Source organism: Phlebotomus papatasi, chromosome 4, assembly GCF_024763615.1.
Source record: "Phlebotomus papatasi isolate M1 chromosome 4, Ppap_2.1, whole genome shotgun sequence".
Classification (NCBI taxonomy): domain Eukaryota; kingdom Metazoa; phylum Arthropoda; class Insecta; order Diptera; family Psychodidae; genus Phlebotomus; species Phlebotomus papatasi.
In genome coordinates this window covers 3,935,426-4,007,514 of record NC_077225.1, presented here as the reverse complement: position 1 = coordinate 4,007,514, position 72,089 = coordinate 3,935,426, and the positions used below count along the sequence as shown (strand labels likewise).

Sequence of the window (72,089 nt, the reverse complement as noted above, 5' to 3'; positions counted from 1 at the left end):
TAAAACGGTGAAAGCGCTCAAAATCACGCACAACTCAATCATAAAACGGTTAATGCGATCAAAATCACGCACAGTTCAATCATAAAACGGTGAAAGCACATAAGATCACGCACAGCTCAATCACAAAACATTGAAAGCGCTTAAAATCACGATCAGATCAATCATAAAATGGTTAATGTGCATAAAATCACGCACCGATCAATCATAAAACGGTGTAAGCGATCAAAATCACGCACAGATCAATCATAAAACGATGTAAACGCACAGCTAAATCATAAGACTGTAAATGCGCTTAAAATCAAGCACAACTCAATCATAAAACGATGAAAGAGCTTAAAAACACGCACAGCTCAATCGTAAAACGGTTAATGCGCTCAAAATCACGCACAGCTCAATCATAAAACGGTGAAAGCGCTTAAGATCACGCACAAATCTATCACAAAACGGTGGATGCGCCTAAAATCACGCACAGCTCAATCGTAAAACGGTGAAAGCGCTTAAAATCACGCACAACTTAATCATAAAACGATGAAAGTGCTTAAAATCACGCACAACTTAATCATAAAACGATGAAAGCGCTTAAAATCACGCACAGCTCAATCGTAAAACGATGAAAGAGCTTAAAATCACGCACAGCTCAATCGTAAATCGGTTAATGCGCTCAAAATCACGCGCAGCACAATCATAAAACGGTGGATGCGCTTAAAATCACGCACAACTCAATCACAAAACGATGAAAGAGCTTAAAATCACGCACAGATGAATCGTAAAACGGTTAATGCGCTCAAAATCACGCACAGCTCAATCATAAAACGGTGAAAGCGCTTAAGATCACGCACAGATCTATCACAAAACGGTGGATGCGCCTAAAATCACGCACAGCTCAATCGCAAAACGGTTAATGCGCTCAAAATCACGCACAGCTCAATCATAAGACGGTAGATGCGCTTAAAATCACGCACAACTCAATCATAAAACGATGAAAGAGCTCAAAATCACGCACAACTCAATCATAAAACGGTGGATGCGCTCATAATCACGCACAACTCAATCATAAAACGGTGGATGCGCTTAAAATCACGAACAGCTCAATCATAAAACGATGAAAGAGCTTAAAATCACGCACAGATCAATCGTAAAACGGTTAATGCGCTCGAAATCACGCACAGCACAATCATATGACGGTGGATGCGCTTAAAATCACACACATCTCAATCATAAAACGATGAAAGCGCTTAAAATCACGCACAGATCAATCGTAAAACGGTGGATGCGCTCAAAATCACGCACAACACAATCATAAGACGGTGGATGCGCTTAAAATCATGCACAACTCAATCATAAAACGATGAAAGAGCTTAAAATCACGCACAGATCAATCGCAAAACGGTGAAATTGCTCAAAATCACGCACAGCTCAATCACAAAACGGTGGATGCGCTTAAAATCACGCACAACTCAATCGTAAAACGGTTAATGCGCTCAAAATCACGCACAGCACAATCATAAGACGGTGGATGCGCTTAAAATCACGCACAACTCAATCATAAAACGATGAAAGAGCTTAAAATCACGCACTGATCAATCGTAAAACGGTGAAATTGCTCAAAATCACGCACAGCTCAATCACAAAACGGTGGATGCGCTTAAAATCACGCACAACTCAATCGTAAAACGGTTAATGCGCTCAAAATCACGCACAGCACAATCATAAGACGGTGGATGCGCTTAAAATCACGCACAACTCAATCATAAAACGATGAAAGAGCTTAAAATCACGCACTGATCAATCGTAAAACGATTAATGCGCTCAAAATCACGCACAGCACAATCATAAGACGGTGGATGCGCTTAAAATCACGCACAACTCAATCATAAAACGATGAAAGAGCTTAAAATCACGCACAGATCAATCGTAAAATGGTCAATGTGCTCAAAATCCCGCACAGCTCAATCATAAAACGATTAAGATTCCACTGTTTTGTGCGCAAACCTATGCGTTTTATGATTGATCTATGTGTGATTTCAAGCGCATTAATTGTTTTATGATTGAGCTGTGCGTGATTTTAAGTGATTTTACTGTTTTTTGATTAGGCTGTGCGTGATCTGCCGTTTTGTGATTGATCTGTGCGTTATATTAAGCGCAAACTTAAGCGATTTATGTTTTACGATTGATCTGTGCGTGATTTTAAGCTCTTTCATCGTTTTATGATTGAGCTGTGCGTGATCTTAAGCGCATCCACCGTTTTATGATTGAGTTGTGCGTGATTTTAAGCTCTTCCATCGTTTTATGATTGAGTTGTGCGTGATTTTAAGCGCATTTACCGTCTTGTGATTGAGCTGTGCGTGATTTTGAGCTCATTAACCATTTTACGATTGATCTGTGCGTGATTTTAAGCTCTTTCATCGTTTTATGATTGAGTTGTGCGTGATTTCAAGCGCATCCACCGTTTTGTGATTGAGCTGTGTGTGATTTTAAGCGCATCCACCGTTTTGTGATTGAGCTGTGCGTGATTTTAAGCTCTTTCATCGTTTTATGATTGAGTTGTGTGTGATTTTAAGCGCATCCACCGTTTTGTGATTGATCTGTGCGTGATTTTGAGCAATTTCACCGTTTTACGATTGATCTGTGCGTGATTTTAAGCTCTTTCATCGTTTTATGATTGAGTTGTGCGTGATTTCAAGCGCATCCACCGTTTTGTGATTGAGCTGTGTGTGATTTTAAGCGCATCCACCGTTTTGTGATTGAGCTGTGCGTGATTTTAAGCTCTTTCATCGTTTTATGATTGAGTTGTGTGTGATTTTAAGCGCATCCACCGTTTTGTGATTGAGCTGTGCGTGATTTTGAGCAATTTCACCGTTTTACGATTGATCTGTGCGTGATTTTAAGCTCTTTCATCGTTTTATGATTGAGTTGTGCGTGATTTCAAGCGCATCCACCGTTTTGTGATTGAGCTGTGTGTGATTTTAAGCGCATCCACCGTTTTGTGATTGAGCTGTGCGTGATTTTAAGCTCTTTCATCGTTTTATGATTGAGTTGTGTGTGATTTTAAGCGCATCCACCGTTTTGTGATTGAGCTGTGCGTGATTTTGAGCAATTTCACCGTTTTACGATTGATCTGTGCGTGATTTTAAGCTCTTTCATCGTTGTTGATTGAGTTGTGCGTGATTTTAAGCGCATCCACCGTTTTATGATTGAGCTCTGCGTGATTTTGAGCGCATCCACCGTTTTATGATTGAGTTGTGCGTGATTTTGAGCTCATTAACCGTTTTACGATTGATCTGTGCGTGATTTTAAGCGCTTTCACCGTTTTACGATTGAGCTGTGCGTGATTTCAAGCGCATCCACCGTTTTGTGATTGAGCTGTGCGTGATTTTAAGCGCATCCACCGTTTTGTGATTGAGCTGTGTGTGAGTTTAAGCTCTTTCATCGTTTTATGATTGAGTTGTGTGTGATTTTAAGCGCATCCACCGTTTTGTGATTGAGCTGTGCGTGATTTTGAGCAATTTCACCGTTTTACGATTGATCTGTGCGTGATTTTAAGCTCTTTCATCGTTTTATGATTGAGTTGTGCGTGATTTCAAGCGCATCCACCGTTTTGTGATTGAGCTGTGTGTGATTTTAAGCGCATCCACCGTTTTGTGATTGAGCTGTGCGTGATTTTAAGCTCTTTCATCGTTTTATGATTGAGTTGTGTGTGATTTTAAGCGCATCCACCGTTTTGTGATTGAGCTGTGCGTGATTTTGAGCAATTTCACCGTTTTACGATTGATCTGTGCGTGATTTTAAGCTCTTTCATCGTTGTTGATTGAGTTGTGCGTGATTTTAAGCGCATCCACCGTTTTATGATTGAGCTCTGCGTGATTTTGAGCGCATCCACCGTTTTATGATTGAGTTGTGCGTGATTTTGAGCTCATTAACCGTTTTACGATTGATCTGTGCGTGATTTTAAGCGCTTTCACCGTTTTACGATTGAGCTGTGCGTGATTTCAAGCGCATCCACCGTTTTGTGATTGAGCTGTGCGTGATTTTAAGCGCATCCACCGTTTTGTGATTGAGCTGTGTGTGAGTTTAAGCTCTTTCATCGTTTTATGATTGAGTTGTGTGTGATTTTAAGCGCATCCACCGTTTTGTGATTGAGCTGTGCGTCATTTTGAGCAATTTCACCGTTTTACGATTGATCTGTGCGTGATTTTAAGCTCTTTCATCGTTGTTGATTGAGTTGTGCGTGATTTTAAGCGCATCCACCGTTTTATGATTGAGCTCTGCGTGATTTTGAGCGCATCCACCGTTTTATGATTGAGTTGTGCGTGATTTTGAGCTCATTAACCGTTTTACGATTGATCTGTGCGTGATTTTAAGCGCTTTCACCGTTTTACGATTGAGCTGTGCGTGATTTCAAGCGCATCCACCGTTTTGTGATTGAGCTGTGCGTGATTTTAAGCGCATCCACCGTTTTGTGATTGAGCTGTGTGTGAGTTTAAGCTCTTTCATCGTTTTATGATTGAGTTGTGTGTGATTTTAAGCGCATCCACCGTTTTGTGATTGAGCTGTGCGTCATTTTGAGCAATTTCACCGTTTTACGATTGATCTGTGCGTGATTTTAAGCTCTTTCATCGTTTTTGATTGAGTTGTGCGTGATTCTAAGCGCATCCACCGTTTTATGATTGAGCTCTGCGTGATTTTGAGCGCATCCACCGTTTTATGATTGAGCTGTGCGTGATTTTGAGCTCATTAACCGTTTTACGATTGATCTGTGCGTGATTTTAAGCGCTTTCACCGTTTTACGATTGAGCTGTGCGTGATTTCAAGCGCATCCACCGTTTTGTGATTGAGCTGTGCGTGATCTTAAGCGCTTTCACCGTTTTATGATTGAGCTGTGCGTGATTTTGAGCGCATTAACCGTTTTACGATTGATCTGTGCGTGATTTTAAACTCTTTCATCGTTTTATGATTGAGTTGTGCGTGATTTTAAGCGCATCCACCGTTTTATAATTGAGTTGTGCGTGATTTTGAGTAATTTCACCGTTTTACGATTGATCTGTGCGTGATTTTAAGCGCTTTCATCGTTTTATGATTGAGTTGTGCGTGATTTTAAGCGCATACACCGTTTTATGATTGAGTTGTGCGTGATTTTGAGCGCATCCACCGCTTCACGATTGATCAGTGCGTGATTTTAAGCTCTTTCATCGTTTTATGATTGAGTTGTGCGTGATTTTGAGTAATTTCACCGTTTTACGATTGATCTGTGCGTGATTTTAAGCGCTTTCATCGTTTTATGATTGAGTTGTGCGTGATTTTAAGCGCATCCACCGTTTTATGATTGAGTTGTGCGTGATTTTGAGCGCATCCACCGCTTCACGATTGATCTGTGCGTGATTTTAAGCTCTTTCATCGTTTTATGATTAAGTTGTGCGTGATTTTAAGCGCATCCACCGTTTTACGATTGAGCTGTGCGTGATTTTAAGCGCATCCACCGTTTTGTGATTGAGCTGTGCGTGATCTTATGCGCTTTCACCGTTTTATGATTGAGCTGTGCGTGATTTTGAGCGCATTAACCGTTTTACGATTGATCTGTGCGTGATTTTAAGCTCTTTCATCGTTTTATGATTGAGCTGTGCGTGATCTTAAGCGCATCCACCGTTATATGATTGAGTTGTGCGTGATTTTGAGTAATTTCACCGTTTTACGATTGATCTGTGCGTGATTTTAAGCGCTTTCATCGTTTTATGATTGAGTTGTGCGTGATTTCAAGCGCTTTCATCGTTTTATGATTGAGTTGTGCGTGATTTTAAGCGCATCCACCGTTTTATGATTGAGTTGTGCGTGATTTTGGGCGCATCCACCGCTTCACGATTGATCTGTGCGTGATTTTAAGCTCTTTCATCGTTTTATGATTAAGTTGTGCGTGATTTTAAGCGCTTTCACCGTTTTATGATTGAGTTGTGCGTGATTTTGAGCTCATTAACCGTTTTACGATTGATCTGTGCGTGATTTTAAGCTCTTTCATCGTTTTATGATTAAGTTGTGCGTGATTTTAAGCGCTTTCACCGTTTTATTATTGAGTTGTGCGTGATTTTGAGCTCATTAACCGTTTTATAATTGATCTGTGCGTGATTTTAAGCTCTTTCATCGTTTTATGATTAAGTTGTGCGTGATTTTATGCGCATCCACCGTTTTATGATTGAGCTGTGCGTGATTTTAAGCGCATCCACCGTTTTGTGATTGAGCTGTGCGTGATCTTAAGCGCTTTCACCGTTTTATGATTGAGCTGTGCGTGATTTTGAGCGCATCCACCGTTTTATGATTGAGTTGTGCGTGATTTTGAGTAATTTCACCGTTTTACGATTGATCTGTGCGTGATTTTAAGCGCTTTCATCGTTTTATGATTGAGTTGTGCGTGATTTTAAGCGCATACACCGTTTTATGATTGAGTTGTGCGTGATTTTGAGCGCATCCACCGCTTCACGATTGATCTGTGCGTGATTTTAAGCTCTTTCATCGTTTTATGATTAAGTCGTGCGTGATTTTAAGCGCTTTCACCGTTTTATGATTGAGTTGTGCGTGATTTTGAGCTCATTAACCGTTTTACGATTGATCTGTGCGTAATTTTAAGCTCTTTCATCGTTTTATGATTAAGTTGTGCGTGATTTTATGCGCTTTCACCGTTTTACGATTGAGCTGTGCGTGATTTTAAGCGCATCCACCGTTTTGTGATTGAGCTGTGCGTGATCTTAAGCGCTTTCTCCGTTTTATGATTGAGCTGTGCGTGATTTTGAGCGCATTAACCGTTTTACGATTGATCTGTGCGTGATTTTAAGCTCTTTCATCGTTTTATGATTGAGTTGTGCGTGATTTTGAGCGCATCCACCGTTTCACGATTGATCTGTGCGTGATTTTAAGCTCTTTCATCGTTTTGTGATTAAGTTGTGCGTGATTTTCAGCGCTTTCACCGTTTTATGATTGAGCTGTGTGTGATTTTGAGCGCATTAACCGTTTTACGATTGATCAGTGCGTGATTTTAAGCTCTTTCATCGTTTTATGATTGAGTTGTGCGTGATTTTAAGCGCATCCACCGTCTTATGATTGTGCTGTGCGTGATTTTGAGCGCATTAACCGTTTTACGATTGAGTTGTGCGTGATTTTAAGCGCATCCACCGTTTTGTGATTGAGCTGTGCGTGATTTTGAGCAATTTCACCGTTTTACGATTGAGCTGTGCGTGATTTTAAGCTCTTTCATCGTTTTATGATTGAGTTGTGCGTGATTGTAAGCGCATTCACCGTTTTATGATTCATCTGTGCGTGATCTTGAGCGTTTACATCGTTTTATGATTGATCTGTGCGTGATTTTGAGCGCTTACACCGTTTTATGATTGAGTTGTGCGTGATTTTAGGCACATTAACCATTTTATGATTGATCTGATCGTGATGTTAAGTGCATTAACCTTTTTATGATTGAGCTGTGCGTGATCTTGAGCGCGTTAACCGTTTTATGATTGAGCTGCGCGTGATTTAAAGCGCATTAGTCGTTTTACAATTGAGCTGTGCGTGATTTTAAACGCTTTCACCGTTTTATGATTGATCTGTGCGTGATTTTGAGCTCATTAACCGTTTTGTGAATGAACTGTGCGTGATTTTAAGCGCTTCTACCGTTTTATGATTCACCTGTGCGTGATTTTAAACGCTTTCACTATTTTATCATTGATCTGTGCGTGATTTTGAGCGCATTTACTGTTTTATGATTAGGCTGTGCGTGATTTTAGGCACATTGACCATTTTGTGATTGAGCTGTGCGTGATTTTAAGCGCATTTACCGTTTGTGTTTCAATCTGTGCGTATTTTAAGCGTTTTTTTTACCATTTTATACTTCGGCTAAATGTTTGTAGCACATTGTTTATCGTTTTATACTTGAATTGCAATTTTTTAAAGTATACTTTTTACCGTTTTGTGATTGATTTGTATATTTGTTCTAAAGATATCTAGTATGACTTTAAAAAATATAATTTTTCAAATTAAGTCTTCCAGAAAGTAGCATTTTTTGTTCATGGTTGCATATAGATCTTTATATACTTGAAATTCAATATATTATTGTCGTAATGGAAGTTGGTTTTCTCCTAATATGTCCCATTTCATTTCATTTACAAACGATAATCCTTGTTATAAATTTAAAATTATTAATCAGTACTCGGTAAAATATTATCCAGTAAATTCTCATAAATTTCATAAAATTTCATAAAATTTCATAAATTTCTTGAAAATTTCATTGCCATAATGTCTTACTTTAGGAAATCAGTCAACACCCAATATTAGAAGTTGGTAAACACAACGTGTTTTTAAAATCACATTTGGTTTTGTAGTATATATAAATGTCAAAAACGTGTCAATGACATTAAAGTGGCTTACATTGGTTTATAATTATTAAATAAACGATTGGTGTCATTGAAAAATAATACTTTGATAAAATTTGTCGAAAAAAGTAATTTTTTAAGCTTCAAATACATTTGACCTTGAAAAATGTCATGAAGGAATGTTTCAAGGTCATTGGTATGTATGGGCGAAATATCCGTCTGGATAGCATCTACAACATATTTGACAATGAAAACTATCGGACGAGTAGTTTTTGAGATATCCCAAAAAAACATGTTTTTTAAGAGAAGGGGAGGGGTGGGGGGAAAATGAAGGTCATATTTAGATTCCTAAGGTCAACTTATAGGGGGGTCACCCGAAGACCCCAAGTCGATATTTCCAACCATCTGGCTTCTAGAGTCAAAATAAAGATTTTCCACCCCCGCAATACCCCCCTGTAACGGGTGACCCCATGAATTCCGAAATTAGTGACTATCACCATTGAATTTGTCGTGCCCCAATTAGCTTAAAATGCAATGTCTTATAAGGGCCGGCTTCCGCACGGTTCGAGACCTTCCCTTGTAAGAAAATGCCTTCCACTCACCATTAAATCTGACATACAAAAAAAGTTTTTTCTTCTAATTGCTAAAATTCCTCTAAAATAATTTAGGATCTTTTGATCGTACTAACGAAATTTTCCGAGAAAATTATGCAGACGTGTGCAAAATATTTGTTTCATATCCGTAGAAACATGTTCGGACATGTCATGTTCACATCCTAGAAAAAAGTGTAGAAGTAGGATGTGAGGGGTAAGTAGTACATTTTTTCTAAATTACAACAACTGAAGTAACTTTATATTTACGAAAAGTCGGTTTCGATTTTATTTTATTCCACTTCCTTTTCCCCATTTAGTCAAATTCTTAGGTAAATGCTGTACATTTTTTAAAATTTTTTTTGTATACTTGTTAAATTATCATAAAAAGAAAACATCAATCACTTTGAATCATTTTGTTCAAAAAAATTTGAGGCTATTTAGGAAAAATTCTTTAATGCCAATTATTGTAATACAAAGTTGTCAGAAATCTAACACTTTTTTCCATTCTTTCCGCACTTGCGTTCAAAAGAGTTCATACACAAAACATGAAATTTTGCACTCAATAATAATTTTTCATTTATCTTTTAATTCTTTTACTATATGCATGATAGAGGACATCGTATTTCGAATAATCCCACAATTGTATAGAAATGCATAGTAACATCTGCGATTGTCAGTTTATTTGAAAATTGGCATTCTAAATTCGCTGCATGAAAAATATTTTTTAGATAAATTACATAAAGATCATTTGATCGTATTATCAAGAGATGTCTATGTATGATGTCAGAGAAATTCAAACAAATGTAAAACCATGTTATTTTTAGTAATTTATGTTACAATTTTAGAAAAAAATTAAATATTGCAAACATTATTGAAAGACACAAGCTCAAAAGTTGCATGCCAAAGAAAAACGGATTAAATTCAAATCTAAACTCAGTGACGTTATTCGTTCAATATCCAATGAAAATGGCTTAAATCGCATGACGACATCAAGCGGGAATGATAGAAAGAGTCTCTCCCATATGGTCTCGAGCTCGAGTGCGCGAAAAGGTCTCATATTGCACTTGCATTTTTCCACACTTGGACAATGCAGAAGAAAAAGATTATGAAGAATCTCAACTAAAATTTCATTCATTAATAGCAAAAAAAAAAAACAAAATTTGCAATTCTTCTAAGGAGTTGATAGATCTTAAATTTTCAAAATATTGTGAAATTCCACTGATCAATTAAATTACTGCATTGCATGCATATCAATAATGAAGAAAAGAAGCAATATCACTCCCTTCTTTCTGAATATGACGTCAGTGATCATATGGAACATTCTGAACCCATGAAGGGATTGAGCTGTAATCACAAACACGTACATATGATCAATTGTAGCTCTGCTCGATATGACATTGTGGGAGTAAGCAACGAACATATACTAGTAAATTCATAAACTATGTCAATTCTACCTCTGTTCGATATGACAATGTATGAGTAATTGTTGAATCTATACTAAATAAATAGATAGAATGCACTGATGTAGTTCTGCTCGATATGGCAATGTTCGTCTGTGAGTATGTGTGTGTGTGTGTGTGTGCAATTCACGCATACTATGACACTTGCATTTGCATTTTTGCACACATGGTCAGTGCATATGACAAAGTATACAGAAAATTGCGCTTACTGCCTAGGAAAGACCTCTGCATAGATTCTATCATGCCACGATTGGTGTAATGGATAAGGTACTGGACTCGCAACCGAGAGGTCCCGTGATCAATTCCCATGGACGGCAGATCTTTTCACATACAATTGTGTTTCGGCTCCAAACAGCTGAAAAGCCGAAGCTAGAGGAAGAGAATAATCCGAATCTCGTCAGATTATTCCCTTGCTCTGGTGAGAACTTCCTGGGGGATTCTTCCACTATTTGAACTGACTCTCGGCTGTTTTCACGGCCTCTAGTAACGGCTCTTTCGAGCCACCGGGCTTAAGGCAGTAATGCCCCCTTGTGTAGGCTACCCCCGGGGGTGCCTCGAGAGAGTTTAACCAAGGTTAGAAATAAATTTCCAACCTTGCAGTTCGGCAAATGAATGCCTCTAGGGAAAAATTCCTCCAGAAATATTCTCAAAGCCTGCCCTAGGTCTTAAGGCTTCTTGAAGAGAAGCCGCTGTTTCCTGGCAGTAGGGAGCCAATTGGCCGCTGGTCATCCTTAGGCAATAGGATGCCGCTGGTTTTGGGCCAAAAGGGAGATGCGATTTCTCTGGAACAAGCACTCTCGTGCTGCTAGAAGTGAAACTCAGGAATCTCTATCGCAATCTGATTTATTTAACAAAAATTAACCCTATTTATACAAAATCATTTTTACCCCACTTAATTACTAAGGTGAACTTCGTGAACCCATAATGCGTCATTGCAAAATTGCACATTCTTTATTTTGCTGACGAAAAAATGCTGATCAAGAAGTGAATGAACGGGTGTCATTAGCACTAAGCATAATGACCTACTTTCAATAAGAATTTGACAATTTTCAATCTCTAATATCATAGAAACTACTTGTTAGAATGGTAGCAAATTGATACCAGATAGAGTTAAGGATATAGAAAATAGGATGGTAAAAATTTAGGATCGTTTAGCATCCTAGTTTCTTCAATATTTGCCGTTAAAGTGAGGCTTGTTTTGTATACTTCGTGAAATGACTCGATTTAACCAAAACTAAAATCCGTATATTAGTTAAACTATTCGTCTCTAATTGAAATGACAAGACATTCCTAGTAGTAAGAGTATCTAAAAATAGTGTAGTAGTCCTTAAATCCTTTAAGGATAAGTCATTGACTTAAAAAGTAGGGGTAACGAAAACCCTTGTAAAGTCTTGGTAAAGCCAAAACTTTCCAACTTTTGTGTTGAATAATTCGTATCCTTTTTAGGATGTGAGGACTTATGATGAATATCCTGGCGATTTAACTATTCAAAAGTAGTTCGATATGAATTAAAACCCATTATTATCCCTCAAAGATTAAAAAATCCTAATTTGAAAATAATTTGTATGAACGTGCATGTTCATCTTGAACAAATTGTATAGGGAGAAAAAATTACATGAGAAAGAGTCCACCAAAGTAATTTCCGTTAATTCAAATATTCAAAACGACCATCAAAAAGCGCGCGCAATATCAAAAAGTTCAAAGTTCCAAAAATTTCAAGATGGCCGTCTAAAGTTCAAAGCTTGAAAGTCCAATAGGTGACTGAAACGATTCACATTCAAACAACAGTATCGTGTTCCATAGCCAATGAAAATGCATCCCTCAACAGTATCGTGCTTCATAACCAATCAAAATGCTTCCTGCAACAGTATTGTACTGCATATCCACAGACAAGCCACGCCCCCAAAACAGTATCGTGCTTCATAACCAATCAAAATGCTTCGTGCAACAGTATTGTGCTCCATATCCACGGACAAGCCAAGCCCATAAATCAGTATCGTGCTCTATATTCAGTTAAAATAATTAACCTAAACACAAAAGAGGACCAGGGAGGGGGGAACGGGGGCGGGGAAACCGACCTGCAGGTAGCCCACTTACAAGAGTTATCGATGTGGCGTCACAAAACAGTCTCGTGCTCCATGGAAAGCCACGCCCACAAAACAGTACTCTGCTTCACCTTTACTACTGACAGGGTATAGGAATTGACGCAAATAAAGCGTATAGAATTGGCGCGAAGAATCAATGATTCTAGGGTCCACTAGATGGCACTATTGGCAAAATAAAGAATCACCAGATATCCCGTTCCCCAGCGAAGAAAGAATTAAAACTGGGAGCAATAAGACACCCAATATGCGTCCAAGATGATAAGAATACTTAGCACATCCAGACACCTTCAGCACTATAAGACACTGCAGTGGGCTAAGGGCTTATCCACAGTACTTTATGCTGATAAATCAGTGTCAGAACGGTTAAGACAGGAACACACTTCAAGGCAGCCAGGAGGAGTCCCACCAGGCGAAATACACTGTGTAAGCTCGGACTGCGCACCTCTGACTCACCAAAGCACTGCAGTGGGCTAAATGGCTTATCCACAGTGCTAGTGACAGATCAACTAAGTGCAAATAGAGCAGGATACTTTGAGGACAGGAGATGAGACACTACTCGAGACGTCCGGAAATGAGATTTCTCAGGACAAAGTTGATTATCAGCAACAATGGTAGGGAAGCAGAAATGCACAAAAACGAAGCAACAGAGGCCGATGGATTGTTTCCGAGCAAGGGTGTAGAAGTTTCGCCACTCACAGAACGCAGTTAGGCTCAGCACAGGTGCGACAGCGCACAGCGCTGACGTGCAAAACAAATGAGTCTGAATTGGAGAGTATAGCCACGAAAATAGAGAACCTCCACTTTAAGAGATGTTCCGTGGCCGTCCCCAAGATAAATCAAATTCCAGATTTTCTAAAAACAGAATGGATAAAGGAAAATGTGGGAAAAATTCACAGCCAGAAAAAGAAAACAACAGTGCTACTTATCTGTCAACTCAAAATTCACATTGAAGAACATAATACTCCAGAAATGTTGCTATGGTCGACTATCCAAGCGAAAAAAATGGAGATTTCATTGAGAGGACAAACGACAAGAGAGAAAAATACTACTATCTTTTAAATGCTATATCTTTTATTTTTCTTATATTTACAAATTTACACCATATTAAATTATAATTACAAATGTCATAAAATTCTTAATAACAGGAATTATTATTGTAATAAAAATAAAAGCACAATGAAAATTAAATAGTAGAGTATACAATAATAACCTAATAATCAACTAAATATAAACTTAGATGCACCTGCTTTTGTTAAAAAAAAAGTCTCTTTAAATTGGATATTTAGAATATTGAAAAGAAAAAAAACATTAAAAACCCAATGGTAATGAATCAAAATTATCGACACATCGTCGTTTATTAAAAGTAAATTGTGCCTTTTTCTGGTATGTCCCTGATGATAATTGAAAATGTTTTTCCCGAAAAAATTTAATCCTGATATTCTACGTTAATTTCATAATTTTCTTCAAACACAATTGACTTCAAACCTTCAAATCTCGATGTGGCGATTCATGGTGATTACTTTGAAAACGACTTTATATGAATACGTATTTGTTGTCGAGCAATAGGTTTTCAAACCGTAAGCCTTCGGACCACAATTTCGGATGGCAATTTCATCCGTGAGTTCCCCCAAAAATTTCCCACACTCGAGAGGATTTTCTTCATCAGCGGGTACCAAATAAATAACCGAATCCGTGTCGCAATAGAAGAGATTACGTCCTAATTTGGAAAGAACAGAATATAACTCTATGTGAGCGTTGGTAGTTGTGCAAATACCGACACCGAGATTGACATACTTTGATGGTGGAGGATCAGCATCGGAAGAATATTTCCAGAAAATAAAAATCTGGCGTGGTCCAGCAACATAAAAATCTGTAATCTCGATGTCTTCTGAAGAAAGTAAATTATTTAATTCTTCATTGGTATTGCAAACTGTCGTCTTTGAATGCCGCTAGCCGCTAGCCTCCTGTTTGAGTTTGAGGAAATTATCGACATAGCCAGCAAATAAACCCTTCTCGCCAGTTTCGCGATTATATTCAACGGTTTCATACGATCAAAGCACAAAGGATTTAATAATTTTGTACCCGTGTTGCACGGCTAGTCGAATTTCTTCGAGGGACCACGTACCGGTGAGAGTTCTTTCACTGTCAGAATGAGTACAACGATCCGTGTTTGTCATTTCGATACAAATTCTGCAGAGATGAAATATTAATCGGCTGTTGCACTTGTAAGGCAAACACGGAATATACAATTCTCGCGGTGGCAAAATTTCAACTTTTGCGTTGCCATCATACATTAAAATTTCCTCTGGAATCACGAAATATTTTAAAATTGTGGGGTCGCCTACAAAATATTTAGAATACTTGTTCGCCCAGGGATACAATGACGTAAAGTCATAATAATAAATGCGATCACCTGGGCGACATTTGTAATGAAGTCTAAATACTTCTGTCCGACCACCGTACACGGCACTCCGAGGATCAAACCCTCCATCTAAGACATCTTGGTGATTCTCAATTGCTTGTGCAAGCACGGGGCCGTTCTTTAAAGTCTTTCGAAATTCACATTCCCATACGGTAACTAAATTGTATTCAAGACTTTCAATTCTACGTCATCGATTCAATGTTTTTCGTAACGATTATGAATGGTGTCTTGAGGGTCTCTGGAACAGATGTAATCCCTATTAAAAATGCATGTGTGACCGTGGTACTAACTACCCTCAAAACTGTAAACAGTATTTGAGGTCTCATCATAACCATCTGCAATAATTCGTGAGTTTTTAAGTCTAACTTCATATTTAATGTCACAGTTTGTCGTCATCTTTAAAAAGACAAGCCATTTTAATCCAATTTTGCTTTGCAGATTCATAAATGTTGAGCTGTAATTGTTTTTAGGTGTAATACCAATTGTATTTGGAAGCAAATAATTCTTCCTATACACCTTCATTACAGCATCAGCAATAGTAACTGCTTGCAAAAAAGGATTTATTTCTGTAATTTCAAGGAATGAGGACATGAAGTTAATGCACCCCAGAGTTAAGATTTTAACATCCTGGGTGCAATACCGAATTAACTCCTCACGATTATTAAACGTGTCATTCTTATGGGAATCGTGTTGTCGGCTGTTCTTCTATAAGAGTTTTAACGGTTACTATTCAAAATTTCTATATCATTTCCCCTCCGTGAGGGGAAGAAATGTCAGACAGTAGGAGTGGAATTAAAGTCAGTCGGGGAAGAATCATGGAAGGGTGAGCGTGGAGCTCCGTGCTCTGGGCCTCGGGAACAGATAATTAATTGTCTGGGGGCACAGGACAACAATATCAGAAGTAGGATCACCACGACATACGGGGGTGATCAGAGATAGCAAGGAGGACATGGCTGGTAGAGCAAACTAAGGAAAGATACAATCCATGAAGGAGAATTTCATATTTAACATGTCCGTAAGTAGGGGAAACTGGGGCACCACCAAACAGGGGTACCACCAAACACTGCGATTTTTTAAATAGGTATAAGATTTCAGAGAATGAGACTCACATGAAATCATAGATACTATAGGGACGCTTGTCCAGAGAAAGAATGATCTACATAGTTCAAGTAGTTTAGAAATAAGAATCTTTTTTCGCAAAATTGTGAGATTTTGATAATTTTAATCATTTTTATATCTACCTGGAAAATAAAACTGAAATAAGTTACATCAAATTTCACTACACCAGTACTTTCCTACATGTTTTGGGATAATATTTATGTATCTACTAAAGAAATTAATGTTCACATTTTTTTAAAAGAATATAAAATCCATCACAAAACAGAGTTTGGGGCACCAACAAACAGGCAAATTTCTCACAATTGCAGATGTCGCGAGCGTAGCTTGAGTGGCAAAATTTTTCCTCTTATCTTTCTTACTTTTCATCTCCCTCTTTGTTCGATTTCTGAAAGTTACATCCATTCATGGAATTTACATTCAAAACTCAGGAGAAATATAGTTTCAAGAATCCAATTTTGCATTAAATGATTCTTCATGATTTTTAAATGATTTTAATCAAGGATTGACGAATGATTTCTCGATTTTATTACAAATAATCAGAAGAGCGCGCAAAATTTGAACTTTAGGTATAGTGTTTGCCACGATTTTAGTGGCGCTGCTTTCCATTCAGAAGTCGAATGTTGTCAAAATGATGAAAAATCCATTGAAAAATATGTTCTGGCTATATGGACCTGATTGAGTCTGACAGCCAAAACATAAAAAAAAAAAAAAAAAAATATGTTCGGGGTGCAGTGCTTTAGTTTTTTGCTATTTTAGTCACTCATTCTAAATTTTGCAGTGCTTTTTTGAGAATTATTTACATTTTCAATACCTTCTTTATAATTAAGAGTTGTCGTGAATGCTCAAAATAACTTCAATTAGTGAGAAAATGAGGTGTTTTTTGGTGCCCCAGAAAGTGTTTACTGGTACCCCGGGTGGTTGAAAAAAAGCGAAAAATGCATGGTCACACAATTTTCCTTTTTTCGGAAAATTGAAGTGCTTCACATCATCCTTGTATACATTAATATGCAGCCTAAACCTAAGACTATAACATGGGGTAAGCAACATTTTTCTAAAATTCACAGTTTTCTTAGGAAATTCAGTCAAAATCGCATCTTTCAAAAGTGTTTGGTGGTACCCCAGTTTCCCCTATGTTCCTTGTTGATTAAGAGAAGACTGGCATATCCAAGTTCTCCTTGGGGCCGTATTATTGGGGATACGGGGATACATTCTATGTGAGGTTGGGGATCTTAGGGTGCTTCACATAAGGGGCACATGTATTGGGTATCAGTGAATTGCATACGAGTTGAAGTATGAGAAAAAAAATCCACTAGATAGCGTGGCAATCAATCGATTAAGTAATCGATGAATATGTTCCAACATTTTGCCGATACGCGGCGCGCTAAGCAATTGTCATTTGTCAGTACTAGTTGCGGTGAAAAAGTTTTCTTTGACATGGTAAAAAGAAAACAAAATCCAAGAATAGTCTATTGAGTGAAAAAAAGAGTGAATAATGCCAAGAGGATCCAAGATACGAGGCGGGAAAGCACGATTGGAAGAGGAACTACTCGAAACGCAGCGTCAAAATGAGGAATTGCGGGAGGAATTGGCGAGACTTCGTCGAGAAGTGGCGGAAAGGCTACCGAGAGATTTGTCTGACGATTCATCGAACTTGGGGGCGACATGGAGGATGTCTGGCAGAGAAGCCCAGTACGCAATTCCCAAATTCTATCCTCCGAATGATCCATGCAACCCCGCAAAATGGATTGAGGACATAGAAATTCTCATGACAGCTAATTGTTGGTAATCACAACAGACTCGATTCTATGCCAGCACGAGACTTCGAGGTGCTGCTGAGAAATGGTATTTGGCTCGTCACAAGGAGGTACAGGAATGGGAGACATTCAAAAACGGGTTTTTGAGAGCTTTCCCAGAAATAAACGATTTTGGACAAATACATGAGCAATTGATGAAGAGGAAGAGAAAGGCCAACGAGAGCTTGGAAGAATACGTTTATGATGTGCAAAGGATGGCCTTGAGTGCCAACATGAATGATAATCAAATCCGCAAATATGTTTTGTCGGGTTTAAATGATTCTGAATTAAGGAGTATGGTCTCCATTTCGAATGATGCGAGTATTCCAGATCTTTTGAAGGATTTGAGGGAGGGAGAAATAATTCTAAATGATTCACGTCGGAGGGAGTCAGGTTACAACCCTGAAAAGGAAACTATGTAAAAAAAGAGACGATTCTCCTCAACATCAACACAGAACAAGGGCGAGGACAAAGGCAAATAATTTTTTTCTTTTGTTTTTAATAAAAGACCGGAAAGAAATATAATTATTTCCAATATCTCACAGGAAAGGCAATTCTGGAATTGACTGAAGAGAAATCATATAGGAGTCAATCAGTTTCTTCTGGTGGTCAGTCTAAGGACGAGATGATTTCTTCAGAGGAAAACGGAAAAGTAGGTAGAGACAAGTTGAAGAACCGTATAAACTGTTACAAATGTGGCAAAAGAGGACACATATCTAAAAATTGCACAAAAAACCAGATAAAACAGGTCAAGACTCAAAATGAATTCCAAAAACCTATGAAGATTAAAGAGAGGGAAGCGGCCGTTTTTTAAGATCTGAGATCAAACTACTCTGCAACCAGAGGAAGTTGCACTCGAGATCTTGAGCTATAAATGAAGATATGTTATGTGAATTTCAAGGGATTCTGAAATGGATTAGCGAAGGCAAAAAAAAGGAAGTATTCGCGAGAGTTAAATGGAATGATATCAAAAGAAAGAAAAAAAACTACTTTATGTTATTTTTAATTGAGTGATATGTTTCATTTATTCTGTAGCATAAGCATAAGCGTACGCATTTTGTAAAAACACCGATCAGTCAATGAAACAACATCAAAGAGAACAGATGGCTTTTAATGTGGAACCTGCACACGACATGGCGATCGTGACTGCTGATATTTAATAGTGAAAAGTTGTTAGTGAAAAAAAAAACTAATAAAGTAATGAAAGGACAATTATGAAATATGGCAGAAGGATATCCAACACCACCACCAGACTTATTCGAATTGATGCTGACTGGCTTAGGAATCCTGTTAGCTGCGACTCTAGCACTTTGCGTGATAACCACAATAATCTTCAAGTGCATCAAACATTTCTCAAAGAATTAGAGATCTCTGAGAACTACAAAACGGGTGGTAGTGAGTCGAAAGAAGAAGTAATCATAACCCAGGCTACGAGCGGGGATGCTACCAGTTCACATAGTTCAACCCAGGATGAAATCATCTCCCGAAAAGACATCATGGTGATTATGATTGCAGTGACCCTAACGTTCTTGATACAATACATATACAGGAGATGCATAACCCGTCTGGAAGGAAAAGTTAAGAAGCAAATCATCATCCAATCACTAAGGAAAAGTGTTGAGGACGTGGCCGACAGCCCAGTTTGAGTTCATCGCTGGTCACCACGCAAAGTCCAGAAGTCCAGAGTCCGAAAATTGTCAACAAGGAAAATTGCAACAAATCAACTTGAGTTCATCAGAGTTCAGCGCAGCGAGTTAAGAATGCTGAGCAACGATATTACATTTGTCATCGCAGAGATGTTGACGACCCGTCTACCTGAAACCTGAAACGCTAAATCAACCATGTGAGCTGAGCACCAATTTATTTACTGGAAAATGCTGAGCCTACAAACTAATTGTTTATGTTGAGTGAATAAGAAATATAGGTTAATGAAGTAGGTCAAGAATAATTAGGTCATAGAAAGAATAATAATAATGTAAATTTTAATATATTGAGTTATTAATGGCAGACAACATACAATTATTTAATGATTCAATTAAAGAAATACAAGCTCTACTCCGTGGTTTGAAAAAGCATAACTCAGATAGAAGGTATGCTCCAGATTATGTTGATAGAAAGAAATCTAAACTTTCAGCATTGCATAATACTTTTAAAGAACTTTTCAATCAGCTTCTTCTTACGATAAAATCTGATCGTATTAGCGCATTTAAAGGAAAAGGAGACGATGTTGAAGCTACAGTTTCAGAAATATTATCTATTTTAAATGCAATACAAAAGAAAATAGACGCTACACGTGACACAATAGCAAGTCAATCAGAAGGATCAACTACACTCAGAAAAAGGTAGTTCTAACTTTGTATGGGATTTGCAAAAATACAGCTCTTGTCTGTAAGAATATTTTAAGAGCCGAATCAACCTAAACATGTCGTGCTTTGAATTAAGAGCTGCGTTCTAAAACAAATCAACTAAGAGCTGGCTTGACTAGATCGAAGTATCGTTTCACTAGAAAATTTCCAGTGGCTTTCAGTGCTGTCAAATGGCAGACAAAATATTTCTCAGTGCAATTAATTCGCAAAGTGGTGATTGTTTTCGCGAGTTTTCTCAATGAAATTATAGTGAAAATTGTGGGGAGAAGTCTCTACAATTAGTGAAGTGTCTTGTGGTTCAAAAGAGTGCAGTGCCGACAAGGATTATATGAAAATTAGGTGAATTAATGCTCGAAAAATACAAAAATATTTTTTTCTGAAAAATAAAACATAATGTCTCACAAGCTCGCTCGTGTCTCTGGAGTGTTGTGTGATAGTTATTTTTTATTTAGAAAACTTATATAGTGAAATATTCAAAAGATTTTTGCGAGATGGTTCCCGTCAAAAAAAATTGCAAACATGTCGGGCACCTTGCTCATTAATAGTCAGACGGAAAAAAATCTTCCCAAGTGTGAGTCTTTATTTAGACAAAAATTGATTAATTTCACTTTTAGATTTTAAAAGAAAATTTATGAATTTAAAATTATAGAATAAAAGCTGTATATGGTGATAACTAAATAAAAAAAAACGTGAAATTCAGTTGCATTTTTTCATTATGAGTGTTAGTCAAATTTGTTGCATTACATCAGAGAAAATCTGATACTGGAATCAAAACTCGATATGCTTTGCTCCAAGATCTTCTCAGTACTTAAAATTCTTCTAGAGACTATTTTTTCCATCTATGAAAATTCAAAGACTGTACGTACTTGAACCAAAGCATATTCTAAAATAAATGCTTTACTTCAAGTAAAATAGTCTTTAACCCAACACACAAATGCCCGTTCTTGTTTCAAGAGCTAAATTAAGAGCTGTTTCCACAGAGCTCTTTTCTGAGTGTAATCAGTCAGAAACAGAAGAGAATCAAGATCAATTTTTGTTAGCAGTAGAAGATCAAGAATTTAAAGAAGAGGAAACTCAAAGAGAACTTAAAATGTCTAGCTTTGATATAAAAACTGCGTCCAACATAATCCCAGATTTCAGTGGTGAATCTGATAAAGTCTTAGATTTTCTCAGTGCAATTAAGTTCTATTCTGATACTTTAAATGATGCAGGGAAAACCGTTCTCATAAATTTCGTGCTTAACATTAAAATAAAAGGAAAAGCCAAAAATGGTATTTCTTTTACGAATATTCAAAACTATACAGAACTTCATAAGACAATTTCCGAAAGATTTGAAATCAGAAAGACTGTCGCAACTTTAACACAAGAGTTAGCTCTCACAAAACAGGGGAATAACTCTGTGTCAGAGTATGCTGAGAAGATTGATAAAATAATTTTTGAGCTTTCTAGAGTTCAGATATTAAATCAAAACGGCGAAAATGCCAATTTAATTCGTTCTTTGAATGATACCACCGCGGCCAATGCTTTTAAGAATGGACTAAAAACTGAACTGAAATCTATTGTTCTAGCATCTCGAGCTACAACTTTCGCTGAGGTTGTTTCTATTGCCCATGAATCAGAAGCTGCATTTCCGAAAAATACAAGTCAAGTTAATTATGTTGAATCAAATGGACAAAGAGGGCATAATCATCGTGGAAATAAGAAGCAATCTGGCAAATATAATCAAGGTCGTGGAAGTGATCAGTCTCGAGGTCGTGGTAGAGGCTCAAACAACAATCAAAATGGTCACAATAATAATAACAGGCATTATAGAGGGAGTTCCACCTCCAACAGAGGGTATTCTCATCGTGGCGGAAGAAATCGCGGAAACTTTCGTGGGCACGGAAATTCAAATGGGAACACTTACTATAATAACCATCGTACACTCAGAAAAGAGCTCTGTGGAAACAGCTCTTAATTTAGCTCTTGATATAAGAACGGGCATTCGTGTGTTGAGCTTAAAGACTATTTTACTTGAAGGAAAGCATTTATTTTAAAATTTGCTTTGGTTCAAGAACGTACAGTCTTTGAATTTTCAGAGATGGCAAAAATAGTCTCTGGAAGAATTTTAAGTACTAACAAGTTCTTGGAGCAAAGCATAACGAGTTTTGATTCTAGTATCAGATTTTTTCTGCTGTATCGCAACAATTTTGACGTACACTCACAATTAAAAACACAATAGAATTTCACGTTTTTTTATTGCCCTATGCCACCGTATACACTTCTTAATTTATAATATTTCACATTCCCTATTGTTTTCCTAAAATCCAAGCGAAATTGATCAATTTTTGACTAAAAAAAACTGACATTTGGGAAGATATTTCTCCATCCGATTATCGCTGAGCGAGATGCCCGACATGTTTACATTTTTTTTCACGCGAACCATCTCACAAAAATCTTTTAATTTTTCCTCTATATAAGTTTTTCTAAATAAAAAACCACCTTTTCACAACACTCCAGACACTTGAGCGAGCTCGTGGGGCACAATATTCTAATTTTCAAGAAAAAATATTTTCTTATTTTTCGAGCTTCACTTCACCAAATTTCCACGTAATTCTTATCGGCACTGTATTTTTTTGCACCACAAGACACTTCACTACTGTAGAGGCTTCTCCCCACAATTTTCACTATAATTTTATTGCAAAAACTCGCGAAAACAATCACAACTTTGCGAATTAATTGCACTGTGAATTATTTTGTCTGTCATTTGACAGCACTGGAAGTCACTGAAAATTTTCTCTGGAGAGACGGTACTCTCTCTCTCTCGCTCAAGACGCGGCAGCTCTTAGTTGATCTGTTTTAGAAAACAGCTCTTGATTCTAAGCACGACATGTTTAGGTTGATTCGGCTCTTAAAATATTCTTACAGACAAGAGCTGCATTTTTGCAAATCCCATACAAAGTTAGAACTGCCTTTTTCTGAGTGTATCTGCGCACTTAATGAGACACAAGCAGGCTCTCAAGCAACACAGATTCAATGTAGCCATGGCTGTTGGCATCAAACGGGAAACGCTGTGGCCCCTGGCCCAGCTCGTCAACAGCCGGGGGCAGTTTGTCCAAATTATCTATTTACTCAGTAAATGTATCTCTATCAAATTTCGTTAAAATTTTTATTCGAGAGGCTGATTCAACTTGTACTTTACTAGTTGACTCAGGTGCCGACATCTCATTATTTAAAATCGAAAAACTTAAAAGTTGTTTAAATCAAATTAGTAATGATTTCGTAGAATTTACGGGAGTCGGAGCCGAAAATTTTAAATCTTTAGGAGCATGTCAACTGGAATTAAATCTTCCTTCAGGACACAAAATATATCAAAAATTTCAGCTTATCGACAATTCAATATCTATTCCTTTTGATGGAATCCTTGGTAGAGACTTTTTAAAAAAATTTCACTGTAGTATTGAATATTATAGCTATCACTTGCACTTATCGTTGCAGGATCGAACTGTGTCGATACCTTTACATGACAGAATCAATGATAATAATATCATCTTACCACCTCGCAGTCAAGTTGTGAGAAGAGTTGACGCTATATTAAGCTCGACTGAAGATTCTGTTATCTTAGGGGATGAAATCGCTACAGGTGTATTTACAACAAGCTCACTTGTAAGAGATATTCCACTGGTTACTTTCTTAAATACTACTGGAAAAGAAGTAGTTTTGCAAAAATACTCTCCTAAGGTCATACCTTTGAGTTTGTACCATATTACTTCAAATTTAAATCTATCAGAAACAAAAATTGATAAATTAAGAATTAGTAAATTATTTAATGAAATTGATTTTAAAAATGTACCAGAGTATGCGTTACAATCTATTCAAAATATTTGTGTTGACTTTAATGATATTTTTCACCTCGATGGAGATATACTGTCTTGCAATAATTTTTATGAACAATCTATCAAGTGTACACAATCGGAGCCGGTATACGTTAAGAACTATCGTACTCCGCAAGCTCAGTCTGAAGAAATTAAAAATCAAATTTCTAAAATGCTCGATGATGGAATCATTGAAAGATCTACGTCACCATATAACAGTCCAATCTTGCTTGTTCCGAAAAAGTCCTACACGGATAAAAAGAAATGGAGATTTGTCGTAGATTATCGGAAAGTTAATAAAGCTATCATTGCAGATAAGTTTCCTCTTCCTCGAATTGATGAAATCCTAGATAATAATAATAATAATAATAATAATTTATTGATTGATGCCCAAGTTACATAATATAACAAACAGGACTATACAATATATAATTTGACATGTAATTAAGTTTAAAAATAATAATAAAAAAGAAAAGCGAGCAGCACAAGAGTTGTTTAGACACAGGAAAGCTTATTTCATTATTTCAATTAAAAGTTTTTTAAAAGCATTTAATTTTTTAATATCTTTTAGTTTAGGATTTTTTATTATAGACTTATTATAAGCATTAATTGCAGAAAACTTTATTGATTTCAATCCAAATCTAGTTGTATTTGGTCTAATGTTTTGTAAACTATTCTTGTTCCGAGTATTTCTATTATGTTGAAGTGTTTGAATTAATTGACCCGAGTGTAAGAAATTATTGAGAACTTTAAAGACGAAGATGACTTGTTGAAATTTGATTATCCGATCTACATTAGTTAAGTTAAATTGACTATAGAGATGTGACGAATAGTGCGGGAATCCAGTTGAAACAATGTTTTTATGCATTTATTTTGTGACCTCTGAAGTTTAGCAAGGTTGTCGCTGGCGGCACAAGGTCCCCAAATGACTGCTCCATATGATAAGATAGACTGGCACATAGCGAAGTAGAGAGCCCTTCTGGTTGTGAGACTCACACCTCTGGTGATGCCTCTCCGAAGAGCACCGGAAATGGCAGAAAGTCTTCGCCTCAAGTCCTGTATGTGTGGTTCGAAATTCAGTTTGTTATCAATGACGATTCCCAGGTACTTAAAAGTTTCGACTTCTTCTAATTTGTTTCGGTCCAGGAAAATCTCCACCAAGCCGTCATGTCTTCCAAAGATAGTGTATTTTGTCTTCTCCGAATTAATCGTGATTTTATTGCCATTTGACCATGCTAGAATTTTCGATAAGTCAGAGTTTGCATTCATAGCTAATTCGGAAGTATTCTCTCCGGAGTACAACAGGCAAATATCGTCTGCATACATGAATACCTTCGCAACCAGATCCTTTCTTTCCAGACTGTTTATAAACAGGGTGAAGAGAATCGGACCAAGCCGACTCCCCTGTGGGACGCCAGCCCCGCAGAGTGCCTCCTGTGATTGAAGACCCTCATACGAAATGATCTGGGTTCGGTTATCAAGATAATCCGTGAACCATTCCCTCGCTGTACCCAGAATTCCACACTCCGCCAGCCTTCCAACACGCGTCCAAGCACGCGTGATCAACTGCATCGAAAGCCTTTCTTACGTCGATGTACACAGCAATTGCACAATGTCCAACATCTCTCGCTGCTCGGATATTTGACACCAAGTCAAATACGGCAGACTGTGTTGAAGATTGTGGGCGGAATCCATATTGACAAGGAGTTAGTATAGAATTGTCCTGCATAAAGCGAGTTAGCTGCTGTGCAGCTACTCCTTCAAGAATTTTTGCCATTACTGGCAGAACACTTATTGGGCGATAATTGGACAAATTACCTCTATCACCACCCTTGTATATTGGAGTCACTCGACTTGCTTTTAACATAGATGGTTGTTACAGGGAGGTCGAGGTTTACCTGTACAAATTAGTAAAATCTCTTAGTGTTCAAATAATGTGATCTCTTCAGGCCCTCCTTCTCAATTCTCACCTGTACAAATTATTAAAATCTCTTAATGCTCAAGAATATGATCTCTTCAGGTCCTCCTTCTCAATTCTCACCTGAAATTATATGAATAAGTTCTTCAATCTGGGCTTGAAGGAACAAAGCCCTGACTCCCGGATCCCTCAACCGACAAAATTGTCACAGAAAGAACCAGCTTCCAATTTCCACTAACTCTCGCAGGTTAAAGTTGGATTTCCTTGTCGCTGCCTCACTTTTCCACTGGGACAACTTTTGCCTCACTTTAGGATCACTTGAGATCACTCTAAGAATTTTAATTTTAAAGTAAAAGACAAATTTGACTTCTCACGCGGGAATAATCTTTATTGTTTTTTCACTCTTTTTTTTCTAGCTGAACAAATTACGTAACGACCTGTTTTGATACGATGCATATGATTGATTAGACAATTAAAATATTTCATTAAACAAATGCATCATGCATGTATCTTATTAATGTTTTGTGAAATATGAAATGTGAAACATAGGTGAAATATTAATTTAAAATTCAAATAGTAACGACTGAAACTTTAACTTTTCATTAAATTTAATTTTACATTAACTTTATGTTTTTTATAATTTAATTTGATTTTACTTTACGCTGATAGCGTAAACAATGGTACTACCCCTTGCTGTAGGCTGTCGTTGACGATTCTGCATAGATGACCAGAAAGGGACGAAGCACATTTTTTATACAGAGCAGTTGAGTGTCCGTCCACGCCGCAAGACCCCGAGTTTTTTAGTTTTTTTATTAACATTAAAATATCATTCTCATTTATCATTTGAAATGTGAACACTTTTTTAGGCAAGATAAAATTAGGTGGAATATCATTAGGAAATTTTTTTATTAGATCACTACCGATATTTGCAAAATATTGATTCATAGTATTTAATTGTGCGGACAGTTCATTCTGGTTGACAGATTTAAATTTATTAACAGTCTTTTTCTTTTTTACTCCGTAAAGGATCTCGTTGATAGTTTCCCAATTTTTCTTTGGATTATTTTTATTCAGATCAAGTTCTTTTATAAAATATTTTTCTTTGCACTCTTGTTTATACTTTTTTACACGAGACTCCCAGTATTTGTATTCTTTTAATATTTCCACATTACTTTTATCTTTTGAGAGTTTTTTAAACCAAATATTTTTCCTTTTAACAAGGTCACTGAACTCCCTGCTGATCAATGACTTCTGCACACTATTCACTTTGACAACTCTGGATGTTGTATTCTTTTTAATGGCCTTATTTAAGTCTACATAGAATGCATTCACTGATTGATTTACATCACTCTCAGATTTATAATTACTCATAGATTTTATATCTTTATTTAGCTGTTTAAAATTTGTTTTCTTTACGTTTCTTTCTATATAAAACTGTTTGCTTTGCATAACAAAATTTCCCAGGGCACCAATCATAACAACATGATCAGAGATGTCGAGATTTAAATAAGACACTTTTAGTTTAATTTCCATGTTATTTGTGTACAGATGGTCCAGCAGCGACATGCTCGACGGTCTCGTCACTGTATTGCCGTTACACAAGACGAAGCCCTCTGAGCAAAGATCAGTCTCCAGATCCACGGCAGTCTTTTATCACATTCATATCGGAATTGAGATCTATATTAAAATCCCCCAATATCACAGCGTTTTTTGTTTTAATCTTTTGCACTTCACTTATTAGTTGTTCACGGAAAGTTTGAAGGTCGTCACTGCCATAGCCTGGTGGTCTATATATCACCATTACACTAATTTTACACTGTTTTATATCTAACTCAACAGTGAGAAAACTGTGGAATTCATTTGATTTCACTGATTTTACTTCATAGCTTACATTGTTGTTGATGAAAATTCCACAGCCTCCTCCTGATCTTCCCAGTCTACCGGAATTAACAAAGTCAAAAACACTCATATTGATAAACTTTTCCTCTTCAGCTTTTACCCAAGTTTCAGTTACAGCTATCATTGATAAATTTCCATTCAACAGATTCCCCAGCGCCTGTATCTCATCAATTTTGTTTTTAACACTTCGAGCATTGAGGTACATGAAGTTCATCACACCATCCATAAGCAACCGATTGGACAGATCTGCATTGGTGTCGATCACAGGTTTATGTTGGAGGGAGGGATTGATAAAATCATTTGAGTTTGTCCAAATCATCAGAATGTTTAATTTGGAAGATTTTCGTCCCCTAATCCTTTCGCATAAATAGAACTCCCTCTTTAACCCACACAAATTTCACGACACCATTTTTCCTCATGTCCCGCGCTTTTTTGTACAGGAGTTGAAAGTAGCCCGTTAGATTTTCATTAATATAAATTGGCTTTGCATCTCCGTCCTCAACAAGATCAGCTGCAATGATATAATTTTTGGTGTTTTTCATTCCTTTGTATTTTGTAAGTAGTTCATCACGCAGTTGTTTATTGAGATTCAACAAGAAGATTTTTTTTCTGGGGCAGACTTATTCTCCACCGGTACAGTTTTGCACTTGATGATCACTAACACTTCGAATCTTCCCCGGATCAATGTTCAACCTCACACACAATTTCTCGATCACTTTTTTGGGGTTCAGGTCTCTATCAGCTGGAAGGCCACAGAGAACAATATCACCCCTCATTTTTTGTTGCTTATCCAACTCAAACGAGATTTTTATGGATTTTAATTCCTCTTTCACTTTTGCATTGTCACTTTGTAACTCGATTTGGTTGTCCGTTAGAAGCAAGATTTTTTCATTTTGCTCCCGGACCAGATTTTTGATCTTTTCAAGTTCAGCCACGAGGCACTCCATTTTTGCCAAGATTTCTCCACTTCCAGGTAGTTTATCACCCATCTGGAGAGCTGCACTTTTCACTGCACTTAACTGCAATGAGATACCGTCCAATTGACCCATTAGAGCCCCTGCAACAGCTTCTCCATCGTCCGAAGAGGATTTTGAATGTCCTGGCGTGCCCATTTTTTTCAGTACCTGGCTTGATCTTTTGCAACCAGAGCAAATCCAGGTAGAACTACTCTTTGCAAGATCACCAGAACCTTTCTGTGGGAGTTCTGCACACTTCACATGAAAAGAACTTTTACATTTTTCACACTTAATTGGTTTACTTAGCTTCCCTGCTTTATCACGCAACTCTCGCGAGTAGGCCTTACACACATCCAAACTTTGCGATATCTCGTTTGCTACTAAAAATTAAATTATTATTTGCAGAAAAAGCTGCTCCATTAAACAGATTGCTCAAAAAGGACAAGACTAAGAACAGCAAGAATAATAAAACATTCGACTGGAACTACGATTGTCAAAAAGCCTTTGATATTTTAAAGAAAGATTTAATCAGTCCCAGAATTTTACAATATCCCGATTTTTCCAAACAGTTTATCCTCACCACTGATGCATCTGACATTGCAGCGTCTGCAATCTTGTCACAGGGCGTTGTTGGTGAAGATTTACCAGTTTCTTATGCTAGCAAATCATTTACAAAAGGAGAGAAAAATAAGGTGACAATCGAAAAAGAGTTCACAGCCATTCATTGGGGGATAAAGCATTATAGACCTTATTTGTAGGGAAGAAAATTTTTAATCGTCACAGATCATAAACCCCTTGTACACTTGTTCAGTTTAAAAAACCCTTCTTCTAAATTAATGCGTATGAGATTAGATCTGGAAGAGTATGATTTTGAAATTGTGTACAAACCAGGCAAAGAAAATGTAAACGCCGACGCACTAAGTAGAATTCGTATTGATTCCGATTATTTAAAATCAATTTTCGTATTGCCAGTGCAAACTCGAAGTATGGTCCGAAGAAAGAATCAAATGACAACTGATCAAAATCCTAAAAGAATGCGTTCTTCATCTGACGCTGAGCCTGATCAACTCAGAGCTTATGAGGTAACAAGTCTTTCAGATATATCTGATATCCCTGAATTAATTTTTACTGCAGATGAAAACACGTCATCGTCAATTGGAGATAGCGCGCGCTACAAAATCAATAAATCGAAATATCATATTCGAATTGCAGCTCAGTACACAGATCTAGCTTTACAGCATGATCTTTTTCTGGCTGACAATAAATGTAAATCATTGCAGATAAATGAGCTTTCATTATCAATGAAAAATATGATTTTTCAACATATCACGGTTGAAAATTTTAAAATATCTGCTAATAAAGTGTTGCAACACCTTAAAATTTTATTATACCGTCCTCCAATTGTAATAACAGATAAAAATAAAGTAAAAGAAATTCTAAAACAGCACCATGTGAGTCCAATAGGAAGCCACATATGTCAGAATAGGCTTCTGAAGAAGCTCAAAGAATTCTATCGATGGCATAATATGGGAAGAGATATTGAAGAATTTGTTAGAAATTGTGATCATTGTCAAAGGAATAAAAGTACTGTTTTAACAAAAAAGCCCATTGAAATCACAGGAACTCCTCAAGGAAGTTTTGATTTGGTATCAATCGACACAGTAGGTCCATTCGTTAGGTCATTAAATGGTAACAGATACGCATTGTCTTTATAGTGTGATTTTACAAAATTTATTTGTTTAATACCTATTATAGACAAAGAAGCCAATACTATAGCTAAGGCTATCACAGAAAAATTTATATTAAAATGTGGCTTAATGAAATCTATTAAAACTGATATGGGAACTGAATTTCTAAACGAAATTTTTCGAAAAGTTTGTGAAGTACTCGAAATAAATCACATTCATTCTACACCATATCATCATCAAAGTCTTGGAGGAGTAGAAAGAAGTCACAAGACTATGAATGAATTTTTAAGATCATACATTAACGAACATGGGGATAATTGGGATGATTGGATGCCTTATTTCGAATTTTGCTATAATACGACTCCAACTATCCACAATTACACCCCTTTTCAGTTATTGTATGGAAAACGCGACAATTTTTCAAATACTTTAGCCAATAATGATCTGATTCAACCTATTTACAATTATGATACTTATTATAACGAATTAAAGTTTAAGCTCAATAAAACTATAGAATTTGTACGAAATAAATTAGATAAGGAAAAACATACTTCTAAACAGGGGCATGACATTTCCTATGTTTCCCATATGTTTCTAGCGAGCCGAAAAAACTTTTGAGTTTATTAGCTGTTTTCTGTCATTGTAGAATGTGTTAACGCCAATATGCATTGATACGCGTAATGTATTAATGAACTGCTAGAATCAGAGCTCGGCCAGTCGGGTAGTTGAATGTTTTGGGACAGCTCAACGATCCAGCCCGAAAACTACAAAGAACAGTCTTCACCCAATTTCCATGGGAAAAAACGTTATAAAAGAAGCAACGGACTGGACCTCGCCCTCTTTCTCCTGCATCACCTTCTTTATAACCATCCGCATTATAAAGCTCTGAAGAGCGTCAAATTTAATCTACTCTTTGTTGAAAATTAAAGTAGAAGTGAAGTGTTAAAGTTAAATCAAGTGTTTTTATTGCTAACATCTGCTGGTGATATGCAGGAAGGGTATATTTCTGCCCTCAATAAAGTTTTCATAAATTTCCCGCCAAGACGCCATCATCCCTAACCTCAATCTCATCATTGGAAGCTCTTTGTTCGCAAATTTCGCGATCACTTCAAGCCGGATATATGGCTTAGAAGACCCTATTAATCCTAAATATACTCCTACAGGTACGAGAACTCATATAGAAGTCTCTTAGTGCTTCTCTGACTATTCCATAGGATCTCGTGCTGATCAATATCTATCCTCCAGGTACGGAAATCTTATAAGAAGTCTGCCGGAGTTTCTCCTGACCCATTTATTAGGATCTCATGCTGACTCATTTATACTTCTCAGGTAAATAACCTCATCCTTGGTGCCAATATCAAGTGGCGCCAACAGAATGAATTAACGAAAAATACTAATGCAAAATAAAAGCCAATTTAATATCGAAGAGGCAACAGAAAACCCTAAATTGGCAACGTACGTAAGTTTGGAGATATCTCGTGAAATGTGTACGAAAACAGGGAAAAATTTACACTAAAATCGGTCGTATTTTTCACCCCCCTGCTTCTAAACGTTATTACGACAGAAATACTAATCATAAAAAATTTTAAATATGTGATTTAGTTTTGCTTAAAACTTTTAATAATAAGAAATTGGACGCTGTATTTAAAGGTCCGTATAAAATTATTGAGAGATTGGGAGTTAATAGTAAGGTTTTTGATTATGAGAAAGGTAGCAGTAAGATTGTACATAATAACGTACTTAAATTTTATTATTCAAATTAAATGTAGGGGAATTGCCGGCATAATACCTTTACATATACCAAAATACAATATACCATAAGTTCATTCATGTAAAATGTTACAATTAAAATTATTATATACTTATAAAAAAAAATAATAAAAAAAAATAAATATATAAATTAAAAAATAAAGTAAAATGGGAAAATCCAATGTTAATTCATTTAGACGTAAAAAAAATAATAAAACAAAAGAGTCATTTCAGAAGCAATATATACTATTTTAAGCCTATAATGGCAAAAAGAAAATGTAAAAAAAAGAAAAAAAAAGATGTCATATTTTTTTTCTCCTTCGAAAGGGGGAGGTGTAGCATAAGCATAAGCGTATGCACTTTGCAAAAACACCGATCAGTCAATAAAAGAACATCGAAGAGAACAGATGGCTTTTAATGTGGAACCTGCACACGACACTAGATAGGAAGAGTGGCATCTTCCATTTGTCTGTTGTGACCTTAATTTGGTAGAGTTGCTCTCCAGATCTGTTCCATTCGTCTTGCCATTCCAGAATAATTTTGATATGGATCGTAGTCTTCAGTTCGGTTATTGAAATGATATCAGGATCGCTTGATGGTCTTAGTTGGGTTCGTCTTTGAACCCAAGGAATTGGGAGTGGAGGAATGGGAGCAACTCTTATTTTTGTTAGATTGTATTTAGTGAGCAAGAGTTTAGTGTTAGTGAAGAATGAGTTCCTTCCCATATGAGTAAAAGATTGTTCTTCAATAGAATTAGAATAAAGGTTAAGTGGATGAGTAGTATTAGATCTTAATTTGAAATAGTAGTTAAGTGAGAGTTTTTCCCTAATCATATTAAGTGGCATGTGTCCTGCATCTACAATTGTGCTGTTTATTCTGCTTGTTACAAAGGCTCCTGTACATATCTTGAGTCCTTTATTATGAATAGGAATTAATTTATGTTTTGATGTTTTGGCCGCAAAAGTAAATACAGGAGCTGCATAATTTATTTTACCTAATACGACTGCATTGTGAACTGTGAGGAGGGAGTCACGATGAGCTCCCCAATTTACTCCTGCTAGAGACTTCAAAATATTTAAACTCTTATTTCCTGTAGATCTTGCCTTTTTAATATGCTCATGCCATTATAATTTTCGATCAAACTCTACTCCAAGAAAGCAAAAGGATTCCTTAAAAGTTATATTTCTACCTTCAATTCGAATTATTGGGTCAGAATGGGGTTTTCTTTTCCTGCAAAAATGAACTGCGGTTGTTTTTTCAGGGGAAATTTTAAACTCATGTCGAGTCATCCAATCATTAACTTGATTTATACTACTTTGAAGTTGATTATTTATATCGTCCATATCCGAACTTCTCATAAATAAGCAGATATCATCTGCATAAAGACTAATATTTATTGGGGACTCAATTTCATTCACTATATCATTTATAGCTAATAAAAACAATCTAACTGATAGAACGGATCCTTGCGGCACACCGTTTTCCAAAGGTCTCTTACTTGAGAGAAAATCTGCAATTTGGACTTGAAAAGTTCTATTGTTTTAAAAATCTCTAATAAAATTGAACATTTGTCCTCTGACGCCAATTTCTTTCACTTTATTTAGAATATGAAACCTCCAAGTGCGATCATATGCTTTCTCAAGATTTATAAAAAGTGCTGCCAAATGTTGTTTATTTTTAAAGGCTAATTGAATTTCATTTTGTTGTGGCTTGGTACCTTCGGGAAAGAAGAGGAATATAATATTTAATTATCCCGCGTTGTCGCCGAAGGGTTATGAGAGGTGGCCGGTCCAAACCAAACACTTGATTTAATTTTAATAAATTTTATTAGAGTGGAACTTCAACTTTTATTATAAGAAATGACTATAATGTACAGAGCGTCTTTACTGGATGAAGAACAAGGGAAGAATAATGAAAGAATGGCGGCCACTGGCATGATACTTCATTTAAGGGTGCCAGTGGTGTCAGCGGTGGTGCCCTCTAACACCTCCCCCTCCCTAAGGAGAGTATCGGACCGGAGGGCGGATACTCGCTCGGTCTCGAAGTCTAGAACGACGGCGCCTACGGTCCGTAGGCGAGCGCTGGTCGCAGGTTGGCTCATCAGAACTTGATTCCGGTTGATCTGGTGATGAGTTCTGATAAAGAGTCCACAATGGCAATTCATCGTCGGTCTCAGAACTGTCTGGAGGAGTGCTCTGAGAACTCTGGTCAGGATGAGACTGGTCGTGAGAACTGTTTTGGGAATTCTCATGACGAGGTCTCATTTGATTGATGTGAGCACGGATGATGCTTCCATTTGGCAAACGGACAGTGTAGATTACATGTCCTTTGGGCTCGATGATCTCTCCTGTGATCCATTTGAATTTCCCTCCAGGAAAATATTTTTTAACGTACACTCCCTCCTTCCTCCCAAAAACACGTCTCTTTGCACCGTGTTTAAGGTTAAACTGCTCCTCCATTTTGACATTTCGACTAGTAGAAACAGGTTCAGGTGCTGCGAGAAGGTCGAAAATTGTCCTAGGTCGTCTACCAAACATAATTTCGGCAGGAGATTTTCCATGGGGAACGTTGTCATTTGGATTGTTTCGGTATGTCGAGAGAAACTTTTGGAGAGCAACATCCACGGAGTCTTCATTGTCCATTTTCCGCAGCGCACGCTTGAGAGTGTCAACGAATCTCTCAGCTTGGCCGTTGCTACTGGGTGAGTACACACACGTCCTGATATGGTTGATGCCACCAGATTTGCAAAATTCGCTGAACTGTGTGCTTGTGAACTGTGTTCCGTTGTCGGAGACAAGTACTTCGGGCAAACCAAATCTTGAGAAAATTTCTTGAAGAATTTTGATTGTGTCTTGAGACGTTGTGGACTTCGTGCGGAATATCTCTGGCCATTTTGTCAGTGCGTCAATAACCAGAAGATAGTAACTTCCATTGACAGGTCCTGCATAGTCTACATGGACACGTTGCCATGGGCGTGTCGCAAGAGGCCATGAGAACAGCTGAGACTTCACGGGAGACTTGGCAGCAGCCGCACAATCATGACAATGACTCACAAGATGCTGGATGTCAGCATCCAATCCAGGCCAATATACGTAGCTTCTGGCAAGCGATTTCATTTTGTTGATTCCTGGATGAGCAGAGTGAAGCTGATTGAGGACTTTCTTGCGGTACTGGTCAGGAATGACAATTCTCTCGCGATAAAGTACACAGTTGTCAACCACGGACAATGAATCTCGAATCTGATAGTAGCGTGACACTTCAGTGGAGGAGATAGCTTTGGAAGAGTTGGGCCATCCTCCAACAATGTACTTGATAACTTGCTGTAGATTTGGGCATTTCTCGGTAGCTGAACGAATCATCTTGTGGCTCACTGGCAGGTGAGAAACGACTGAATTGATGATTGTGGAGTCCAACTGTTCATCGAGGTTGATTTCAGCAATGATGTACTCATCGTCTGGCTTCTGGTGATCAGCAATCAAGCGTGATAAGACATCAGCATGCCCAAAGTTCTGCGTCGAGGTATACTTTATGTCAAAGTGGTACCCGAGAAGAACTAATGCCCAACGTTGAAGTCTGTTGGCTGTATGCACGAGAATGCCTTTTTGAGATCCGAAAATACTCAGCAAGGGCTTGTGATCCGTGTACAGTGTGAATTTTCTCCCATAGATAAATCTATGAAACTTTTTCACAGCATAAATGAGAGCAAGTCCTTCTTTCTCTATTTGAGAATATCGCTTCTCAGTGTCCGTGAGTTTTCTCGAGGTGTGGTAAAAAGCTTTCAGCGATCCATCTGGGTATTGGTGATAAGCCACACCACCAATTGCATTTTGAGATGCGTCAGCAGCCACGAGAATTGGTAACTTCGGATCGTAGTGAGTGAGAAGCAGTGGTGATGAGAGAATCTCCTTGAATTTGTCAAAAGATTTTTGGCATTCAGCAGTCCACTGAAAACTTACTCCTTTCTTTTGCAGTGCATCCGTTGGGGCACGAAGATCGCTCATCGACTTGATAAACTTTCCCCAAAATTGAATAGCTCCCAAAAAGCTTCGAAGTTCTGGAAGATTCTTTGGTGCAGGCATGTCACGAATAGTGGAGATCTTCTCTGGATCGGGGCGTAATCCAGTCTCATCAACGATGACTCCCAAGAATTTGATGGTTGGAGAGAAAAATTTGCATTTTTCCATCCTCACGTGAAATCCGAATTCTTGCAGTCTCTGGAGAACCTTTTTGACTGTTGAAAGGTTTTCTTTTTCGGAATTGGTCGCCATACAAATGTCATCGAAGTAAACAATAACATTATCAATTCCGGCCAACATCTTTTCTACCAACTCTTGGAAAATACCAGGAGCACATCGAATACCTGGGGGAAGTCTGTGAAATTTGAACAAACCGCGAGTGGTGTGGATTGTCAGAATTTGGCTTGACTCCTCATCTACTGGTATTTGTAAATACGCGTCTGACAGATCGATGTGTGAGAAAACACGGGTGTTGGCAAATTTGGCAAATAGTTCATCTGGGCCGGGAATAGGGTAATTATGCGGTTCAACTACCTCATTGAAACCTGTGGAGTAGTCTCCGCAAATGCGTACTCGACCATTGGGCTTGCGAGCGGCTAAAACAGGGGCAGCCCAGGGGGAAAATTCCACTGGAGAAATGACACCGGTAGCCTGGGGGGAATTCTGTAACTCTTATGGCATTATTGTCACGCGTGAGTTCGAAAAATAAGAATGCCATAGGAGCTTTTTTTGTCATATCATATGAGTTCGAAAATGCGATTCAGTATACTGAATATACCGCGATAATTATATGTACCTAGTGATAGCATTTGTTTGTGAAAAAAAAAGACAAGTGAACATTAAAAATTACGGAATGGGTGCACTTTGCTTGTTGGTTGCTCTTATAAAAAGAATGAAAGGAAAAATGCAAAAGGAGATGAGGATGAGACAGAGGAAAAAGAAGCAAAAATTGCGGAAGGAGGACCCTTTCGAGTTGCCCGACATGGAATTCCGGAATCTATACCGATTCCCAAAACCTCTTTGCCGGGAAATTGTGAATGAAGTGGTCCCCTTCTTGAAGCCCCCAAAGAGGAGGACGGCGATCTCACAAGACCGGAAGGTGCTGGCTGCTCTTCGCTTCTTTGCCGTAGGTAATGCAAAGGAATTTCAAAAATTTTATTCAATTTATTTTAATCACTTTTTCTATTGTATATACACACATAATTATTTTTATTTTTAGGCTGCTATCAGAGGGCTATAGGCCAAGATATTAACGTCGCCATGTCCCAAGCAACGATGTCTATGGTAATTAATGAAGTAGCCCAAGTGATAGTACGACATCTTGCTCATAAATACATAAAATTTCCTGTAACGAGACAGGAAATTATAGAGAGCCAAAGGAAGTTTCAAGAAGCCCATGAACTCCCTGGAGTTATTGGTTGTGTTGATGGCACTCACGTGCATATAATATCTCCTGAGAAATTTAGAGAGCACGTTTATTATTCCGTAAGGAAGAGCTCACATACAAAAAATGTCCAAATCGTAAGATATACTATTATATACGTTATATTATATTTGATTTTTTCTATTAATATTAAAAGTTACTTCTAAATAATAAAGTCTAAAATTCTAAGAGCATATTTCTAACTGAAATACTTAGTGAGATAGTTTCTGTAAAATTAGAACTATCGATATTTAGTTAGAAATAATGTCTAAAAAAGTAAATCGTTTTTATGGTCTTTATGATTTCATTTTTTGGTATGTGACTCCGACCTGAAAATCCTGAATATCAATGCACGATACGGAGGAACAGCACACGATTCATATGTATGGAAAAATTCAGCACCACACCGATTTCTCAAAAATCGAGATCGTATGAGTGAAACTCCAAATGCCTGGCTCTTGGGTGACAGTGGATATAGCCAGCAGCTCCCATGGTTAATGACACCATTTATGTCCCCAGAAAATCCAGTGCAAGTACGATACAATATCAAACACAAAATCGCGAGATCAGTCGTAGAACGTTGTATTGGCGTTCTGAAAAGCAGGTTTCGATGTTTGTCTCATCAAAGAATATTGATGTACTCTCCAGAGGTTTCCGGGACAATCATTAACGCATGTGCCGTGCTCCATAATTTTTTAATTGATAAACATTTACCTCTTCCAACTCAGGAGGAAATCCGTATTGCTCGTGACGATGATGAAGAGGACAATGAGGAAGGAAGCAAAGATGAGGAAGGGAATAATATAGAAGATCATCAGGCAGACATTCGATCTCTTTTGTACAGAGCATTTTTGTATTTCTTTTGTACAGAGCAAGACTTCTCAGGGAAGAAATTGCAAATTCTTTGAATTAGAATATTTTTATTTCACTTCACTTACATTTTATAAGGTACTTCGATCACTGTGAATTCATAATACTTATTTGGATAAACAAGGAATTCATTGTTTTTCTTTTTTTTATGTCATCATTCGTAAGGTGGAATTATTAAATTAATTTCTCAATTGTTGCTGCAGAATGGCCAGTTTGGCCTTATACATTTCCATTTTCATGGAATGTTCCTCCGATGCTCTCTGTTCAGCCTTTTCCTCTCGCTTGCATCTCTGCATGTCCAAATCGAAGCGCTGTTCATCTATTTTTACCAGCTTATGGAGAAGTTCCATCTCTTCATCTATTTGCCTCTTCCTTCCAGTAACAGATTCTCCTTGCTGAATGCTTGAAATTCCCGAGCTGCTAGAGCTTCCATTTGATCCAGAAGTCGCAGATGAATCATTCGATCCATCATCCAAAGATGCACTTGTAGATGCTGCACTCGTAGTTGCTTCACTGGTAGATACTGCACTTGTAGATGGTTCAGAACAACTGGGAGTACTATTTGGAAACCCTAGTTCCTCAGTAGTTCCATCACCATCAATGCTATCTATTGTCACAATTGCAACAAGTTTTTGCTCGGGATCACTTAGGTATTCAATAAAGACACCATTCTGACCCGATGCCATCATTCGTTGCTTAATTGCAGTGTATTTTTTCTTAATTCGGATGCTGTAATTCAAATAAAACAAAATTAAAAACATAATTAATTTATTAATCATTATGAAAAAGAGAATTTTACCGCCAGTCTTCAAAAAACTTCTTCCATTGAGCTCCAGTTTTCCTTGCCGGACCATCTTTATTCAAGATCTCGGCGGCTTCATTCCACTTCATCATGAGTTTCTTATACCCTTCTGCCCCATCAAACCTAGGAAAAAAGAAAAAAATGATACAAATTTAAAGATTTTTTCACAACATACAAAATGTTAGGTTATACTCACTGATTCTTTCCAACCGGCAAGTTTTCCTCCAAATATGCCAATAAAAGTTTTTTTTGATCATCACCAGCTCTTTTTCCCGGAACAGGCGAAGCCTTAACACATCCTTTCCCGTTGATTTCAGACATTTTAATATCGTTTTCACGATTTTCTCAAAAACAAAACAATAGACACCGGTAAAAACATACACAAAATTTGAAAGATAGAGAAATTCACCACTGTCACTTCATTCACCACAGAGTAAAGCTTGCAAGGAAAGCTTTTTCGAACATCAGTGATTTTATAAAAATAATACCAGAAAAATAAATTATTTTATATAAAATTCTAATTAATATTTAGGAGACATTAAATAGCAAATGACTCAAAGATTATCAGCAGATTAGTGCTGAGTGATTTTCTTCGTATATTCTGCTATTTTAATGCACAGATATTTTCAGTGAAAAATGCATAGTTTTTTTTTGAAGCTCATAAATTATTGGAAAATTAAAATAAATCGTTGATTTTTTTTAATGAAAATCTCTTTACTTAAGTGATAGTTTACAAATATAGTCCGTCTTGGTCAAAAATTTGCCTTTTTGGTTTATAAAAATCATAGTCATTTGGACTGCCGGAAATCTCAAATAAGTGACTTTTGACATTGCCACGTGAGTTCAAAATGGCAATGCCACGGCTACAGAATAGAGCCCTGCGTATGGCTGCGCGCATGTAATGCGCGCAGCGCGCAAGCTGATTTTTCACGCCGCAGCAGCACAATTTTTTTTGTGCGCGCAGAATGCGCGCAGCAGCAAAAGTTTTCATGCGCGCAGCATTTAACTTTTATCATTATTTATATTTTTTACATTCTTTTTTCTTGAGGAAAAAGTCTGTCATTTGGAATAACTTTTGTTATTTTCATGTTATATTCAGAGTTTTAATACGTGAAATTACAAATATATTACTATAATTCAAATTTGAGTAATGCTATGACTAAAATTGGACGAAAATAGTGGAAAGTGACCATACTATGGAATGAAGTCTAAGATTTGCAATCCTTTCATGATTTACACACAAATCAAAGCTATTTTCTACTACAGCAAAAAATGTCTTGCTTATTAGGTTCATAAACCTACCACAAGCAATTCTTGGAAAACCTTAGATTTTCCTCAGGAGGATAATAAAAATTCCGTGACGATTTTTATAACATAATGGTTGGGTGAGGTCACAACCTTATTCATACCACAATTTAAGTGAATTGAAACGGTACTCAAGAAAAAACTGGTTTGCGAAATCTTCGTTTTTTTTTCCTTTTTGTTTTTTACGCTTTTGTATTTCCCAGTTTCTCTTTTAAATCTTTATCTTGGGTAATTTTTGTTTTTTGGAAATCTTGTCTTTCATATATTTTAAACAAGCATATTTTATTAAATTAAATAATGAAATCACATTGTTTTTTTTTTTAAGATTTTAGTTTTGTACTTCAGGGCAACGGGAAATTTACTGTTTTGGGAAATTATCAGTATCATCTATCGGGGTAAAAGGAAATTTTCTGTGTTTTGGGAAATTTTTAGTTACGTCCTTTGGGGCAAAGGGAAATTTTCTGTGTTCTGGGATTTTTTTAGTTTCGTCCTTTGGGGTAAAGGGAAATTCTTTGTGTTTTGCGAAGTTTTTAATTTCGTCCTTTGGGGCAAAGGGAAATTTTCTGAGAAAATGGAAATTTTTGGAAAGTTATAAAATATAATTGAGCAAAATGTATGACACACAAAATTTCCGATAATTATGGAAAATATATGAAAAACAAGATTTCCAAAGACAAAGTTTCCAAAAAAACAAAGATTACCAAAGACAAAGATTCCAAAGACAAACTGCGAAAAACAAAAATGTAAAAAACAAAATAGAAAAAACAAAGATTCCGCAAACCGACTCCTTCTTTGCAAATTTTATTGTGGAAAACACGGACGATATTTTATACATGAATAACGCAAAATCTCGTTTAATAATTTTTAAACTGTACGTTAGTTATTATCGTTATTAATGAGGAAAATTGGATGAGAAATGCATTAAAGTGTCTGAAAATCTTTAAAGTCGATTTTCTCGGAAACTATGAGAGATAGAGGCCTCATACTTTACACCCTATTAGAGCCTCTTTTAGACTCAAGGTGTGCTAAATTTCACATTATGTCAAAAATGCATTAAAGCGACTAAAAATTTTTAAGGTCGATTATCTCGGAAACTATGAGAGATAGAGGCCTCAAACTTTGCATTCGTTTAGAACTTTGTTTAGGCTTGAGATATTCCAAATTTCAATTGAAAATGGGGTAATTGAATAAGAAACTATCAAAAATGTCTGAAAAGCTTTGAAGTTGATTATCGCGGAAACGAGATCAGGAATCTTTGCTTTTTCTATTTTGTTTTTTACACATCAGAGTTTGTCTTTGAAATCTTTGCATTCGGTATATTTTGTTTTTTTTGGAAACTTTGTCTTTGGAAATCTTGTCTTTCATACATTTTATTTTGTGCAAGTATCGGAAATTTTGTCTGTCATACATTTTGCATAAGTATATTTTATAACTTCCCTTTTTAAAATTTCTTTTTTCTCAGAATACTTACCTTTGCCCCAACGACGATACTGATAACTTCCCAAAACGCATTTCCCTTTGCCGCAAAGGACAAAACTAAAAACTTCCCAAAACAGAAAATTTCACTTTGCCTCAAAGGACGAAAAAAAACTTCAAAAACCGTTGTAATTTAATTATTTTATTCAATAAAATATACTAGTGTAAAATGTATGAAAGACAATATTTCCAAAGACAAAGTTTCCAAAAAACAAAGATTACCGAAAACAGATTCCAAAGACAAATTCTAAAAACAAAAAAAAACAAAATGGAATAAAAAAACAAAGATTCCGCAAACTCTTGGAAACTATCAGAGATAGAGGCGTCATGCTTTACACCCTATTAAAGTCTTCTTTAGGCTCAAGATCTGCGAAATTTCACTTGAAAATTAAGAAAATTACTGCTCATTTTTAATTTTTTACTGACAACTTTTTATTTTTTATTGTCCATTTTTTAATTTTCTGACCATATTTTATTTTTTACTGCTCATTTTTAATTTTTGCTAAACAATATTTTTACTATTTTCAATTTTTTGTTGACCACTTCTTGTTTTTTATTGAACTTTTCACTGACCATTTTATTTTCTCAGAGAATTCAGTAGGTTTTTCGTTCAACAAATTCACGTATTTCCTAAATTTTACTTCATATATACAAAATTAATAAAAATAAAATCCTTAATATAGACGAATTTTATGTATGAAAATAGCAACAATTTTTTAAATGAATTTTATACATAGTTTAGAATATAATTGAAAATCAAAACATTATCGTTGTGATAATTATTATAGCCTTTTTCTTAACAATTCCTCTTGTATTACAAAATAATAGCAGTACGACCATTAATGTGTAAGGTTCCCGTCTTAAATATTTATTGTTTTTCCTCAGTATTTGTGAGATATTTTAATTTTATAGATTGATGATTTTGGTATATTTTTGTGGATGTTTTTGGTTTTTAAAGATTTTCAACACAGGATACTGGTCAAAATAGGCCTAAAGGCCTAAGACCTTGGAAAGGGGGGACAGGTAAGGGGGGAAACAAAAAAAAAACAAAAACAAAATAATAGGTGAGATTGTTAAGAATCTCACCTAATATAATCATTGTAATATATTTTGGAAAAAGTTGACTAATATAGTCATTACCACAATATAAAGAAAATTTTCTTAGATTCGTTTATATTTATTAAACAACTTATTAAAAAATCACACTTTAATAAAATTTATTGAGAGAATGACATTTTTGAGAAGTACTTTAGACCTTGAAAAATACAATCAAGGAATGTGTCAAGATATTGGCATGTTATACACGAAATAACGTAGTAATAATTTTAATAGGCCTATTTTGCATTGTACCACATTGCTACAAGATTTAAGACTTGAATAATTTGCAGTAGTTTTCGAAAAAATAAAAAATAAAAAAGATTTTAGTTTACACCGTTTCTTCATAGTGATTCTTTTCCAAACGTACGACATTTTTGGGACAGGAATATTTCTCAAACTTACGATTTTTTTTTTGGAACAGGGGGAGTATGATATTAACATCGCTGTATTATTATAAAAGAAAGGGATACCATGAAATGAATAGTAATAAATCCAGGCTAATGTCAGATAGAAATCCGGCTTATGCCGAGAGACAACTTAGTGGGAAACTGGTGGGAATGTAGTCTAATCAATATTTTGATTATAATTACGTTAAGTTGTCTCTCTGCTTAAGCCGTAGGAATGTCCAGCACATAAGACAGAACGATGAATATTTTATTAAATTTTGGTAAGTAAGTATAAAATTTTAACCGTAAAAAACAAATAAAAAATAACGCCAATTTTAATCTTTAGAAGAAATTAAATCATTATGAGAATTTTAGTATAAAGAATATAACTGAATTTTATTGTTTCAACAATTACCTTATATTGTAATTGATTAAAATGAGACTAATTTTTAAAACATTCAAGTTTAGTACGACTTCAAGAGAGTCAACAAATTTGTGTTGTATATACCTGCTTAAGTTATTAATTGTTGTAATTACTACTTCACTAGTAAAAAATTGTCTCTAATTCTTACCAAACAAAAGTACTTTAAAAGTTTTATATTAAACCTGGAATTTTATATATTTTTTCATGGTGTTTAAAACTTTGATCAAACTTTTTTCTTATTGAATGAAATGTAAAGACCTGGGCTAATATTTTTGACTTAAGTGTGAAACAAAAATCAAAATTCAAAAGTTTTTTATATTATTTATTATATTGTTAATATGTCACATCTATTGTGTGAAGAATGTCTAACAGGGAAAGAAATTACATACGTTTTTCAGTGAACCGGGAACTAGATTTTCATTGCCTTTTATTATCTTTTTCAATCTCTAGAAAAACAATATTTTCATTAAAAAACAGCTTGCGCGTAAAAAAAATCTTTGCGCGCAAAAAAAATCTTGCGCGCAAAAACTGAATTTTGCGCGCAAAAGTTGAAAAATTTTTTTGCGCGCTTACGCGCGCAAATTGCCCACCCCCTCTGCGCGCACGCAGCAAGACCTTTCCGTGCGCAGGGCTCTACTACAGAATCGCATTTTCGAAAAGCTCTCCTGAGATTCCCACGCCATTTGTCATATGGCATTGCCAGAGCGTAACAGAATTCCCCTCCTGGAGTCTCTGAAGCTCCTCATCAACAAGCTCACGTGCATGAAAGGCAACTTCTCGTTTCGGGCGAAGAATTGGGGTAGCACCTACCTTCAGATGAATATTTGCGGTAAACTTGGTGCACATGCCAAGCTCTTCGTTGAAGACAGTGGGAAAAGAGCTTTGAAGTTCCTTCACAGCTGCTTCCGGATCGAATTTCTGCTTCACTGAATTGCAAAATGCTGATGGAGCTACATTCCACAACTCAAATGTGTTGATCCATTCGATTCCAAATAAATCTGAGTGGGCGGTTTCAGAAACAAATCCACGACATTGCTTCTATTCGCCTCGGAAAAACACCTTGCAGGAAATCTCGCCTGAGATTCTCATCGGGTTAGTTTGTGCATCTTTCAAACCAATGTCGGGTGTTTTTAAATGTGGCTTGCCCAGTTTCTTTCAGGTATCAATGGTGATGATCGTGACGTCAGCAGCAGTGTCGTACTGAAGCTCAATTGGGATTCCATTGACACGAGGGGTGACAAATTTCCTGCTCATGATCTGGTCAGAAACAGAATTGACAGAGAAGATGGCGTTTGCGTTTCCAGTCTTCTTTTTCTGGGTCTTATAGCTCGTGTTGTTCTTCTTTGACGTCTCTGTGGGCCTTTTTGGTGGACAATAAGAGGTCTTATGTCCGACTTCATTACACTCAGAACAAACTGTGTTTTTGTGGGGGCAATCACGTGAGTAGTGCATTTCTCCACATAGAAAACACGGGCGAGGCGGCTTTCCTTTTTGACCAGAGTTAGCAGACGTCTTTCCTTTGGATTTGGGGGGCTCCTTCTTGACGAATTTCACCTCCTGTGTAACTCCTTGGCGTGAGTCTACCTTCACATTGGCCAGGCGTCGCGCCTCATCAGTGAGAAATTCGAGATTGATCTTCTCAGAGGGTTCTGTCTCGAGTTTGCTCAGAAGCTGCTCACGAATGTAAACATCTTTCTCGCTCTGTAGGCTGAGCACGAAGATTAAGGCTTTGAAATGATCTGGAGAGCAGGAGCTCAACAGAAAATTCTCACAGTGTCGGTTGACAATTCCAGCATGTGTAGTGTAATCGTCCAGGTCATTTTTCACAATTTGAAGACATTTCCTTCGCTGGCAAAAGAGTGACTCACCACGGCCGAAGAATTTTGTCAAATACTTCACAGTATCGTCAAAAGAAATTTCAGCTGGGTTTTTGGGCAAGACATTGCTGGCATATTTCTCATATGCTGAAGCGTCGAGACGCCTGAGCAACAAACGGACTCTAGCTGACTCGCTCAATCCCTTTCCATCTTCCAGAAATGTGTCCCGATAGCGATTGTACCATGACTCGAAAGTCAATTCGCTGTCCGGATTGTGGGTAAATGGGGTAATTGACCTTGCCAAGATATCGATGGTGATTTCGTTGGAGCCCTGATGCCCTTGTCTCTCTACTTTGAGTGCCTTGAGTTCAGTAGTCATCGTCAAAATTGCCTGAAGAAGCTCTTTATTGATGGTAGCATCTGCCATTGCGAAGTGAGGTTAGATAGCGAGCTTTCCGGAAAAAAAAATTTTCGAGATGTGCGCAATTTGCTTCGAAAACCAAGATGGCGGAACGCGTGAAATTGCAATTTCTGCTTTCGCTGAGATTCTGTAGATCTAGCGCGTGAGAATCACCTCAGGAATTCGCTCCACGTCCTCAGGCTAGAATTCCACGTCCTTAGCTAGAATTCCTTGTCCTCGGGGCCAAAATGTTGTGGCTTGGTACCTTTGGGAAAGAAGAGGAATATAATATTTAATTATCCCACGTTGTCGCCAGAATGTTGTGGCTTGGTACCTTCGGGAAAGAAGAGGAATATAATATTTAATTATCCCACGTTGTCGCCGAAGGGTTATGAGAGGTGGCCGGTCCAAACCAAACATTTGATTTAATTTTAATAAATTTTATTAGAGTGGAACTTCAACTTTTATTATAAGAAATAACTGTAATGTACAGAGCGTCTTTACTGGATGAAGAACAAGGGAAGAATAATGAAAGAATGGCGGCCACTGGCATGATACTTCATTTAGGGGTGCCAGTGGTGTCAGCGGTGGTGCCCTCTAACAATTTTATAGGAATATAATTCCATCAAGTGTGGAATTGTTTTTCCTAAATCCAAATTGGCGATTATCAAGGGAGAGATTTTCTTCAAGATACCATTCCAAACGTTTACAAACCATTTTTTCCATGAGTTTGCAAAGACAACTTGTCAAAGATATTGGGCAGTAACTTGATAGAGAAGTTTTAGGTTTGTCTTTTTTAGGGATTGGAACAACAATCGCATTATGCCATTCAGTTGGAAGCACTCCTTTAGTCCACGAATTATTGTAAAATTCAAGAAGATAAATTTTATCTTCATTTGAGATATTTTTAAGCATATCTTAATGGACTTTGTCGCTACCTGGGGAGGAGCCCTTACATGTCTTAAGGGCTTCTTCAAATTCAAAAAGTATAAAAGTTTGATTATAAGGATCATCAGTCAAATCCTGTTTATCATGAGGAGAAAGTTCAATTTTGTTCTTAAAATTAAAGAATTCCTGATTATATTGACTATTACTAGAAAATTCTTGAAAATGATCGGCTAAACACTCAGCTACCTCATTTATATTAGTTATTTCTTCTTTATTATGTATCAGATAATTAATGGAAGGGAGGGTAGTGCATCCTTTAATTTTTTTTAATTTTGCTCCAAATAACCTTAGCTGGGGTTTTGGGATTAATTGTTTTAATATAGTTTTCCCATGTAGTTTTCTTTGATTGTTTGATCAACCATCGCACCTTCGCATCAGCTTTTTTATATTCAATATGTTTTTGGACTGTATATGATGCTTTTAGATTTTTCCTTAACGTTTTTCGTTTTTGGATCATATCATGAATTTCACTGTTCCACCATGGAACAGGTGGTCTTTTATATATTCCAGAAGTTTTTGGAATATATCTCTTAGCTTGGGAAATTAGGGTATCAACAATATAGGTATTGTGATCCTCAACATTTTCAAAGTTACCAATAAACGATACATTTCTGAACTTTTCCCAGTCCGCCTTATTGATTTTCCACTTCATTTTACATTTGTTAATTTCTAGAAAACGTGTATATTCAATCAATAGGGGGTGATGATCGCTTCCACAAAGATCATCATGTACAGTCCAGCTAAATAGATTAGCGATGTTGGAAGATGCTAAAGTTAAGTCAGTGACAGATTCGCTACCATATGCAAAACTAAAGTGGGTTGGAGCACCACTATTAAGTAAAATTAAATTATTATTATCTAGGAAATCTTCAACAACTTTTCCTTTACTATTAGGATGCTTGCAATTATAATCCCATAGTGAGCTATGAGCATTAAAATCCCCTACGATCAAAAAAGGAGAAGGAAGCTGCTGTAAAATTTGATTAAGTTGGGATAATTCAATATATTCATTGGGTGGGAGGTAAATATTGCAAATGGTTAGTTTGAGAGGATGAAGTATTTTGACAGCAACAGCCTGGAGATTGGTGTTCAGATCAACTGCTTCAGAATATATGGATTTGTCCACCAAAGTAATTACTCCTCCTTTGGCTCTTTCATCCACAATAGACACTTCATCTTTCCTGTAACTAGAAAAACTTTTTAATTCAAAGTTTTGGTTAAATTTTAGATGAGTTTCTTGTATACATAGAATTTTAGGATTAAAACTATTTATTAAATTTTGAATTTCATGTAAATTATTTTTAATTCCATTTGCATTAAACTGTATGAGATTAAAAATGTTATTTAATGTTTGAGTGTTAATGATGTGCGATTAATTAAATCGCTATAGTTCAAATTTGGTTCAAAAGTTTGTGTTGTATTATTTGTGAAATATGATCCTTGTGGATTGTGTACATTTTCAGTCCCCTCACCACACCTCTCCGGCGAGAGGGGTGGGAGGGGAGAATTTTCATTTGTGTTTATATTAATTAGTCAATCAGAAATAGATTCATTATCCATTTCGCCACTCAATGGGAAAATGGCAGAGGTATATGACATATCGTCATCTTCCTCATTGAGCAATGCTAATGCATTGCGAATGACTTCTGATGTGTTATCATTAGAAAGTATATCATTTGTTGTTGCGATTAAATGTTTTTGTTCATACTGGTTAAGCATCATCTTATTTTGATCAAAAGATGGATATGCTTGCTGAATTTGATTTGTCTGAGAAGCATTTGCAGCAATAGTGTAGGCTGTATGCAAAATATTTTGTGATTGTGTGGTGTGTGTGTCAGTTGGTGTATCAGCAGCATGAGTGTAGGCTGCATTGGGATTTTGATTGTGTGCTTGTTTGGGAGTGATGTTGGATGCGTATGCAGAATGAGAGTAGTCTGCGTTCTGCAATCCGTGTGATGTCATGTTTTTAGCACTGTCATGCTTATGTGATGCACTTGCAGCAGGCAAGTAGCTTGCTCCTGGCATGGGGGAAGCATTTGCTTGATTGGATGTCTGTGTTTGTGTAAATGATTGGTTTTGTTCTGTGACGATAGGAAGATTAGTATTGCAATGAATTGAGTTATTATTGTTAATTCCCCTATCTGTATTTTCATTCTTTTGAACTGAATTACCTGAGATACCTTTCTTTGCTTTACTCACGGTTTTCTGGATTGCTCCTTGCAAGCTAGTCCTTTGCTGTTTGACTTTCTTTACCTCTTGGTTGCCTTGTCCCTGAATTGATTGTGGAGCTGATCGCTTGGTTGATGTCTCGGCTTGTGTTGGGTTTCTGATTGAAATTGGAAGATGTGCTTCTGGATTCACCGGTTTCACATGGACTTCAATTTCTTGTCTTGTTGTGTTCTTGTTCTTCCTTCTTCCGAGTTCTGGAAAATCTTCATCATAATTGTCTGCAAGGATGGAGTACCTATTGCTGGCAGCAATGTTTAGGAACTGGTTCTGATTTTTTCGAGGTCTTGGATAAGCATAGTTTGCTTCGTTTCGGCTTAGATTGTGGAATGTCATCGCCTAACGTATATTCTTCTGTCGTGCTCTCTCACTACAGTTAACATAATCAGATGGATGATCTGATCCGCATGGGACACATTTTTGTGATTCTTCACATCGAATTCCCGAATGGTTATTGGAGCAATTTTTGCAAATTCTCTCCTCACTCCTGCAGAGTGAATTCCAATGTCCAAATCTCCAGCAAATTCCACATTGAAGAAGTTTTGGCATATGTGGCTCACATTCAAGTCGAACCATGTTGATGAATACGTATTTCGGGATTTGTGTTCCCTCAAAGAAGACTTTGATCCGGTTTGTATCCACCTCTTTCATTTCTCCGTCGATTTTTTCTCTGCGTGTAACTCTTTGCACACGGTTAATCTCCACTTGTCGTGCATCCATGTGTTTGTGGATGTATTCGGCGGTATACTCCTTATCAATATCAAAAATGATACCACAGCTGGTTACAAAGTAGTGGGGGATGTACGCCACCAAACCAGTCTCTTTAATCTCCTCATTTCCGGTGATGTGATTTGCAACTACATGGCTGCGGCAATGAATAATTGCAGTTTTTCTTCCAACTTTCACGATTTCAATAATTTCATTGCTATTATACAATGAGCTGATGATGTCTCCAATCTTCATATTATTAATGTTTGTTTTATCTATCACCATGACGCTAGAACCATTGTATTTCACATTAGGTTTGTACTTGCACGTGGCGTACAACCTTACAGTCACTCCTGCCCCACCTGGGGGAGGACTATTTTCACTCATTTTAGTTCAAGAAATCAACTAATTAGTTCTTTTAAATAAGCTTTGGAAAATGTACACTAAATCAAAAGGAAAGCACTACACCTCTACCTCACAAAAGCCTAATTTGACCTCTTAACAATAAACGATGTTGATAGTTCGAGAGTTCAAATGCGACTGGACTAATTATTTTATTTTTAACTTTTTGTGACAATCGGGTTCTGAAAACAAATTTTACTAACTTTGTCTTTTCTGTAGCATTTCGGCAATCATCGGTAATTAGTTCAACTAATTCAATAAAATTCGATAGTTTATCGATTGAGACATCATATTCAGGAATGACTTTTATTGCCGAAATTACATTAAATTCTGTCATTTTTGTTTGTTCAAGATGTCCTGGTAATAGGGAAATTTTATCTTCTTCTTCATCTTCTTCAGATATTAAATCATTTTCTTCATCAGCATCAGTTCCAGCAGGTTTAATTTTAATATTTTTTACTAATAAAGCAGCAATTTTAAAATCTTTTTCAAACTCTAATGCTTCAAAATTTAATTTTAATTTTTCGGTTTCACTTGCACTTGCTAATTTATTATTATACTCTGTTATATATTTACTTTTCAAATCCTCTAACTTATTTTTCTTTAATTGCACATAATCCGTACTAAACTCTCTGTTTGGCCCATTTTTCTTTAAATTTGCAATAATTCTCTTTAATTCTTGATGAAACATTTAAATTTTACTTAAATTTCTGACCTATATTTATCAAATTTCTTTGTTGTTTATTATTGTTATGTGCAAAGTAAAGAAATCATGAAGACAAAAAAAAAATTCTACATGAGTAAAATGCATGAAAGCGTCTCAGCTTACGGTTGAACTCCCCGCAGCCAAAGTCCACCGGTCGCTGCGTGCCTTGACGTCAATCGATCGAGTTGAGGTGCTGATTATACAAAAACTGCATTTTCAAAAACTGCGTCGAAGTTTACTGCTGAGGACTGCATTTTCCGTCCGTCTGGTGTTTTCCCACTTAACGAATTTTAGTTTTTGTGCTTTTACAATATTCAATTTTTCCGGTTAATTTACGAATTTATTTTGGTGTTTTTTTAACGGTTTTTTTTGGTCTCTGTCATTTTTTTTCTGAATTTTCCACATAGAATTCCATTTACACCACACTTGGAACTTGAGGGCTAATTTCTCTCTACAAATGTCGATTTATCTTTCCGTTAATGATTTCCATAATTAAAACTGCAAAACCACTGTGTAGTGTATTTAGTACAGAGTACTATATCACAAAGGGACAGATAATCCTAACCGGCTTATGTAGGTGAGATTCTTAACGTGAGCTAACTCGGAGTGCATGCAAATTCGATTTGATGCTGAAGTAGGGAGACGCCATTCAGTTATCTTGAATCAAATTCGTGAAATTATACAAGTTTTGTATTTGAACCAAAATGTCAAGGATTTGGATGAACTGACAGAAAAGTGATATATGGGTGAAATGTAGACCAGAATGTTCTCTATAATTTTGCCGTAGAACTTGAACTCATCGATTACTCAGAAGCCAAGATAAGCGAGGTTTTTTGTCTCTTAACTCGTTTTTTCATCCAGAGTGCCCCAAAAAGTCATTTGTTGAACTTCAACTATATCAAAGAATTGTTGTATTTTGTGGGACTTTCCATTTAAACCCCTATTTTAAGTGTCTCGGTGGAGTAGAGGCAGTCAAATTGGCATCTGAGTGATTTCAAAGCGTTATTATTGGAAAAATCATTTTTTTCACACTTAAACGGCAAAATCGGAGTGATAGCGTAGTCTGAGCGGAAAATGATGTATGGACGAAATGTAGAGACAAATGTCCTCTACAATTATGTCGAAGTAATCATCAAAATGGGTTTAGCGACAGTCGAGATAATTGAGGTTATGTGATATTGAAATTGGTTTTTCGACTGTGGCGCCACTGATGTTGGTCCCACGAAGTTCAAATATTCTAGAAAGTTGTAGCATTTGGTGAGATCTTTCGTTTAAGCCCTCATTCATCAAAATCGGTCACATGGAACCGGAGATATGATTTTTTGAATTTTGTGAACTTTGACCCCTCATATCTCCGGTTCTATTGAAACCACAGCGCGCATACGCACCATTTTGGAAACGTCCTAGACTGGACTACAACATACTAAAATTTCATTAACTTGCACAATGCCGTTTTTGAGAAAAGTGACTTTGAATTTCGATGAATTTTGACGCTATCACAGCGCCACCTGTGGTGACTTTTTGAACTTCCATCTGAAAGTTCTCATCGAGACGAAACCAAAAAGGTAAAATTTACGTTGCTATGTTAGTTAGAACCGGAGATAGAGGCCGGTCAATGTTCGAACTTTGACCCCTTATAGCTCGGGTCAGGGGTTATGAATCGACTTAAGGTTTTTTTTGTTTGATAGGTATAATCAACGGCTACAACATACTGAATTTTCAGCCCGATGCACAATGGAATTTTTGAGTTATTTAACTTTTAAGATTTAAAAATTTTCTTTTTAAAAAAAGCGCCCCTAGCGGTGGTTTTATGAACTTGCGATGTTAGAAGGGGAAGTAGCATTTCACGAGAGCTTTCCAAAATGCCCTCACTTTTTAAATTCTGACAATTAGAACCGGAGTTATGGTCATTTTAAGAAATTTTTTTTGGACCCTTATAGCTCGGGTCAGGGGGGTCGGGAGACCTTAAGTTTGGTATTGATGGAAAGCTCTAAGGCCCAGCTATAACATACTAAAATTTGAGTCCGCTGAATGCCATAGGGGCGGAGCTATTGAGAAAACAAAAAAAGGGGGGTCTTCAAAATGGCGGAAGGAGGGGTGGGGGGTGGGGGGTCTATGCACCAAGTTGCAATTTCACCCGATATATAACCTTTGCCGAAAACCGCAAGTCGATATCTTTTTTAGTTTAGGAGCTATTAAGCTCCAAAGAGCGGCCGGCCGGCCGGCCGGGAACGTAACTTAGCCACATATATATTCGGAATCAGGAAGTGGCGAAACACATTTTGGCTAAATTTGAGGTCGATCGGACGACATGAAATTTTGTTAGGATTATAGTAGGTGAGATTGTTAAGAATCTCACCTAATAAGAGAGAGACAACTAGATAGTACTTCCGCGTAATCTTGTGTATATAAGTCTGAAAATAAAGAGGAAGTGCCTGTTAGACACCAATCGTCAATCAAAGAGAAGTCAAGTCAATAAAGTCTAAAGTCACTAAAGTCTGTCTTTTAATATTGGCACTTTAGTGGCGACGAGTGATTAAAAGTAAAGTTAGTCAGTGCATAGTCAGTGCAGAAAAACACAAGTAGTGAAGCAAAAATGCCTTTGGGTGAGCCAAAACTCTCGTTTTCGGGGTCCTCACCACACGTGCAAAGTGCTTCGAACACGAGGTCTGGTGGATTCATTGGAAGCATGTCCGAGTACACACCTGGGACAAATTTCAAGTATTACAAGGATCGGGTAATACAATTCTTCCTTGCCAATGACATCGAGGAGTCAAAGAAGGTGCCTACGTTCTTAGCATGCGTGGGAGATGAAATCTACGACACGTGCACGTCTTTGTGCGCACCACATCTGCCCAGCACTAAGAAATTTGATGAGCTTATGGCACTTTTGGAAAATCACTACGCCAAGAAAGTCAACAAAAGAGCGCAGCGGTTCCAATTTTTCAAGGAAAAACAACAAGAAGGCCAGTCAATTAGTGAGTACCTTCTTACCTTGAAAACTCTAGCAGCCACGTGTGAATTCGGGGATTACATTCCTGACACAAATCAAGCCAAAGGAAAGTTACAGAAGCTCGCATTAGAAGATGTGCTGGCTGATCAGCTGATTTGTGGTCTCCGGAATGAAGCCATTCAAAAAAAATTGCTAGCGGATGATACAAAATCATTGCAAAAGTGCTGTGAGATGGCATTAAGCATGGAGATGAGTGCTAGAGAGCAACAACTATTGAAACCTGGTTCAACCAACACCAGTGTGAATAAAATTTCGGATAATCACCAGAAGAGAGGAGAGAGTCGTGGAAGATCTAAGCATCGCAGTCAGTCACATGGTCGAAAGTGGTCAAAATCACGGAATCAATCGAAGGAGAATGTGTGCAAACGGTGTGGTCGTGAAAATCCTAACCATCATCCCTCCAAGTGTCCAGCAATGCAGTGGGAGTGTTTTGTGTGTGGAAAAAAAGGTCACACATCCCAAGTCTGCCGTTTTCGCAACAAAAAATCATCAGATCAACGGGAAGATCGTGGGAGAGTTGGGAGGATCAATGCAATTAGTTGCATGCAATCGTCGAAGCAACCATCACAACCACTCTACTGGGACGTCAAGATGGGGCCACATGTAGTCAAGTTCGAGGTGGATGGAGTCTTCAGGAGTTCCAGCGGATCTTCAGTAGTGTTAAGTATAAATTTTCTAAAATGACTTCGTTGTCTCTTTCTACATTTACAGACCAGCGCATTAGAATGATAGGATCATTTAACGCAGACGTGGAGATTGGAGGTTTGGAGTTTGGACCACTTGAAATAATCGTGGTTAATACAGGAAAGCCCTTTACAGCATTATTGGGGCGTTCGTGGTTAGATGTTGTATCTCCGAGCTGGAGGGAGTCCCTATTTCCGCGTAAGAATCTTTCTATTGTCGCCAAAGTTGGTACTAAACAGGTCTGTGCCCAAAATGATGACTCAATCCTTTGCGAAATTCGCGAAAAATTCCCTTTTGTGATCTCTAACGATTTCAATCAAACCATTCAAGATTTTAAAGCAACCATTTTGCTTGAAGATTGTCAGCCCATTTTCCACAAAGCCTATACAGTCCCGTACAGGTCTCGCGAAAAAGTTGAACGGGAATTAGACAGATTAGTGGAAACCAAAATTTTAACTCCGGTTAAGACAAGTAAATGGGCATCACCTATCGTCATTGTCCCTAAGCCTGATGGTAGTGTCCGAGTCTGCATGGATGCAAAAATTACCATTAATAAACACCTTAAAACGGAACATTATCCTCTACCCCATGTCGATGATATTTTTGCAAGGTTAGCTAACAGTAAATATTTTTGCGTCATTGATCTAAAGAATGCTTACTTGCAGTTAGAAGTCGAAGAGAATTCACAGGAATTTTTAACGGTGAACACACATAAAGGTCTATTTCGCTATAATAGACTTCCTTTCGGTGTAGCCTCAGCACCCGCGATTTTTCAATCAGTGATTGATCAAGTTTTACAGGGTATAGAGGGATGTGTCGCCTATTTGGACGACATAATTGTAGGTCATTCTACACAAGAGGGATGTCGTAAAAAATTATGCGAAGTATTATCCAGACTCAACAAATATAAAATTTCGATAAATATCGACAAGTGCCAGTTCATGGTGTCATCAGTGAGTTATTTGGGTCATGTGATTGAAAATGGGAAGTTAACACCAAATCCTGAGAAAGTAAAAGCAGTGTTAGATGCAAAACCGCCGAAAAATGAATCAGAATTGAGTGCTTATCTTGGACTTATCAATTACTATAGAAAATTTTTGCCAAATTTATCAACAGTGCTTCACCCGCTTTATAATTTATTGAAAATGAGTGTGAAGTATCAGTGGTCAGTGGAGTGTCAAAGTGCATTTGATAAATCCAAAGATATGTTAGTAGTAAGCATAAAGCAGAGTACTGTTTTGTGGGCGTGGCTTTCCATGGAGCACGAGACTGTTTTGTGCCGCCACGTCGATAACTCTGGTGGGTGGTCTACGTGCAGGCCTGTTTCCCCGCTCCGCGCTCCTCCCCTCCTCCCGCTCTTCACCATTTTTGTTAATTACTTTAACTGAATATGGAGCACAATACTGATTTATGGGCGTGGCTTGTCTGTGGATATGGTGCACAATACTGATGGGGGAAGAATTTTGATTGGCTATAAAGCACGATACTGTTTTGGGGGCGTGGCTTTACATGTGGATATGGAGCACAATACCGTTGCAGGAAGAATTTTGATTGGCTATAAAGCACGATACTGTTTTGGGGGCGTGGCTTTGTATGTGGATATGGAGCACAATACCGTTGCAGGAAGCATTTTGATTGGTTATGAAGCACGATACTGTTTTGGGGGCGTGGCTTGTTTGTGGGTATGGAGCACAATACTGTTGGGGAAGCATTTTCATTGGTTATAAAGCACGATACTGTTTGGGGAAGCGTTTTCATTGGCTATGGAGTACGATGCAGTTGTTTGAAATCTGATCCATTTCAGACTCCATATTGGACTTTACGCTGTGAGCTTTAGATGTGGCCATCTTGAACTTTTTGAGCTTTGAACTTTTTGAGATGTTAAATGAAATTTTAGGTGAGATTCTTCAGAATATTTTTCCTCTATGCACTGTCCAAGTGAGGAAAAATGCAAATGCAATATGAGACCTTTTCGCACTCGCTATCATATGGGAATGAGTATGCAGAGTGCAAGAATTTGATTCCTTCAGACGGAGGAAGGCAACACGGAAAAAATGTCTTGATGAGTGGAATTTCACAATATTTTGAAAGCCTTACTTGGTGAATTTGGCAATAAGTATAAATAGGCGGTATTGATAATGCAATAAATTATTTGATCATGAATACCCTTCAAATCAGGGAGAAATTGCTTGACAATAGTTACACAAGAAAACTTTTTGGTGGAGTTTATCCTATAGACAAACTTCCCAAATATAATGTTAAATTTCCTTCTATAATCATCGTCAACACGGCCCCCTCTCATCATCCCGGTAAACATTGGATTGCAATTTATCTTCCTACAGATAATAATCCAGTTGAAATTTTTGATTCATATGGCCGTTTTCTAAAAAATAAATATTTAGCACGATTTATTAGACAAAATTTTCGGAATAGAATACTTATTTACAATAAGAAGCAACTTCAGGCAGAGTTTTCATCAGTGTGTGGGCAATATTGCTGTATGTATGCGTATTTTCGATCAAAAGGAAAGTCTATATCCGAATTTCTCCGAATATTTGGCACAAATACACATACAAATGATCGGAAAATACAAAAACTTTTCAGAAACGTATATCAATAAAATCAAATAAGGACTTTTGTCAGTTTGTCACTAGAATTCAAAGAGTGAAGTTATGGGTAATACACAGTCTAAGATGGGAAAGATTGTTCAGACTAAAAAGAGTAAAAAAGTTGCTAAAAACCAAAGTGAAAAAAAGATAACACCGAAACAATCTTCAAACAAGAAATCTGGACATGTAGAAGAAGGAACTTCAGATCAGGGTTCAGCTGCAGAGACAATTTCCATGGATATTGGACCATTTATGGAAAAGGAACCTAGACCACTGACTGAGATGACTATTCTAAATGGATATACGTACTTTTTAAATGATCTGAATACTACTTTTGTCACTGTTGGATTCTGGAGTCATGAATTTACACCGATCATGAAAATTTCTGCATCAAACTATTGGCTTGGATCTGACACTGTTTACTTTACCCAAAAGTCATGGAATATGCTGTGTTCCAGCGAGGCGAATATCAGAGATATCCTGAAGAATGGAGAAACAGACTTCATGCACGCTGGATATATAAATTCAAGATTTGAAAATTTGGAATTTAATTTCATTCAAGTTGAAAATATGAAGCCAATCATGCTGTCTCAAAATGGAAATACAATTCTCTTAAACGAAAAAGAATTTGATTGTCTCATGAATTTAAAATATTTCATAAAGGTTACTCTGATTTATAATCATTCAATTCAGAATTATATTAAACAATATTTTGAGAATTATATACAAACATGTAAAATAGCAGGAGTAAATAAACTCGAAGCTACTTCATTTTCACCTCCTGTAGAACATCGTTCACCGATAAATTACTTCAGATTATTTACCGAAATAAGTTTCTATATTAAAAAAATTTATTCATCCACAAATTTGGATAAGGATAAAATGTAATTTTATGATTTTAAAAATAAAGAAAAATATTCTTATACTTGCTGTCTTTTCCTCACATCGTAAACTACTCAAAGTGGAAAAACATCAACGTTGCAATTCAGTGGACATTGAAAGATATTTATTTTCAATATAAAAACATTTATTAAACAAAATTTAAAAGTATATACCCTATTCTACTGATATATAAAATAATTATTCAACCGATATAATCTATTTACAAAAATTAAAAATAAAATCTTATTCCATATATAAAACTAAAATCCAAATGGTAAAGTTTCATTATTTTCAATGCAACGGCGCTTTATTAAAGTAAATTGGGCTGTTTTTGAAGAGGGTCCAGATACAATTTTAAAATATTTCTGACGTTGAATTTTGTTTGAATAAGTTACTTTAATTTTTTTATCGTCGCAGAGGACCAAGGACTTTAAACTTTCAAAATTTATATCTCTGTCGACAGTCTTGTTTAGTGTTATCCCCTTGCACGCTACTTTGTATTTGTAAGAGTTTGTAGATGGGGAATAGATTTTCAAGCCATACGCTTTTGGCCCTGTGCTCACGAATTCTTCGATGAAGGCTCCCTCACCGAAATCAGCCAATTCATCAGTTAATTCTCCCAAAAATTTACCGGTGGAAAGAGGATTCTCTTCCCCTGCAGGGACTATGTAGATGACTGAATCCGTGTCACAATATAAAATATTATTTCCTATCTTTGATAATACAGAGTACAGCCTGATCCTTGCATTGGTTGTGGTACAGATTCCAACACCCATATTTATATATTTCGATGGAGGCTCAGAATCATGAATGTGCTTCCATGAAACAAAAATTTGAGTATCACTTACGGGATAAAAATGTACAACCTCAATAGCTTCAGATGAGAGAAGATCATTCAACTCCTCAGAAGAATTGCAGATTGTAGTTTTTGTAAAATTCTCCCGCATTATGAATCTGCCCCACAAACTGTTCAACATTATTTTTGCAAGGGAACGTATACCTTTGTTAACACGTATGTTTTCTTTATCAAGCTGTATACCCTCATTTTCAAAGAATTCGCGGATATAATTATCTTTATCAGACTCGGATTCAACTCCCGGGGGCCATCCACTAGCTTCCTGCTTAATTTTGAGAAAATTATCGACGTAATCAGCAAATAGTCCACGTTCACCCGTCTCGCGATTGTATTGAGAAGTTCTGTATGACCAGACTTCAAAGCACTTGGTGATCACGTATCCATGGTCAATTGCAAGACGGACTTCATCAATGGACCATATTCCTGTGAGGGATCTCTCATCGTCTGAATGGAGACATTGATCAGTATTGAGATCTTCCGCACATTTTCGACAGAGAGGGAAGAAGAGTCGGTTATTGCACCTAAAGGGAAGACAGGGGATGTAAAGGCCTTTTGGTGGGAGAATGGTGCATTTTACCACACCATCATGCCTTAATACTTCCTCCTGACTTGGAATATCTTTGATAATTTTTGGGTGCCCGACAAAATACTTCGAATATTTGTTCGCCCACGGGTAGAGTGACGTGAAGTCATAGTAATAAATTTTATCCCCGGGGCGACATTTGTAATATGTACGGAAAACCTCAGTTCGGCCCCCGTAAACCGCTGATCGCAAATCAAATCCCGAGTCTACGACTTCAGGATGATTGTTCAGTCTCTCCGCAAGCACAGGGTCCGATTCTGACATCCGACGGAATTCACACTCCCATATTGAAACAAGATTATACCCCAATTGACGAATGTGATCCAATCGTTTTAGAGTAGCCTCATAACGACTCTGCATGTTATCATTGGGCTTTTTCGAGAATGCATGCGCTCTATTTAAAAAGCATGTATGCCCATGGAAGAAACAGCCCTCAAAACTATACACAGTGTTAGACGCCTCATCATATCCATCAGCAATATATCGAGAGCCGCGAATTTTGACCTCATACTTTATGTTAGGATGGGAAGTTTCCTTCATATACACGAGCCATTTCAAAGAAATTTTGCTCTGCATTTGAAGGAAATTGGAGTTATAGTTATTTTTAGGAGTAATGGCAAGGGTGTTGGGAGTAAGGTATTTTTTCCTGTAGGCTTTCATCACAGCGTCAGCTATGGTGATAGCCTGCAAGAAAGGATTCAAGGATGTGGTTTCGATAAAGGAATGCATAAAGTTGAGGCATCCTTTCATCAGGATTTTAACATCTTGGCAGCAGTAATGGATAAGTTCTTTACGGTTGTCAAAGGGGAGTTCTTTGACTTGCTCATACCATTCTAGAAACTCGACATATTGCTGGGAGGACATGGATTCTATTGGGTACATTTCAATTGGAGGATAAGGTCCAATATAAGAGCGGTTTTCCGTGGTGTTGAACTTGTAGGGATAATATCCCTTATCACATTCAGCCAATCCAAAACTCTTTGAGATTTGTGACAGAGGGAAGGGAATAAAGGAAAGAGAGTCAAGAAATGTGACTCCCTTAACTTTTGCAAACAATATTTTGCAACCTTGCAGAACAGGTTCTATCTTCTCTTCCCTCTGGCACAATTCTTCGAGTATGAACTGCCCATCGTAGCCTTTGGCATTGTGAGCGATAGCAACAGTGGGCATAGGTCTAAAGGTAAGAACATAATCTAGAAATTTTGCTACCGCTGACCTGTTGCTGTCGCTCTCAAAAACATGTTCCACGGGGGTACAATTAGAGCAATTGGAATCTAAAGAATTATTACACAGGTGACATAATGTGTATGACACACAGAGATTTGGAACATGTTTTGAAAATCCATTCCCTATATCTACAAACTCTGACTCGAAATCGTAGAAGATCAGAGTATATTCTCTGGAAGCTTTCTTCTTATACCCCTGCATATAGCAATAATGGGGGAGTGTGCAAGTCTTATAACATATATCACAAGTTCGTGAATCGCAGTCGTGAGGGGTGGAGGGATCATATATGATAAAACATTGATCACACATTTTTATACGATTACATACCCCATTGTTAATATGCTGTTGAAGACAATTGACGCCTTTGAAAGACCTATTGCATGAAATACATGGGATCATTTCTCTGACAGAAGGGCATGGTGGGGTATTTGTGCAGTATTTACAGGTTTCAGGACAAATATGGCTAGTTTTATATAATGTATCGCAATATTCGCATTGTTGATTGAAATTAAAAAAACCTTTTACTGATTTAATGCAAAAATAATGCTTTTCTACTTTATCATAGAATAAATTTATTACATTGTTTTGATTTTCCTTGGTCCTCCGCGATTTATATGCTATACTTTCAAAATTGCCCGGATCGTCATAAATATTGATTCTAAATTGATTTCCAAATTTTTTATCAAATCTATTGACAAAATCGAGCCCGTATGAACCCTCTTCACTAACAGGCCCACCTACATTTTTAATTAACTTACAGACTTCTTTTTTGAGAGCAATAGGATAGCGTCTAATACGTCGAAATTGTTTTTTACGTTCTTCCCGATCACTTATTAATAAGCACTTACCAACAAAAATAGATGTTGGTAGGCAATTGGATGTCCCAGAAATATCTATGATGCTTTTCTGCTTATACCTCCTCATCTCTGACAGGTTCATCCTCCCAGGATTATGACGTTTTCCTCGTCCTGTGGAATTTATTAGAAACAAAATTATTGTTTATCGTTATATTATTGTATGTTGATGCGAACAAATAGAGCAAAAAAATATTCAACATGATTCAGAATTGCTTACCTTCCATTTGATGAAGCATATAAGCTCTAACACCCAGGACATCGGCTACATTGAAGGTTGTTGTACTTTGTTGTACTTTTTCCAAAGCAGAAAATACAGCATCCACTGTTAAAGTACCCAAAGGACGGAGACCCAAATATATGGGCTTGTTGATCGAGTTCTCCTCAAGAAATATCTCCAGGATGATTCTATCACCCTGACCTCCCTCCTGTTGAACTGCTCCAATAACTTCGTTGAAAGCCTTGTTTAGCCAATCTCTACAGGTGTTCCTAGCAGGACATCTCAGCTCAAAGCTCAATTCAAGTTGCGTAGAGTTAAAACGTTTGTTGAATGATTTAACTTTCTGAATAAACTTCACGAATTTCTCCTCCTCGGCAGGAATCTTCATCGGCATTTCGAAATTGCTTCCACTCATTTTTTTTCACCAAAACTTAACTTCTTCACTTGTAGAGCACGAGATAGTGTAATCACTAAAATTGCAACGACTGTGACAAAATTGCATTCTGCGATGGGTTTTTATACTCCCATTCATCTATCGCGAAAATGCATTTTCCCACAGAATGGACAAACTTTGTCCAGACAAAAATCTCTAATTTCAATTGCACGTGGGATTAGAATTTCCTATTCCAAGAAAAAAGTCGCGATCGCGAAAATTCAGTGGTGTCTTCAACGCTTATTCCATGCAGAGGGAGAGTGTCCAATTTCATTCTCCGCAAAATGATGCTTTTCCAGGAAATTATTTCGCAATTTTGCAATTTCTATTACACTTTTTATTGCACGTGTGCAAAGGATCATATTTCAAGTGGGAATGGAATTTACTGTTTCCAAGAAAAAGTCGCGATCGCGAAAATTCAACAGTGTCTTCGCGATAAGCTTAGTCCATGCAGAGGAAAAGTGTCCAATTTCATTCTTCGCAAATTATGCTTTTCCAGGAAATTATTTCACAATTTTGCATTTCTATGAGAATTTTTATTGCAAGTGTGCAGAGGATTATATTTCAGGTTGGAATGGAATTTTTTCCGAGAAAAGTTGCGAACGCGAAAATGCATTTTGATAGCGTCATCCAGACATGTTCGAAACATGTCCTAGTGCAGACAAAGAGGAAAAGTGTCAAATTTCATTTTTTATCTGGAGTGATGTTTTTCCAGGAATTTATTTCACAATTTTGCATTTTCTTATGATGAAAAATCATATTTAATTTTCCCGTGGGATAATTTTTTAATCGGTGCACTTCTTGCCAGTATATAATGCAATCGAACGTTTAAAATTTTAATTATTCTACATTCATCAGTCAGAGTGTCAACACTTACGTTTACTGTCATCTACAGAATCAATCTCAAACCAAAATGGTAAGATTTTATTGATTGATTTATTTAAAGATGATCAAAACTTATATTGCTCTTTATTTTAACTGCTCGAACTCCAAGAGAGAGCAGTTTTCACAATCGACTTTTTTTTTCAACTTTGCAAAATTCTAGTTGCTAAACGGTAAGAGATATTGACTTCCGGTCTTCGGTGACCCCCCACAATGTCAATACATTCTATCGAACTAACTTACCCAAATTACCCCCCACCCCTTCATGCGCTCCCTATCCCCCAAAAATAGGCAAAAAATGAGGTTTTTCTAATTTTAAAAATAATTGGCCCTGACGATTTTCTTCATTTTTGGATATGTTATGGAGGTAGTCCAGCTGAACATTTCGTCCTTAGACACCTATCACCGGAAAAATCGCCATCTTGAATTATTCAAGGTCAAAGGTCAACTACCCTAGAGAGCCTAATTTTCAACGGATTTGGACAAATTTGGACATTTTTGAAAGATCTTTTAATTCTGAACCCGACTGCATCAGTCACAATCGGTGATGGATCGGGAAAGTAACGGTAATAGTCCTATTTAAAAAAAACAGTTTTTCGCAATTCTCAGTCTTTTGACCCATTTAAAAAATCAACGGTAAGAAATATCAACTTCCGGTCTTCGGTGATCCCTCCTCAAATGACATTATCTCGAACGTAATTTTTTTGTTTTTACCCCCTCCCCCTTCATACGCTCCCTATCCCCCAAAAATAGGCAAAAAATGAGGTTTTTCTAATTTTAAAAAAAATTGGCCCTGACGATTTTCTTCATTTTTGGATATGTTATGGAGGTAGTCCAGCTGAACATTTCGTCCTTAGACGCCTATCACCGGAAAAATCGCCATCTTGAATTATTCAAGGTCAAAGGTAAACCAGCCTGGAGGGCCTAATTTTCAACGGATTTGGACAAATTTGGACATTTTTGAAAGAACTTTTAATTCTGAACCCGACTGCATCGGTCACAACCGGTGATGGATCGGGAAAGTAACGGTAATAGTCCTATTTAAAAAAAACAGTTTTTCGCAATTCTCAGTCTTTTGACCCATTTAAAAAATCAACGGTAAGAAATATCAACTTCCGGTCTTCGGTGATCCCTCCTCAAATGACATTATCTCGAACGTAATTTTTTTGTTTTTACCCCCTCCCCCTTCATACGCTCCCTATCCCCCCAAAATAGGCAAAAAATGAGGTTTTTCTAATTTTAAAAAAAATTGGCCCTGACGATTTTCTTCATTTTTGGATATGTTATGGAGGTAGTCCAGCTGAACATTTCGTCCTTAGACACCTATCACCGGAAAAATCGCCATCTTGAATTATTCAAGGTCAAAGGTAAACCAGCCTGGAGGGCCTAATTTTCAACGGATTTGGACAAATTTGGACAGTTTTGAAAGATCTTTTAATTCTGAACCCGACTGCATCAGTCACAATCGGTGATGGATCGGGAAAGTAACGGTAATAGTCCTATTTAAAAAAAAAACTGTTTTTCGCAATTTTCAGTCTTTTGACCCATTTAAAAAATCAACGGTAAGAGATATCAACTTCCGGTCTTCGGTGACCCCTCCTCAAATGACATTATCTCGAAAGTAGTTTTTTTGTTTTTACCCCCTCCCCATTCATACGCTCCCTATCCCCCAAAAATAGGCAAAAAATGAGGTTTTTCTAATTTAAAAAAAAATTGGCCCTGACGATTTCCTTCATTTTTGGATATGTTATGGAGGTAGTCCATCTGAACATTTCGTCCTTAGACACCTATCACCGGAAAAATCGCCATCTTGAATTATTCAAGGTCAAAGGTCAACTAACCTAGAGGGCCTAATTTTCAACGGATTTGGACAAATTTGGAAATTTTTGAAAGATCTTTCAATTCTGAACCCGACTACATCAGTCACAATCGGTGATGGATCGGGAAAGTAACGGTAATAGTCCTATTTTAAAAAATACTGTTTTTCGCAATTTTCAGTCTTTTGACCCATATAAAATTTAAACGGTAAGAGATATCAACTTCCGGTCTTCGGTGACCCCTCCTCAAATGACATTATCTCGAACGTAATTTTTTTGTTTTCACCCCCTCCCCCTTCATACGCTCCCTATCCTCCAAAAATAGGCAAAAAATGAGGTTTTTCTAATTTTAAAAATAATTGGCCCTGACGATTTTCTTCATTTTTGGATATGTTATGGAGGTAGTCCAGCTGAACATTTCGTCCTTAGACACCTATCACCGGAAAAATCGCCATCTTGAATTATTCAAGGTCAAAGGTCAACTACCCTAGAGAGCCTAATTTTCAACGGATTTGGACAAATTTGGACATTTTTGAAAGATCTTTTAATTCTGAACCCGACTGCATCAGTCACAATCGGTGATGGATCGGGAAAGTAACGGTAATAGTCCTATTTAAAAAAAACAGTTTTTCGCAATTCTCAGTCTTTTGACCCATTTAAAAAATCAACGGTAAGAAATATCAACTTCCGGTCTTCGGTGATCCCTCCTCAAATGACATTATCTCGAACGTAATTTTTTTGTTTTTACCCCCTCCCCCTTCATACGCTCCCTATCCCCCAAAAATAGGCAAAAAATGAGGTTTTTCTAATTTGAAAAAAAATTGGCCCTGACGATTTTCTTCATTTTTGGATATGTTATGGAGGTAGTCCAGCTGAACATTTCGTCCTTAGACGCCTATCACCGGAAAAATCGCCATCTTGAATTATTCAAGGTCAAAGGTAAACCAGCCTGGAGGGCCTAATTTTCAACGGATTTGGACAAATTTGGACATTTTTGAAAGAACTTTTAATTCTGAACCCGACTGCATCGGTCACAACCGGTGATGGATCGGGAAAGTAACGGTAATAGTCCTATTTAAAAAAAACAGTTTTTCGCAATTCTCAGTCTTTTGACCCATTTAAAAAATCAACGGTAAGAAATATCAACTTCCGGTCTTCGGTGATCCCTCCTCAAATGACATTATCTCGAACGTAATTTTTTTGTTTTTACCCCCTCCCCCTTCATACGCTCCCTATCCCCCCAAAATAGGCAAAAAATGAGGTTTTTCTAATTTTAAAAAAAATTGGCCCTGACGATTTTCTTCATTTTTGGATATGTTATGGAGGTAGTCCAGCTGAACATTTCGTCCTTAGACACCTATCACCGGAAAAATCGCCATCTTGAATTATTCAAGGTCAAAGGTAAACCAGCCTGGAGGGCCTAATTTTCAACGGATTTGGACAAATTTGGACAGTTTTGAAAGATCTTTTAATTCTGAACCCGACTGCATCAGTCACAATCGGTGATGGATCGGGAAAGTAACGGTAATAGTCCTATTTAAAAAAAAAACTGTTTTTCGCAATTTTCAGTCTTTTGACCCATTTAAAAAATCAACGGTAAGAGATATCAACTTCCGGTCTTCGGTGACCCCTCCTCAAATGACATTATCTCGAAAGTAGTTTTTTTGTTTTTACCCCCTCCCCATTCATACGCTCCCTATCCCCCAAAAATAGGCAAAAAATGAGGTTTTTCTAATTTAAAAAAAAATTGGCCCTGACGATTTCCTTCATTTTTGGATATGTTATGGAGGTAGTCCATCTGAACATTTCGTCCTTAGACACCTATCACCGGAAAAATCGCCATCTTGAATTATTCAAGGTCAAAGGTCAACTAACCTAGAGGGCCTAATTTTCAACGGATTTGGACAAATTTGGAAATTTTTGAAAGATCTTTCAATTCTGAACCCGACTACATCAGTCACAATCGGTGATGGATCGGGAAAGTAACGGTAATAGTCCTATTTTAAAAAATACTGTTTTTCGCAATTTTCAGTCTTTTGACCCATATAAAATTTAAACGGTAAGAGATATCAACTTCCGGTCTTCGGTGACCCCTCCTCAAATGACATTATCTCGAACGTAATTTTTTTGTTTTCACCCCCTCCCCCTTCATACGCTCCCTATCCTCCAAAAATAGGCAAAAAATGAGGTTTTACTAATTTAAAAAAAAATTGGCCCTGACGATTTTCTTCATTTTTGGATATGTTATGGAGGTAGTCCAGCTGAACATTTCGTCCTTAGACGCCTATCACCGGAAAAATCGCCATCTTGAATTATTCAAGGTCAAAGGTCAACTAACCTAGAGGGCCTAATTTTCAACGGATTTGGACAAATTTGGACATTTTTGAAAGATCTTTTAATTCTGAACCCGACTGCATCGGTCACAACCGGTGATGGATCGGGAAAGTAACGGTAATAGTCCTATTTAAAAAAAAAAACAGTTTTTCGCAATTCTCAGTCTTTTGACCCATTTAAAAAATCAACGGTAAGAAATATCAACTTCCCGTCTTCGGTGATCCCTCCTCAAATGACATTATCTCGAACGTAATTTTTTTGTTTTCACCCCCTCCCCCTTCATACGCTCCCTATCCCCCAAAAATAGGCAAAAAATGAGGTTTTTCTAATTTGAAAAAAAATTGGCCCTGACGATTTCCTTCATTTTTGGATATGTTATGGAGGTAGTCCATCTGAACATTTCGTCCTTAGACACCTATCACCGGAAAAATCGCCATCTTGAATTATTCAAGGTCAAAGGTCAACTAACCTAGAGGGCCTAATTTTCAACGGATTTGGACAAATTTGGACATTTTTGAAAGATCTTTCAATTCTGAACCCGACTACATCGGTCACGACCGGTGATCTATCGGGAAAGTAACGGTAATAGTCCTATTTTAAAAAATAATGTTTTTCGCAATTTTCAGTCTTTTGACCCATATAAAATTTAAACGGTAAGAGATATCAACTTCCGGTCTTCGGTGACCCCTCCTCAAATGACATTATCTCGAACGTAATTTTTTTGTTTTCACCCCCTCCCCCTTCATACGCTCCCTATCCTCCAAAAATAGGCAAAAAATGAGGTTTTACTAATTTAAAAAAAAAATTGGACCTGACGATTTTTTTCATTTTTGGATATGTTATGGAGGTAGTCCAGCTGAACATTTCGTCCTTAGACACCTATCACCGGAAAAATCGCCATCTTGAATTATTCAATGTCAAAGGTCAACCAGCCTGGAGGGCCTAATTTTCAACGGATTTGGACAAATTTGGACATTTTTGAAAGATCTTTTAATTCTGAACCCGACTGCATCAGTCACAATCGGTGATGGATCGGGAAAGTAACGGTAATAGTCCTATTTAAAAAAAAAACTGTTTTTCGCAATTTTCAGTCTTTTGACCCATTTAAAAAATCAACGGTAAGAGATATCAACTTCCGGTCTTCGGTGACCCCTCCTCAAATGACATTATCTCGAACGTAATCTCTTTAGTTTTACCCCCTTCCTCTTCATGCGCTCTCTATCCCCCAAAAATAGGCAAAAAATGAGGTTTTTCTAATTTTAAAAAAAAATTGGCCCTGACGATTTCCTTCATTTTTGGATATGTTATGGAGGTAGTCCAGCTGAACATTTCGTCCTTAGACGCCTATCACCGGAAAAATCGCCATCTTGAATTATTCAAGGTCAAAGGTCAACTACCCTAGAGGGCCTAATTTTCAACGGATTTGGACAAATTTGGACATTTTTGAAAGATCTTTCAATTCTGAACCCGACTACATCGGTCACGACCGGTGATCTATCGGGAAAGTAACGGTAATAGTCCTATTTTAAAAAATAATGTTTTTCGCAATTTTCAGTCTTTTGACCCATATAAAATTTAAACGGTAAGAGATATCAACTTCCGGTCTTCGGTGACCCCTCCTCAAATGACATTATCTCGAACGTAATTTTTTTTGTTTTCACCCCCTCCCCCTTCATACGCTCCCTATCCTCCAAAAATAGGCAAAAAATGAGGTTTTACTAATTTAAAAAAAAATTGGCCCTGACGATTTTCTTCATTTTTGGATATGTTATGGAGTTAGTCCAGCTGAACATTTCGTCCTTAGACGCCTATCACCGGAAAAATCGCCATCTTGAATTATTCAAGGTCAAAGGTCAACCAGCCTGGAGGGCCTAATTTTCAACGGATTTGGACAAATTTGGACATTTTTGAAAGATCTTTTAATTCTGAACCCGACTGCATCAGTCACAATCGGTGATGGATCGGGAAAGTAACGGTAATAGTCCTATTTAAAAAAAAAACTGTTTTTCGCAATCTTCAGTCTTTTGACCCATTTAAAAAATCAACGGTAAGAGATATCAACTTCCTGTCTTTGGTGACCCCTCCTCAAATGACATTATCTCGAACGTAATCTCTTTAGTTTTACACCCTTCCTCTTCATGCGCTCTCTATCCCCCAAAAATAGGCAAAAAATGAGGTTTTTCTAATTTAAAAAAAAAATTGGCACTGACGATTTCCTTCATTTTTGGATATGTTATGGAGGTACTCCATCTGAACATTTCGTCCTTAGACACCTATCACCGGAAAAATCGCCATCTTGAATTATTCAAGGTCAAAGGTCAACTAACCTAGAGAGCCTAATTTTCAACGGATTTGGACAAATTTGGACATTTTTGAAAGATCTTTTAATTCTGAACCCGACTGCATCGGTCGGAATCGGTGATGGATCGGGAAAGTAACGGTAATAGCCCTATTTTAAAAATACTGTTTTTCGCACTTTTTCAGTCTTTTGACCCATATAAAAAATCAACGGTAAGAGATATCAACTTCCGGTCTTCGGTGACCCCACCACAAATGACATTATCTCGAAAGTAATCTCTTTAGTTTTACCCCCTCCCCCTTCATGCGCTCCCTATCCCCCAAAAATAGGCAAAAAATGAGGTTTTTCTAATTTTAAAAAAAATTGGCCCTGACGATTTCCTTCATTTTTGGATATGTTATGGAGGTAGTCCATCTGAACGTTTCGTCCTTAGACACCTATCACCGGAAAAATCGCCATCTTGAATTATTCAAGGTTGAAGCTTAATTTTCACCCGATTTGTTCAATTAATTAATTAAAAGATTAATGATTTTGTGGAGCCCTCTTCTTGAACAATTTTCAACTTCAAGATGGTTTTGTGGTGATTTATAGTCAAATTTAATTCGACAATAATTTTCTATACATCAGAATGCTTGCGAAAAGGTATATAAGGCAGAGCTCTTTCTCGGGAGTTCGAGCAGCTCGCAAAGCCTCGGACGCTTTGCCACCCCTTTTATTACAGGATCTTCAGAAAATGTTCGATCAAGCCAGGAAGGAGGTTAAAATGCAGAAGGCTACTACTGCAAGCAGATTGACAGAAGGAAGATATTACCATATCCATGGAATAAGGATGGTGAATACGAAGTTCGGGAAGAACTACATTGCTGAGTTGGAAGAGAATATCAGTATTTGGCTCCCAAAATCCTTAACCAAGCGAATGAACGGAGATGAACTGACAAAAATTTCAGCAGAGGATATGTGGGAACTGGCCTACCTTGGGAGAGAAGATGCGGGAAATTACAACTTTGTTAACGTGGATGTAAGAAAGAAGAGTAACTGATTCAACCTTTTTGTCTATTGAAAAATAAAAGATTTTGTAAAATATATTCAACTTCCTTTTTTGGGAATTTTCTGTGGATTGTTTTTCCTTTTGTGGTTGCATTTTCTGTTTTCACTTTAAAATTTCTTCAGAGATCATGATGAGGAAATGTATAAATACCTCGGCCTCTATGAGATTTTTCATCATTTGATTATTTCTGAAAAAAGAACATGTTAAAATTCCGAGTACCTTTCTCGATAATTCTGGCTGGCCCATCTGGGTGTGGCAAAACAACTTTTGCTCTCGATCTCTTGAGAAACTTGAGAGAGTACACAGATACGGACTTTGAGAACATTTATTGGTGTTTCTCTGAACAAGGGAGTGTTGGCAATTTACCAAAAATTGAAAATCTTAAAATTTGTCAAGGCATTCCCGATAAAATAGGTACCAATGATAAAAATGCAAAATTGGTGATTATTGATGATATGATGACTGATAAAAAATATGAGCAAAGAATTTGTGACATGTTTATCAAAGAATCACATCATCGAAACATTTCAATAATTTTTATTTGTCAAAACATTTTCTATCAATCGAGATTCTCGCGAACCATTTCTCTTAATGCAAAATATCTTGTGATCTTCAAAAATGTGCGTGATAAATCGCAATTTTTTCCTCTCGCTCGTCAACTGCATCCAGAAAATCCTGGACATTTGTTGAACGTATATAAGGAGTGCACTGAACAACCTTTTGGCTATCTTATGATTGATCTAAACCAGGAGACACCAGATATTTTTAGATATCGATCCAATATTTTCAATAAATTTTTTTGCGAGTGTTTTGCTAATCCCGAATATCTATCCAAAAATGAAACAGAAGAAGAAGAAGGTAAATCACAGGAATTGTTTCAAGAGATTGAAGGAAAACAGGCATATTTTGTATGTGCTTAAAGATGCATCTCCAGCATTGAGGAAATCTATTATCCAAAATTGTTCCCAATCAACTATCAAAGCTTTGCAAGAAATCGTACAAAATACTTTAAATGGAAATCTTCAAATTAAGCCTAAGCGTATTGGACCTCTGAAAAAGTATAAAAATGAG

The 72,089-nt window shown here is 37.0% G+C and overlaps 2 protein-coding genes across 2 annotated transcripts; both read right to left on the bottom strand.

Moving 5' to 3' along the window:
- Positions 1-34,267: 34,267 nt before the first annotated feature.
- Positions 34,268-36,586, bottom strand: LOC129808551 (uncharacterized protein K02A2.6-like). The gene has a single exon (XM_055858330.1). The coding sequence runs from the start codon at positions 36,584-36,586 to the stop codon at positions 34,268-34,270; it is 2,319 nt and encodes a 772-aa protein (XP_055714305.1).
- Positions 36,587-45,225: 8,639 nt separating this feature from the next.
- On the bottom strand, positions 45,226-46,314 carry LOC129808550 (uncharacterized protein K02A2.6-like). The gene has a single exon (XM_055858329.1). The coding sequence runs from the start codon at positions 46,312-46,314 to the stop codon at positions 45,226-45,228; it is 1,089 nt and encodes a 362-aa protein (XP_055714304.1).
- Between the last annotated feature and the right edge of the window lie 25,775 nt (positions 46,315-72,089).

What these genes read in the sequence shown, in the direction of transcription:
- LOC129808551 (XM_055858330.1), bottom strand. Translation starts at nt 36,586, where the DNA reads ATGTTGGCCGGAATTGATAATGTTATTGTTTACTTCGATGACATTTGT.
- LOC129808550 (XM_055858329.1), bottom strand. Translation starts at nt 46,314, where the DNA reads ATGGCAGATGCTACCATCAATAAAGAGCTTCTTCAGGCAATTTTGACG.